We start from the raw sequence: 72089 nt of genomic DNA on the forward strand, positions 1-72089 counted from the left end.
GCTTCTTTGTTCAGGACCTCGTCCTGTTCATCTCTTCATCTGGCTGTTGATTCATATCTTTTAATATAAATCGGTAATCCAGTGAGTGAGCAGGTTTTCTTGAGTTCTCTGAGCTGTTCTAAAAAAGCTAATAGAACACAAGGAGGGGGTCGTGGGACCCTCAGGTTTATAGTCAATTGGCCAGAAGTACAAGCAACAACCTGGGCTTGTGATTGGCACCTGGAATTGGAGGGGCTCATGGGAACCTCCAGTTTGCAACTGGTGGGTCAGAAGCACAGCTAACAACCGGTGTCGGAAGTGAAGGGCTGTCTTGTGGGACTTGAATCCTTCACCCATGGAGTCTGCTCCTGTCTCTGGGTAAAAAGTGTCAGAACTGAGTGGAATTCCCGGACACCCAGCTAGCATCTGAGAATTACTCACTGGGGTGGGAAAGCCTCCACACACACAATTGGGATTGGCTCGGGGAGCCCTTGTCACACGCACTCAATAATCAATGCAGCAACGTATGAATGAACGAGTGTGAACTTACTGTGTCGTTGGTGCTGCATTTTTCTTTCCTGCCCACATCTGTGTCTTTTATCTAAGCCTGAGCTCCTCGAAGCTGGGGCTTACAGAGCTCATATCTGAGTCTCCGACACCGACACACTATTCAATAAATATTTAATAAATGTCGCATTGACCAAAGCAGGGCAGAGGTCCTTCCTGCTTCCTGGGACAAGCAAGCTCCTGCTTTGCTCACTTACGTGACCCACCACGGCTCAGACGTGGTTTGTCCAGAAAGGAAGTTTGAAGAGTATGGGCTGAATTGATGATCTGCTTTCCAATCCCTTCTGTCAAAGACAGTCTGCGGGACCTTGGGCAAGGTCATTGACCTCTGTACACTCAAGGTCCTCATGTATAAAATAGGTACGGTGGTGCCCACCACACGGGGATGGTGCAAATAGGGTCACATGAATAAACTGCTTCCCCCAAACTGTGTATTAGTCAGCTAGGGTGGTCATAACAAAGCACCCAGACAGCAGGTTTAAACAGTAGACATTTATTTCTCCCAGTTCTGGAGGCTGGAAGCCTGTGATCATGGTGTGGGCAGAGCTGGTCCTCCTGAGGCCTCTCCCCTGGGCGTGTAGACGCCGTCTCCTCCCTGTGTCCTCACGTGGTCGTCCCTCTGTGGGTGTCTGTGTCCTCATCTCCTCTTATAAGGACCGCAGTCCTATGGGATCAGGGCCCACACACATGACCTCCTTTTACCTTCATTTCACCTTTAGAGACCCATCTCCATACACAGTCACTTTCCGAAGTCCTGGGGGTCGGGGCTTTAACATGTGATTTGGGGGGAGGGGTGGGGAATTCAGCCCATGACACCAATTCAGACACTAACGCTCACAGACACTGAGTGTGCAGAGCCGACTGGATTTATTCCTTGAGAGAAAGGTTACGGTTTTAGAAGAAAAGGGAATGTGCAAGTCGGTGCTTCGGGTAAAGCCAGGAGAGGAGCTGCCCAGAGGAACACATGTTCGCCAGGGTGGGAAGTTGAGCGCTGAGTTTAAAAAGTGGAGCCAGGAGGCACCTGGGGCCAGGCCCCCACCTGCGGGAGAGGGGAGGAGGGGGCTGTGACTCAGACCAAGCAGACAAACCCCAGGGGAGGCTGCAGTGATTCTTCAAAGGAAGAGGCGACATCGCCTGCTCGGCACGTCCTGGAGGCCTAGGTTTCCGTCACGGAATGAAAGCCGTGGTGCCGGCACAGCCAGCAATGCACACCCACAGCCCTTCACCCCAAAGCTGCAGACCTCCTCCCACGACTGCTCTGGCGACGCAGGAATGGTGGCTCCCTGAGATGTTTATCTAGACCTCTTCCCATCAGCAGAGCTGCTGAGGGCAGAGGCGAGGGAAGTGACACAGGGGAGGGGCCGTCCCTGTAACAATAACAAAGCAACAGCATCCTAACTACCAGCTCTGCATCCAAAGTCACACTCCCTTCCAGAAGTTTCTGCAACCTGATGGCCCAGCCAGTAGACATAAGAAAAGAAGGCAACAAAATAGCAAAGTATGCTCTGTTCTAAGGAATTCCCATGAAGAATTCACAACCTTCAAAGCTGAGAGTACCCCAAAAAGTGGATTTGATAAAGGACATTAAATCATTTCTGGATAATGGATTTCCAAGGCAATTTTAAAGTTACTAATGGTAATAATGCTCTTTTGCTGGGCACAGGAAAGAGCCGATCTTGGCTAAATACTCACCATCGAAGTAAATACCGACTATTGGCAAGCAGTTAAAAATTGTTGTCTACTTTTAAAATGTTACCGACATCTTGCGCCTTCCAAAGCTTTCCAACAATATTATAGTATTAAAATGTCTGTTTGTCAGATTGGGGCCATCAATGCCAACATAATGATGCCTCATATTCTAATATACACTCTTTTTGTGTGTGTGTGTGTGTGTGTGTGTGTGTGTGTGGTACACGGGCCTCTCACTGTTGTGGCCTCTCCCATTGCAGGGCACAGGCTCTGGATGCGCAGGCTCAGCGGCCATGGCTCACGGGCCCAGCCGCTCCGCGGCATGTGGGATCTTCCCGGACGGGGGCACGAACCCGTGTCGCCTGCATTGGCAGGTGGACTCGCAACCACTGCGCCACCAGGGAAGCCCTTAATATACACTCTTTTAAAGAACATTGTTTTCCTCAGAACATTTTAATTAGTGGTGGTCTGCCGGATAAGACTGGAAGATTGGTCCTCTGGAGACAGACGCACCGTGGTGGTTCTATAGTATAATTGGAAGAGAATAGACACAGACAAAGAAAAGTAAGAAGGAAGAAAGAAAGAGAAAGAGAGAGAGAGAAAGAGAGGAGGAGGAATGAAGGAAGGAATGAAGGGAGGGAGGGAGGAAAAAAAGAAAGAGAAAAGAGGTTTGACGTCAGGGAGGGATGTTTTCTCTCTGTTGTAATTAAATGTGTGCTGAAATCATGTGGGTTGGGCTCAACTTACTTGAATAAATTGTCTATTTTTTTCATTTTCAAAATATTTCTGGTCTAAATATGTACCCCCTTGAATAGGTTTCTAAGCCCCTAATTTGCTCCTTTCTTGCCTCCAGATCGTGTGCGTCTGGAGAGCGAAGCTGTCAACAGGTAGAATCCTCGGATGGTGATGGGACACCCCACTGGCCTCCCCTGGGGTACCTGGAAAGATAAGTTCAAATAGGGTAACAAAACGGCAACAAAGTGGCAAAGGTCAGGCCTTCAAACGAGGCAGGACCTCATGTCTCCATCCTTAACCTGAGGGTGGTGGACTAGATTTCTCCAAAATCTCCAACAGCTCCCAGGTGTAGAGGAGACTTTACCTTCTGTGAATCTCTTTGGGGGGTTGGTGCAAAACCCAAAAGTTAAGTGGTTCTTCCTTGGAAACGAAAGCAGCAATCCTGCCAGACACAGGAACTGTTTTCCCTCAGCCCCTTCCTTCTCATCCCCGTGGGATCAGGGTGCAACCCTCCTATGAAACAACGCCTCATATTTAGACCAGAAGAAAAAACTAGGAAACGTCAGGAGCAATAGGTCACTGAATAGAGTGATTTGATAGAAGTCAGGACAGGCCTGTCCAGTTGCAAAAGTGCCCCAAGCTCTGGGGAGACCAGCTCTTGGGCTGGTCCTCCCTCCACGGCCCACTGGCCGCCTCCAGAGCTCTTGTTGGATTGTGCTCTTGACAAAGCAAGCAAGAGGGGAGCCGTGGAGCCAGAAGAACATCAAGCATTCAGAGCATCTGACTCACAGAAATGAGGGAGGGCCAGTGAGGCAGCTGCAACCTCCACTACGGAGGTGGGGTCCCCGAGCTGCATGCGGGGCCACAGCCCTGCAGCATGACCCCGGCTCTGGACCCCCATTCATGGCATGGGCTTCCTTTATGTGAGCCCAGCTGGCCAGGCTGCCATCCTGAGAAATCCAGGCGATTCCTCGTGAGAGAAAGCACGGGGCCACACCTCGTGGCCCTTGCAGCCGTGGCCCGTACTTCCATGGCCCGTGCCTCCATGACTGCACGCAGCACCATCCACCAGCCCACAAGGTCTGTCCCCGACTGTCTGTCAGAGAGACAGATGGTAGCTCTCTTCTGCACCTCATTTCCAAGTGACTTCTTTTTTTCTGTAATTCATAAATCCTTACTTTCATGTGAGGCTTCTTTATGATACTTTATCAAATGCCTTTTGAAAGCCTCTGCAAAAAATAGAACCTATGTCCTGGACTTCCTCCTCTCAGCTATTTCTTCAGTAATGGAATCAATTTTTTTGAAAGGGAGATGCGCAGCGGGGCAGAACGGCTCTCAGATACACTGTGGCTCCCCCGTGTGGACCCCAAAGCGCTTCATGCAGACTCTGTAATTTACCCTCATCATGCAGCCTCTGAGACAGGAAAAGATAAATTCTCGATTCTTCCTGCTGCGAAAATCTCCACTTCCCTGAAACCCTTTAATAGGCGCTCTCAAAAATAATCCTACATCCCAAACTGGTAGGAAGCATGTGTTGTCTTCACGTAATGACAAACTGTGGGGCTTCGAGAAAACATCTCTGAGATGGGGGCCCCTCCACAATGCTGTCTTCTCAGCTCTTCTGCTGCCCCGGCACATGGAATAAGGGGCTTTCTCCTTTTTTTAAAAAAAAATATTTTTAAAATCAGTTTTAGGTTCACAGAAAAATTAAAGAGAGAGTATCTGCAAAGCAGCTCAAATACATTGTTATGCAGAGAGTAGAGAGTAGAGAGGTTTCCATGTACCCCCTGCTCCCCCACACGCACAGCCTCCACACCATCAACACCCCCACCGGATGGGATGTTTGTTACAACTGATGACCCTACATGGGCACGTCATCATCACCTAGGGTCCGCAGCTGACGTTACGGTTCACTCCTGGTGTTGTACCTTCTACGGGTTTAGACAAATGTATAATGATATGTACATGCCATTATAGTGTCATACAGAGTAGTGTCACTGCTCACCACCTGGTCATCCCTCCCTCCCACTTAACCCCTGGTAACCACTGATCTTTACTGCCTCCATAGTTTTGCCTTCTCCAGAATGTCATAGAGTTGGAATCATACAGTCTGTAGCCTTTTCAGAATGGCTTCCTTCACTTAGTAATATGCATTTAAGTTCCCTCTCTCTTTTCATGGCTTGATAGCTCATTCCTTTTTTTTTTTTTTTTTTGTGGTACGCGGGCCTCTCACCGCTGTGGCCTCTCCCGTTGCGGAGCACAGGCTCCGGACGCGCAGGCTCAGCAACCATGGCTCATGGGCCCAGCCGCTCCGCGGCATGTGGGATCTTCCCGGACCGGGACACAAACCCGTGTCCCCTGCATCGGCAGGCGGACTCTCAACCACTGTGCCACCAGGGAAGCCCCAGCTCATTCCTTTTTAATGCTGAATAATATTCCATTATCTGATAGACCACACTTTATTTATCCATCACCTACTGAAGGACATCTTGGTTGCCTCCAAACTTTGGCAATTATGAATAAAGCTGCTATAAACATCCACGTGCAGGTTTTAGTGTGGACATAAGTTTTAAGCTCCTTTGGGTAAATACCAAGGAACATGATTGCTGGCTCATATGGTAAGAGTATGTTTAGTTTTGTAAGAAACTTCAAAACTGTCTTCCAAAGTGGCTACATGATGTTGCATTCCCACCAGCAATGAATGAGAGTTCCTGTTGCTCCACATCCTCACCAGCATTTGGTGTTGTCAGCATTCTGGATTTTGGTCATTCTAATAGGTGTGTAGTGTTATATCATTGTTGTTTTAGTTTGCATTTCCCTGATGACATAGGATATGAAGCATCTTTCCATGCGCTTCTTTGCCATCTGTGTATCTTCTCGTGTTGGGGGTCTTCTCTTCACAGACCATAACCTAGAGACCACAGCCTGTACATTGCCTGCTCTCCCTCCTGAACTCTGCCTGCCTCCATCACATCTCTGTTTGCAATTTAAGAGGCAGACCTACCCAGGGGCATGAACTGCTGCCTCCAGGTAGTTTCTACACTGCTATATTTTAAATGGATAACCAACAAGGACCTACTGTAGAGCACAGGGAACTCTGCTCAATACTCTGTAACAACCTAATTGGGAAAAGAATTTGAAAAAGAATAGATACAGGTATATATATAACGGAATCACTTTGCTGTACACCTGAAACTAACACAACATTGTTAATCAACTATCTCCAATAGAAAATAAAAAGTTAAAAAAAAAAAAAGATTAGCCACTGAGTCCTCTTGATTCACAGAATCCCGGCATCACAGGGCTGTACAGCACTGTTTCCTGACCATTTTCTCATGTGTGTTATCCATTAAAAGAATGAACTTGTGGAGCGTGGCACTGGGCATTAAGGGGAAAGTCCACCCACAGAGACAGTCTGCTGCCCGCAAGGGGCTCACTGTGCTGCTTATTCAGGTGGTCCCTCAAGTATCTGGTCTCCTTTTTCTCACCCTTTCAAACTGAATCCAAGTCCTCCCATGACCCTACATCATATGGAGGAGGATCCGGTGGGGCTCCTGAGCACAAAAGATTTTCTGTGTTTCCCTGTTTCTTGTTTACAGGACATAGGCTTCATTCAGCCCCCATGATCTTCCCTGAGTTCTAAGGGGCAGGTTCAGTTGCTAATCAGGGAAGGGATCGGACCAGGAGACAGGGGAGGAGCAGTCAAGAAACAATAGTGCAGGCTGGGCCAGGGTCCTGGTTCCCCCTCAAGGAGTATGCATAACAATGTCTTTGAGTTGCTTTGCAGACACTGAAGCCCCCACCAGGTGGGAGAAGTGTGCTGCCTACAAGCACGTAGACCACAGACCAGTTGGAACCATGATGCTGACTCCGGATGACCTCACCATCAACCAATCAGAAGACTGTCTACAAGCTGATCACGCCCTCTTTGAACCATTACTATAAAACTCCTCACTACCCCCTCCAGGTCGGGACACACAGTCTTGAGGGCATCAGCTCACTGTGGCCCCCTTTGCCTGGCAAAGCAATAAAGCTATTCTTTTCTACTTCACCCCAAACTCTGTCTCCGAGATTTAATTTGGTGTCGGGGTGCAGAGGCCGGATTCAGCTTCATACATTCACACACAAGGAAACATACATGCCAGACCCCTACGAGACCTTTCTCCTTAACTGTTCCTGCACAGTCAGTCCATAGGAAGAGAGAACTGTGCCTATACGTCCCCAAAAGAAAAGCCAAGTTCAAATTGAGTTCATTTAAGTTACCTCACACTTTACAAAGAAATACAAGTATCTAAATTCACCTCTTGATAAAGAAACTTGAGAGAATTTTTTAAAATAGCGTTCTTTAAAAACAGCTTCTACTGTAGCCGTTATATGATAAGAACCTAGGACAGTAATAGCACAGTGATTTGGGGCCAATTTTCCTTAAATACCTCTCCCATAAGGTATTGAGCCCTTTTGATATTTGGAAGCTTCGGGACGCTGTCCTCTGAAAAGGCTGCATAAATTGAGGACTTCTCACAATGAGCTTTGATCTAATATCTCCCCAGTCGTGGCTTCTCAATGGCTCGCAGTTCTGGCTTATGGGGCTGCTCAGGCGAATCCCCCATCACAATGGCGACTCCACTCGGGGCTGGCCGCCTCTCCTGTAGCAAACCGCTTTGTCGGAGCTTTAATAATTTAGCTGTAAAAATCAGTGTGAGCCAAAGCTCAAGCTACAAGCTGAGGAGACCTTTGAAAAAAAAGTCACTTAAACTGCATTTTCAGGTGCTGTGAGATTTGGAAGGTGGCAAGCTGGTGATGAGAGAAAATGATACTTCATCCCTTGTCACAATTGTCTGCTTAATCCTCGTGTCCAGGAGGAAATGTTGATATTTTTCCAAAGCATTTCCGACTCCAGGAAAAATACTTGCCTTCTAAAACTTCAACTATCTCTTTGGATGAAAACTCATTATTTGGAACATGTAATGTGTGTATCTGGAAATACATCGACTCACCCGGAATACTGGTCACGTGTTCAGTTTAATGAAGTAGGCATGAGCCTGTGGGAGCCGAACCAAACTGGTGATACCCAAGTGCATCCCGTGGGTCCTCTCTAAACCCCTACCCCGAGCTCCACCCTGACCTTCAGAATGACAGTCTGTGGAACAGAATCGGACCTTTACCGGCTCCCCTGAAGATGCGCCAGCTCTCACCCACCTTCCACCCCGAGGTCAGGCTTAGGCCTTTCACCGTGTCCATAAAGCTGAAGAAAGTCTGAGATTTAACTAAATGCTCTGTGTCTGAATCAAGGACACAGAATCTGGAAACACTGTTAGAGCAAATGTATTTCTTTGTCTAGGAGTCCTTGCCTCTGCCTGACTCCTGCAGGAGACAGACTCCACGTCAGCAGCGACTAACGGATTTAACGAACTCACACCCCATTTTAGCTATCGAGAGAAAGACCATCTAAAGCACATGGAGATGGTATGTAAATGTTTGTTTTCCAGATGCAAAGATTTAAGGAGAATTGATTGACAAGGATGAAGAGGCTGTGACTCTGGTGTTGAATGTCCCCCTACGAGGGGCTAGAGGGGCCGGAGGGGGGACGGGCTGGGGGGGAGGCCCCGAAGAGGCCTAGATGATGGCATCGCCTAAATGTAGGGAGTGGCTGGAGGGGGGTCGCTCCTGGTCAGAGGGACCAGAGAAGGAAGCGCAGACCAGACTCCAGACGCTCCAAGGAGCGTGGGCTTCAGCTTAGAACAGGGAACGCTTTCCAGGCACCTGGGTCAAGAAGGAGCAGATGCCAGGAAGCAAAGTGCAGCTTATTAAGAACCCAATTTATGTGCAGAAAGGGACTCTGGGATAACCCCTGCCATAGTGATGGCAGAGGCTGCTGTGTGAGCAGCAGATGAGCTTGTAGAAAGAAAACAGTCAAGCGAGTAACAAAATGAGCCTGACATCAAGGGTGGGACACAAATCCAACTTCATAGTTTACTGTTCCTACTTTTTATCTACACCCCAATGTCCATCAGCACCTCCGATCCATTCGCTTAAATATGAAGTCATAATTTGCAGCCCCCCACAAGCAATTAGAACCCCTGCTTACAAACCCTCCTTCTTGTAAGGCACCCACTTTCTCAATCACTCAGATATAAAACCATCAAACCTGCTACCGATTACCAAAGCTTTTTACGTTAGCCATATGCCCTGGATTCAATTTCTCCCTCCCCTCCGGGGCCTCTGCCACCAGCCTAGTTCATTTTGCACCCCACCTGAGTGCCCATTATCACCCCCATTCCATCCTGGAAGGGTCTGCAGCATTAACCTCCCTGTTCAAGTTGGCCCCATCTAGTCACCAGCCACCAACAGCCCATACAGCTGCCATCAGTACAAAGGACACAGTTCAGATTCCAAGGCATCCCCAAAATGTCCCCACTGGCCACGCACATCCCATAGGGCAGCTCACCTCCCGGGCACCACGTGTGTGCGCTGCCTCTCGGCCCAACCCCACGTCTCCTCCGTGCCGGGCAGCCCCCCATGCCCTGGACTCCGTTCCCTTACTCCCTGCTCTCTGAGCTCACTCTTCAATCACAGAAGTCCCCTCCGAGGCTCTTTTAATCTAATCTCACATTTGCGAGCGTCCCTGTTCTGGCTCCTCTCTGTCTTCCTCCTCCAAACACCTGAATCTCTAGCTCAGCTTCAATTACTCCAGTTTTTCCCTAAACCCTGGATCCTGCTATCCCCATGCTCTTTTCCTATAGCCTCTTATCCAGGACTTTCCCACCTCAGCCTCATCTATTGTTGGCAATTTATTAAATGATGGGACAAGTCTAATGATTTCAGATTACAAGTATTGGTAATACTTGTCATGACTCTCCCCATGGCGCGAGCTGCACACGGATAAAGACAAGTTGGGAATATCGAGCACTTAGCCGCCTCCGCCAGCACTGTCAGGAAAAGGCAAAGGAGCGGACGGACCTTCGCTGGGGCTGCTGGAGGAGCCAGGACTGGCCTCCACGGGACCGGGGTTCTGTCCCTGAGGCCACGGAGGCGGACAATGTCTGCCTTCCAATCCTCCCCGCCATCAGGATGCCAGGACTCATTTGCTTTCTGTTCTTTCCCTCATCTGAATCCCCTGCCCCGATTTCACAGGTATTGAACTAGGTCATTCAAACAAGCAAGATGGCAACGATAAAGAAGGGGCCCATGTCACCATTCTGAATCCAATCTGCCACCTCACCCTGGTGTCCGTGACTCTGTGACCTCCTGACCTCCTGCCCTGTCGAGAAATGTCTACCCAAGTTGCTCCTGGCATTTTTCTTTCCATTTTACCATATCGTGACTCAGCACTTTCTAGACAGTCCAGGACCACTGGCTGGTGTGAAATGGCCGCATTATCTCCCCCATGTTGTGACCAGCAGAAACTGAGGACTTGGACGTGCTGGAGACACTCCTCACCTGTGAGAAGCCCGCCACCTCCTCTCAGTGTCCCCCCGGGCACCTGGATTCCAGCCCCAACTCCTACCCCTCCTCAGCCACCTGTGCACAGCCAGCTACACCGACTACAATCTCCCAAATTAGTTGTTTATTGAATAAATTATCATAAAAGCGACAAAATGCCAGGGGCCTGCTATCCTCTTTACATTGTTATAAATGGGCTATCCTTGCTTTTCTATTTCTGTTCCCATTCTTAGTTTTATTTATTTTTTTTTAGAGTTGGAAGAGACCCCAGAGGACAATTTGGTTTTACTAAAATCCACTCTCTACTTCGTCTAACACACTTGAGCTAAGTGGAGAAAATAATGAGAAAATATGACTTACAGACACCATGTCTACTCCAAGGGTTAGAAGACAAAGCTCACATGTGTTCATTTCAGGGATAAAAATGTCTTTGTGATAACTAGCAGAGGTAACATCACCCTTGAGATATTTTCTGGATTAACTATTCTATGATGACCCCGCTTCCAGTTTTTATCCCATCAAGTAAGAAAATGGGGTTGAACCTGCAGTCCAGAGGCCTGGGGGGGTGGAGGGATTGGGGGGCAAATGTGTAGTGAGGACAGATTTAGTGGGTCATCATGACAGGTCTGAGGGACGGTCAGTATTCAGAGTATCCTTTTTCTTAATTACAGATACCATACAAATGACTCTCAGTAGGACCATTATTTAAGACTTATGCCCTCCCCTTTCATTCATGCCCTCCGGGATGTTTGGTCTGCTGCCGACCCCTGGCAGTAGAGACATTCTTCTGAGTTGAATCTCTGTAGTTTGCATTAGGAAAACAACAGCTAGGTGTGCTTTTTCCAAACTAAACACCATTCCTGAGTGGATTTGCACATCCCACATCCCTTCCCAACTGAGATGGACCAACTAAACCAGAGACACGGCCCTGGAAACCCCCCATTACTCTGAGAGCCTCCCGTTGACCCTCGTACCTCAGAACTCTTTTTCAGGAATCTCCACTAAGCACACAGTTAACTTCTCCCACCTGGTGGGGGCTTCAGTACCTGCAAAACAGCTCAAAGGTATTGTTATGTGTATCCCTTGAGGGGGAACCAGGACCCTGCCCCAAGGCTACATGATTGTTTCTTGACTGCTCTTCCCTTCTCTCTGTAGCCCCTCCCTTCCCTAATTAGCAACTCTTTCAACTTGCTCATTGGAACTCAGGGAAGGTCATGGAGGCTGAAAGAAGCCTACTTCCTGAAGTCAAGAAATGGAGGACACAGAAAGGCTTTTGTGCCCAGGAGCCCCACAGGGTCCTGCTCAGTTTCAATCCCTGTGTGTAAATAACACTCCATCAGACAGTGCATGAGGGTGACAGGAGAGCCAGGACACACCCCAAGCTTTGAGGAACTAACAGCAGAGGAGACTGAACATACACAAGATTGACCCTCTTAGGAAGCTAACCTTTTGTAGAGAACCAGTGCGAACCAGTGCAATCAGTAAGAATACCTGTAGCAGGTCCTCAACACGTGATGTGACATAATAAGCCTCCTCCTCCCATCCCACTGAGTTTAGACTTCCATGATAACTGGACAAGTCTCCAGAGCATCATCCTGTCCCCTTCCCTGCATCCTCTCCATGGAGTTGCTTCCAGCACAATGTTCTGAGGTCAAATCTGATCATGCTGCCCCACAGTTTCTACCACCTCTCTTTCTCTCCATGGCTGTCACAGATACAAAGCCAAATCCCTACACAGACTGGACAGACAGGACGAAGATAACACTGGAGCTCAGTTATAACTAGTGATGGACACTTGGTCTCACTGCAGGATGACACTGTGGAGGGGTGAGGACTGTGGCAAACTGGAGCCTTTGTCCAGCCTAAAGGAGGAGGAGCCACTCAGCTCCCGCTGAATGTGGCCCAGGAGGCACCTGGGCCTGGGATCACCACAGCTTTTGATTTCTCAAGAAAGTCTAGAAATCTGAAATTTTAATTAAACTCTCTAGAGCTTTAAATATTGAAATCCGATACAAATAAATGATATGCGTTAACTTCATGCACATCAAACAAATCACAACTGTGGGCCAGGAGCCCAGTTAGTTTCCTCTAGCCTGTGAGACTAAGTCAAAACACTTAGCACAGTGTCCAAGTTTCCCTAAGACATGTGGCAGAATCACCTGATAGAACACACGCATGCACACACACACACAGAGCTTATTCTCCAGCCCCATGAAATGACTTTGAGTCTCATGCTCATCCAGGGGGTTGGAGAAAAACTGTGTGTGCACCTGAGCAGGAAAAAAAGTGGGATTCTTGTTGTTAGAAGGCACTGACCTCATGAACCCCTTTTTGCCCTAAGGAAGGTAGGTATGAACGATGGCATGATGGTGGACACTGGGAGACAAAGAGCAGTATTTTTTTAATTATTATTTTTTATTTTTGGCTGCGTTGGGTCTTTGTTTCTGTGCACAGGCTTTCTCTAGTTGCAGCGAGTAGGGGTTACTCTTCGCTGCAGTGGCTTCTGTTTGTTGCGGTGGCTTCTATTGTTGAAGAGCATGGGCTCTAGGCCTGCAGGCTTCAGTAGTTGTGGCTCATGGGCTCAGTAGTTGTGGCTTGTAGGCTCTAGAGCGTAGGCTCAGTAGTTGTGGCACACGGGCTTAGTTGCTCGGCGGCATGTGGGATCTTCCCGGACCAGGGCTCAAACCTGTGTCCCCTGAATTGGCAGGCGGATTCTTAACCACTGTGCCACCAGGGAAGTCCCGAGCAGTCTTGATCGCCTCCTGAACCTCCCATTTTAGAACTGGAAAATCACAACTTCTATTCAGAGTATGCTCAGAAACTCCACGGGTAAAATCTTAGAAAGTAACTTTCTGCAAATTATAAATTCACCGCATCTACTCTTTTCCTTAACACAAAAGAGTTTTCTCTTCTACAGTCTTAGGTGTCTTCTCGCTGTGTCCTCACATGGGGGAAGGGGTGGGCAAGCTCTCCAGGGTCTCTTTATAAGGACACTGATCCCATCATGGGGGCTCTGCCGTCATGACCTCCTCTCCTCCCAGAGGCCCCACCTCCTGACACCATCACCTTGGGGGTTAGGATTTAACACAGGAATTTGAAGGGGACACAGACATTCAGTCCATAGCAGGGAATAAAAAAGGAAAATGGGGATGTGAGAATATAGTGGGGGAATAATGGACACAGTATAAGTGATACAATGTTAGAAATAATTTATACTGAAATGTGAACGTGTAATTTCATGGGAAATGAAACCAGTGAATAGATCAGTAGTAGGAAAAAAATACTTTCATTCATAGTATTTTCTTTACTTGCTTTTCCCCCAAAAAATATCTACTCAACTGCATCCTGTCAAAATCTGAAAGACAGTATCTATGAACACGAGCTGCACCCTCTGGCAGAGGAGCTGCATAAATCCGGTGGTTGTTATGGTGCCAGGGAAAGGTTGCCAGGTCAACGAGGAAAAGACAGAATCCGGGAAAACAATGCATTTGTCAGGATCCTAGTTCCATTATTCCAGCACCAGCAACGGTTCTGAGAACAGTCCGCGCAGGAGTGGACAGTCGTCAGCGGAACGCAGGCTACCTGGAGGCCGAGCTAAGTGTTTCTCCGTGGACCTGAAATCTTACTGAATTTCTTACTCTGAAAGCTTTCCTTCTTGCCACTTTTAAATCCATAGCTCTGATTCATCCCTGGCTTCAGCCCAAGCCACCCCATCCACTCCTAAGTGCCAGCAAAGGCCACCAAGTGCCACTGGGCCCCGAACTTCAACCCTCCCGCGCCAAAGGATGGGCTTGAGGTGGGAGCCAAGCGTATTTTGATCTGGATTCTGTGTGTTCAGCACGTCTGCCTCACAAGAAACACTGTCGGTTTCTCCCTGGTATAGAGCCTAAGAGATGATAACAATCTACCCAGAAACGGTTTATCTGTCCTGCCCAGGCAGACAAAGCTTTGTCAATCTCCCCAGGAAGGTTTAATCAGATGTCTTTGAATATGTGAGAGGGAATACAGCCCGCTTAATAAACATGTCTTGCTTAAAAACTCTTTGTAATAGCTCAAGATTTGTTTCCTTTTCTTCCCTTCACTTTTTTTTTAATGCCTTTGAAAGCTGCCATTTGAAGCTCCTGGTGTCTGAACTTCCCCGGCTCTGCGTGCACACACAGATGAGAAGAAAAGCCGGCTATTGTGAGCCTCCTCTTCTTTTTGGCATGAGAGATAAGGCTCCAGAGAAAGCTGCCACGCCGTCCTGAAATTTAAGAAGACATGCAACCCAGAAGTGCCCGACATGCAACCCAGAAGCACCTGGTGCTAGGCTTTTAGGAATGCTCTTATATTATTTACATGTAGAGACAAAGATACCAAAAAAAAAAAAAAAAAAAAATCCCCTTAGATAGGAGAAAATAGGGTACATCAACACCATGAACAAACTCATCAACCACCATGAGAGCATGAAAGCAAAGCAGACTTGAGCTTTTTCTAAGGGGTTAAACTTTCTGGGCACTGGCTGCGTTGAGACGCAGAAACTAGCCATTTCTGTGGTTTGCTTTTGTCCTTTTTCAAAAGCTAGAACTCCACGTCCTTTACAAAGGTTACTGTCCTAAGAATCATGCTGTTTATAGCCTACCCCACCCACAAAAATAATACACATTATGCTTCAAAACTTCTAGCTGCCTGGTTATTCAGACTCACATCCAAAGATACACATCATCCACCTGGGAGAGTCTGGGACGTGTGGTCCTCACACACCAGCCCGGTGTTTGTGGATATCAACGCACAAATATTTCTTGCCGTCATGTCAAAAACGTGGGTTACTAGTCGAGCTAACTTGGAGGAATCTGAGCTATTTCGTTTCACACCTGCGACCTCAGCCCATTGACTTAATTCCTCTGCACCCAGGCCCCTGTCTGCAAACTGAGGACCACCTCCCAGACCTGGGTGGATGTAAATGAGATACTGGATGTAAACTCTAGGCAAGGGCCTGGCACTCACATTACATCATTCCGAATAGGGACTGCGTGCATTGGCGGTATTTTTGCTCTTTACATCCTTCCATGGGCCAAAAGGATTCCCATTTGTCTAATATCTGGCCTGAAATGATTTCTAAACAAACTGGCTCAGTCTGAATAACTTCCTTTGCCACTGTCAGTTCATCTTTGATATACAATGCATTCTGACACATCTTTTGCATCAATTCACAAATCACCCTCTAAAACAACATTCCCTGGGAAACAGTGAATTTATGAGACCCAAGCCTAGGCCAAAACGACTCAAGCCAACAACCTGAAATTAATCGGCCCCCATCCATCTTTATAATTCCGTCCTTTGCTCTCTTGTGAATCTCTGCTTTGTAAAACAGAAACTGGTGATCATCCAAATACATAGGAAGGAGCTATAATGAGTGCTCTCAGAGTGTACTCACTCATCTAAAAACGGGAGTGCTTTTGTGTAAAACAGCACGGGATGCCAGGACAGTGACGTTGCTATAGACGTGCCGACACCCAGCCTTTCTCCCTCCCCTGCCCGCCTCTCCCTCACAATATGACGGGACAGGATGCTTTTCAAGGAGACGTAGGTGAGGTTTACATGGGGATCTGCGGTGGTTAATCATACATGTGGTCTTGACTAGGCAGAGGGACACCCAGGTAGCTGCTAAAACTACTTCTGGGTGTGTCTGTGAAGGGGTCTCGGGAAGAGGTTAATGTTTGAATCAGTAGATGGAGTAAAGATTATCCTTCCCAGTGTGGGAGAGCAGCAGCTCTCAGGACTGATGAGGGCCCACACTGAGGGCACGAGTAGATCAAAAGGAACAGAATGGGGGGATTCAGGCTCTGCTAGAGCTGGGATGGCCGCCTTCTCCTGCCCTTGGACATGGGCACTCCTGGTTCTCAGACATCAGACTTGACTATATCACACCACCGGCTCTCCTGGGTCTCCAATGCAGATGGCAGATCACTTCTCAGCCTCCATAATTACATGACCCAATGCCTGTAATAATCTCTTCTGATACTTAAATCTATCAGAAGATAGATTTAAATACTTAAATACTAAAATCTTCAATACTTAAATCTATCTATCATCTATCTATCTATCTATCTATCTATCTATCTATCTATCTATCTATCTATCTATCTTCCTCTCTATCTCCTATTGATCTGTTTCTCTGAAGAACCTTGACTAATACAGGGTTCTAGGAAATTTTCCTTTTCTGATAAAAGTCAGTTTGGGGCGCTATCCCTCCCACCTCTGCCTTGAGCATGAACGGGCAGCCTGGAGTGGGTTGGCATCTGGCAGCCCTGAAGCACCAAGAACGCACCCCAAGTCTGGAGAGGCCTCCCCAATGGACACCAAGATCCAGGACACATTTTAGTACTAAAACAGGAAGTGGGGTGCAAAAGATATTTGTGGAATTGTTGAAGCCTAGTACGTAGGGATTCTGTCTTCCCAAGGTACACGGTGTGCTCTGAAATGCGTGACTTACGTTCGTCTTTTTCTATTAATTAATAAAAGTATTCTTTTAACAAAAATGAGGATATCTATGTTTGGATTTCAGGCAATCTTACTTTATGTCATGAGTTTCTCGATACCCTTGAGGGAGACTTTTGGAGACAGCCAGATCATTTGCTCTTCCTTTTTGTTATTTTATTAACATTACATTTTTAAATTAGCAAATACAAATATATCATCCCTTGAATTCTTAGATTTATGTTATTTTCTTCTATATATAAATGTAGTAAGTTCTGCTGTTATTATTAGGGGGGTTTTCAAAACTCACTTCATTAAATGCTCTTAAATATTGCAATCTGTATTTATGAATTTAATTTATTATCGTTTCCTTATATTCACTTCAATGGTCTCACTCATAAACAAAAACCTCGCATATATTTAACAACACAAGTAAACGTAATAAACTGAATTTATAAATGTAGTGATTCTCAAGTTCTCTTAGACATTCCATTCCTGTATACAAATGTTACTAAATTATCTTACGCCTTTCAATTTAAAATAACAAGTCTAAATTTAACTAAGCAATTACACATTTTAATTTGGAATCATGAGTCTAATCTCTTAGATACTCTGTGTCAAATTCTCTTAAATATTACAATTACTTGAAATACCAAATATAAACAGATTGTTTCTAACTGCCAGAAAGTGTCTACACTCGGTTTGACTTATCTTATGCTCATAATCTTCATTCTAGATCTCTCCAAGGTTAAAGACACATGCCCTTTGATAAAGAAATGACACCGGGCTTCCCTGGTGGCGCAGTGGTTGAGAATCCGCCTGCCGATGCAGGGGACGCGGGTTCGTGCCCCAGTCCGGGGAAAGCTGACACCCTAGGGATTTTTACTGTAACCCAACTGGCAGGTTGAGCCTTTTAAAAAATAGTTGCTACCCTCAACTTGGGTGATTATTCCCTCAAACTGGGTGATTTTCCAGCCCTTTTCCTCCTGAATTGGTTACTTCTGACCCAATTCTTCTGAAATCTCTTTCAACATTCTCACCTGATCTGGGTGTTTGAAATCCTGTGACCCTCCCCAAGTCAACGCACCAATGCCCCGGATTCAATAACCTATTTTCCTCGGATTTTGCAGAATCTGACCATAGGTCTCCTTAATGAGAGAAACATGATGTTTTAATGAGTTGTTTTTTTTTTTTAATTCTTTCCAAGTTGTGCAGTGAGCTTCACCCTCAGCTGCCTCTGCCTGGTGATTGATTCCAGAATGTAAAGGAAGGCTGAACCCAGTGTGTCTCCCTTACATTCCCAGATGATTTCTTCGCTTGGAGTTAATTAATTTCAAAAAAGAAAACATTCTTTATTCATCTACAAAAGAATACACGACAGCCAAGTGCTGAATAACCTCTTCAATAATCTCTCTGGCTCCCTGAGCACCCAGTGACTTTCAAAAGTCCCCTGGAGTGACCTCATCTCAAAGGCTGTGAAAAACAGAGTCTCAGAGTCTCAGAAAGCCGACACTTGGTTCTAAACCGTATCACATCGGTATTTTGAAAACAGAACTGGCTGTGCCCCCCGGATTCTCCTCCTTGATGTGAAGGAGTCACTCTTGTTCTGAGTAGTAAAAATATATAAACATTTAAAAATATTGACTATGGATTTACAAGTACCAAATTGAAAGTTTTTCCTGCTACTCCCTAAGCTGAGTGATACAATCTCTCTGGACCTCAGTTTCCTCATCTGTAAAAAGACTGATTAAGACTAAGGGACCTCTACGTTTTCTTTTTTTATTAATTTTTATCTGAATTTTTTTTATATTGGAGTATAGTTGATTTACGATGTTGTGTTAGTTTCAGGTGTACAGCAAAGTGATTCAGCTATATAAACATATATCTATTTTTTTTCAGATTCTTTTATGTGTAGATTATTACAGAATATTGAGTACAGTTTCCTGTGCTAAGGTTTCTTCCTTCTAAAAGATCACAAGTTAATGGGTTGGCCAGAGAGAGCAAAAAGAACCCAGTAGCAATTATTTTTTATCACAACCATTGTAAGTGGAAAGCCAGAGTGGTTGGAATTTTCCTTTCCAAATCACTTACCCTACGGTAGCAATATTTTCATAAACGGACCTGAACTTCCTGAGATAAGAAAAAACATGAACTTTCAGATGACCGAAATGGAATATTGCAAGGGAAAAATACTGTGAAAATTATGCTGAGATTGCTATCCTGATGGAAATTTGGTAAGTTTCTCCTTATCCTAGGGAAGCCACTTATGATCAGACAACCACAGAAAGATGAGAGGTTTTTTTTTCTTTTTTTATGAGGATGCACTACTACATTTCCTAGACTTGCTTATACATCCAAAGGTTTGAGCATAAGTCCTTGTGCTAGCCAGGTGCCACAATGCACATTCCAACAAGACCTATTTCTCAACGAGTCATAGGAGAAAGGAAACGGGGTTGTCGGCAACAATCGGAAACACAGGCAGTGTCATTACATTGCAAGCGCTGTTCTAAGCACATTAAGAACATCATTTCATAATCTTTATGTCATTATTCCTGTTCAAATGCAAGAAAAATTGAGTCCAGAGATAAAATCACTTCCCAGACACCAAGCTGGTAACTGATGGATTCCAGATTGAATCCCCTGAGTTCAGAGTTAGGGATGGTTTGTGTACCTCTATTGGAGCATTCTTCAAATGACCCTTTGAAATCAGATTTTCCCCCTTTTCACACAATGTAAGTGAATGCTTGAAGGTGGGTGCTATTTATAATTTCATGAGAACAGTTTGATTCTAGACAGCAGCCTACATTTCTATTACAAAGAGTCTGTTTCACCCTGAGCTTCTTTGGAGAAAATGGGGTTATTTGGAGAAAACGGCTTCAAATGTTTGACTGGGTACCTAGGGCAAAGGAGGAGAGGCTGTGTGTGAAAGGAGAGTTCACAGAATGAACAAAGAGGGAGCCTCTAACATACCAGCCGGCAGTAAATAAACTAGGAGAAAAAAAATGTAAAGAAAATGAAACACTTAAATGTCATTAATGTAAAGAATTTTTTCATGTGACCGCACTAGCAGAGGAAGCTTTGAGAAGACCTATACCCAAATTTCCAAGACTCGATACTTGGCCAAAAGGACACACCTGTCCCTTGACATTGAGGGTGGGAAGGCTCTATTTGGAGGAAAAATAGTTTGGTTCACACGTGAAGTAAGGGAAAAAAGATGACATCACAGGTACCCTCTGAGACCTTTTTGGAAAAACCAGTTGGCATTAGGTGGGTGGACTCATAGCCTTCAGCTCAACGTTTGAGGCTCTGGGAAGAGCGAAATCTTAACAACTGTCACTGAATCAAGCTGTTTCTATTTTGATTTGTAATACAAGACTCTGACCTCGTGTTATTTAAAAAAAAATAAATAAGAGCAAAATAGCTTTTAAATCATTTTAAAAATTGATCGCGTGATTGAACCTCACAGTACTTTTCCTCCAGAAATTCTGATCATTTTCTACTTTTCAAGGAAGTCACCATTCATTTTTTAAGACGGGAAAAAAGGATTCTGCATAATGTAAATGGCCTCCTTTCCACAAACCTGGTTCCCTCAAAACTTACATAGTCACCTGATACAACACAAGGACCTGGGGAGCTATGGAGTGGTGGGCTGACCCATCCCTAATTGTCCCCATTTGCAGTCACCTTGGGTGCTCTTGCCTTTGCTTGCACTGTTCCATACCATGCACATCTCGCCTTCACACACCGCCACTCCCCACCTCTCTGAACACACACAGGTGTGAGGACTGGGAACACACACATTAGCACCTCCTCAGCAGAGAATGTGCCAATAAGACAGGGCACCGTGCAGACACACTTGACAATTAGCCACTTGGAGGCCAGGCTCGCGGTGACCACAGGGCACTGGGTACCATGATAAACCAATAAGCATTTCAATGACTTTTTTTTCCCGTGACATTTTAACTCTTACTCTTATTTGACTCTTATTTCCCAGATGGAACTCAATGAGGCGTTCCTTGACAACTATATAGGACATTTTTCTACTAGCTCTACCTAAGCTGTCAGTATCCAAAACATTACTGTGTGCTGCAGAAGAAAAACACAACCGAGCTCACAGCAGAGTTGAAGAAGGGAGAAAGTGCTTGTTTTGAGGGGAAATTCTATCTTGCTTGACAACAAAATCATCCAGCAGAGCAACAGGACGCGACTTTGGAAGAAGAGCTATAGATTCATCAAGGTGAATGTCTTTCAGAGAGAGACGGTACACAGGTGAGCTTCTCGAAGGACCATGGGAACTTGCCTAGAACCAAGGAAGAATGGGCCCCACGCTTAGGATTGTAGGGAGTGGGCGGGGCCAGGGGAGGAGTGAGTAATAGAAGCTGTACCCTTGACTCCAAGGCAGTGGGTCTCACCCTAAAGATGAGAGAGAGCATGAGATTTCCCAAAATACCTTTTTTTTTTTTTTTTTTTTTTTTTTTTTGTGGTATGCGGGCCTCTCACTGTTGTGGCCTCTCCTGTTGTGGCCTCTCCCGTTGTGGAGCACAGGCTCCGGACGCGCAGGCGCAGCGGCCATGGCTCACAGGCCCAGCCACTCCGCGGCATGTGGGATCTTCCCGGACCAGGGCACGAACCCGTGTCCCTTGCATCGGCAGGCGGACTCTCAACCACTGCGCCACCAGGGAAGCCCCCAAAAATATCTTAAGGACATTTGAACTGGATCCTGATCCCTTCAAGCTTCTGTACAGCTTCTGTGCCGTCACCCCACTGGGATACCCAGGGAATAATGAACTTGACAATAGACGTGATGGTGAGGGTCTAAATCTTATCTTGCTCCTTTCCTGCAGCAACGGAAAATAGCAGTTCTCCTATCAAGCATGAATGCGTGTATGTGCGTGTGTCGGAATCCCAGACATGCCCATTAAAACAGAACTCCAGGGCGGGACCCACCATCCGTATTTGTAAAGCTCCCAGACACGTGGCCAAGGTCAAGATCCCACACTCCAAACAGCCTTGGAGATGCAGGCGTGTACCTGGGAGGGTTTGAAGACATCCAGCGTCTACATGGGCAGGAACACAGTCATCTGAAGGATGGGGACCCCATGGCATAAACCGGGAAACCGAGGGCAGGTGGCAGGTGTTCCTGATGGTCCACGAGCACTGCCTGTGTGTCTCCACTGTGCGCACATCCAGAGGAGAAACCCTGCACCTCTTCAGCGTGTTGTCGATTTTTGAGTCTCGTGTTGCATGAAGGACCGTTGCACGAAAAACAGCTACAACCTCCCAAGCAGCTGTACATCAGCTTACTTTTGTCACAATGTTAGAAGGCTAGGGTTTTTTTTTTTAAGAGGGGGAGGTTAAAGGGCAAATTTTAAGTAAGAAGGAGTTTTACCTGGTAATTAGGAAAGAAAAACAGTTGAGAAGCCTGAAGCTAAATTTGATTTCTGCTAAGGTTTCCTGTCTCCTGGCTCCCGGCTTTCTGAGCTGCAGTGTCGGCTCTAGAGTATGTTATGAGCATCCTCTTGTGGATGGAGCAGGTATTGCCTTAGGAAGTTTTCAAAATGCCTTGTTTCGGCTGCACAGCTTGTCCTAAGCGTGTGCGTTTGGGATGGGAAATGAGCCTAGGGCTTGCTGACGGGTTAGTCAACGAACGCCCAGAGCAAAGAACCATCTGCTTAGTTGTTCTCAATTAGGCAATTTTGCGAGATTGAACAAAATTATCAATTTGACACTGCATTTACCAAAAATAACTGAATTCTGTCTTCTCTTCTTCCCACATCAAATCATTTTAATTTACGAGGAAAAGGGAAGGAGACATTAACAACTTTTATTTATCAAGACTCTGCTGATTTGTTTTTTCCTCGAGAAACTGTGAACCATTAAAAGTCAAGATGCAGCTCGGGTCAGAATGACAGCAGCTCAAGTAGCTCCCTCAATTCAAAAGTGTCTCAGATTGACTTTATTTTTTTCTTTAATATTTTTGTAAATATTTTATATATTTTTAAAAACATTTTTATTGGAGTATAATTGCTTTTACAATGGTGTGTTAGTTTCTGCTTTATAACAAAGTGAATCAGTTATACATATATATGTATATATATATATATATATATATATATATATATATCCCCATATCTCTTCCCTCTTGCATCTCCCTCCCTCCCACCCTCCTTAACCCCCCCTTCTAGCTGGTCACAAAGCACGGAGCTGATCTCCCTGTGCTATGCGACTGCTTCCCACTAGCTATCTATTTTACATTTGGTAGTGTATATATGTCCATATATAAACTACCACTCTCTTACTTTGTCCCAGCTTACCCTTCCCCCTCCCCGTGTCCTCAAGTCCATTCTCTATGTCTGCATCTTTATTCCTGTCTTGCCCCTAGGTTCTTCATGACTTTTTTTTTTTTAGATTCCATATATATGTGTTAGCATACGGTATTTGTTTTTCTCTTTCTGACTTACTTCACTCTGTATGACAGACTCTAGGTCCATCCACCTCACTACAAATAACTGAATTTCGTTCCTTTTTATGGCTGAGTAATATTCCATTGTATATATGTGCCACATCTTCTTTATCCATTCATCTGTTGATGGACACTTAGGTTGCTTCCATGTCCTGGCTATTGTAAATAGAGCTGCAATGGACATTGTGGTACATGACTCTTTTTGAATTATGGTTTGCTCAGGGTATATCATCACCACGCTTGAGATGTAAATGCATCACTGTGCTCACTTCCTCTCCTCCTTAGCCCTGGCTGCACTAGGGATTCAGACCCAAGGACCCAGGGTCTGAGGAAGGATGTTTCTATAAGTGGATCATTTCTATTACTGTTCTGTCTGTGCAAGTTGGAAACTCCACAGCTGGAATGACATGACCTTGAACACAAAGTCTCCCTGGTTCCTTGCAAGTGTCTGATGCTCTAAGGCCCTGAAGAAGCAAATCATACTAATTTACTAATCCAGATTGTGGGGTGCTCCATGGATCCTGAACACACACGTTGAAGTTCTCCCGCTTAGAATCTCGATGCAGTTGTTGAAGACGCCAGACCAGGGCCTTAGGTATCGCATTACTGTGTATTTATATGACACCACCAGTAGGCTAAGCATTTAATATGCATTATCGCATGTTACCTCCATGGAAACGTAAGGTGAACTCTACCGTTACTCTGCTTCATTGATGACACACAGAGGTGAGAAAGGAGGAGCATCTTTCCCAAGCTGTAAGAGGGGCTAATGAACCTGGGTCTCTGTTATCTCACACCCTGAGGTCGTCTGTGGTTGTAATCTGCTTCCTCAGAGTGTTTTCCACGTAAGAGCGCTAAGACATGAGAGAAATACACCCTGAACCTGGATTTGTCTGACTCGAAAGGCTAGGCTTTCAGCCAGATTCCTCTACCTGCCTACCCTCTGGGTTTGCTACACATTCTACCTACCTGTGGAATCCTGTATTCCACCCAGGGTTCCTGTAAAAGCGAAATGGAAAAGAGCAAGACGTACTGGTGAAACCACAAGCATGCGGAAGGATGTGCCCGTGAGGAAAGGCAGCAGGCTGGTCCTATTTCCCTGGACTCGAGGAAGCACCGCTGAACAGTCTCAGAAGCTGGCACACAGGTGTACTATGTGGCTGGCCCCTGACCTGGCTTTGCTTGAAGTCGAATCCCTAAGCCTCACTCCCTCTCCACCACCCTCTTCATTAAACTGTAGCGTTACATGCATTCTGGCTCACGGCCTCGGTGAAAAGTAGGGTTTTCAGAGGAAAGTCTTCAATTTTCCCTTGTGTTATTCTGTCCCTGCAGTAACTTGCACGGTCTGTGTTTAAAGGTTTTTGTAATTGAACAGGTGCAGGAAACAAAAGTAGCCGTACTGTGTGTCACAGCACAGCCATCACTTACAAACAGTTGTTGAGTTGTACTTATCCCACCTAATACCACATGTGTGCACGCGTGTATGTGTGTGTGTGTGTGTGTATGTGTGAAGCCCATGACATCCTAAGAGAAGGCATGGTGGGGGTCGGGGTGTGGAGAGGAAGCCCAGGCAGATGCTGGGCTACTTGCCCTTAAGGTACATGGGGCTCAAGATCAACTGAAAAACCAAGACTATGTGACCATACACGTGCTTTGAGCGTGCAGAGTGATAAAACACCATTTCCAAGGCTAGAAATACGACTGCCATATAAAAATAAAATAAACACATGTCTAAGAATGTACTTAACTGATTAATACATGAGGAACCAAGAAGATATTGAGACTAGTTCAACAGAAACTGTGAACAGCGGAGACGTCAGAATGCTGAATGCATTTGCCAATAGATACGAAATGGCTGAATGTCCTATAGGCATGTAAAAAGTAATAACCTGGGTTATACTTTCTATAAAAAGGAAATCAACTGTATCTCTCTACCAGGTGAAATTCATTCCCATTGCTACAGACAAAAGCTATTTGCATTAACTGCACTAACTTCTATTCCTGCACTAACTTCTATTCCTACAGATCTGTAAATAGCCTGGTCAATAGAAAGCGAATGAGGGCTTCCCTGGTGGCGCGGTGGTTGAGAATCCGCCTGCCGATGCAGGAGACACGGGTTCGTGCCCTGGTCCGGGAAGATCCCACATGCCGCGGAGCAACTAAGCCCGTGAGCCATGGCCGCTAGGCCTGCGCATCCGGAGCCTGTGCTCCGCAATGGGAGAGGCCACAACAGTGAGAGGCCCGCATACCGCAAAAAAAAAAAAAAAAAAAAGAAAGTGAATGAAAACAGCCCCCTCCCCCCACAGAATGGGATCCCCAAGGGCCCGCCAGGCCATACCCAGCTTTCCCCGTGAAGGACCCCAGGCAATTCCTTTACCTGCACCCAGATCTTGGAGGCTATCTCCGGCAGAAGCAGTTGTGCCGTGATTACAGACACAGATGTGAAGGACTAAATCCCAGAGTCCAGCCGTCAAGTGAGTGTATCGCCTGGAATTCACAACTGCAATCACCACCCCCACCTCGATTTTGCAAACTGGAATTATGAATAATTCCTGTGAGACAAATCCTTGCAGGAAAGCATCCAGACTATGGAAAAAAAAATAGAATTAAGGATTGACTTGGGCAGTGCAGTATCCAAACATCACATCGGATCAGAGCTGAGGGCACAGAACGTGTCCAAAAGCCCTTGTACAAGCAAAGTCCTCTGCAGAAGCAGAACAGAAATTGTATTCAATCACCAGGGATGCATTTATCTCAGATTTGAATTGGCCACCCCAGCATTCACATCTAGAAACATTAAATTAAGGGAAGACATTTCCTCTCTAGACCATCTTAAATTCCTATGCCCCAAATCCGACTCAGCCGCAGATTTCTGGGAATACTGCTGTGAGAGACAGACCATCTGTAGGCAGTCATCAAACATTTCAACGTGAAAAGATATTCAAAGACACCACCTAGCAGCTGGCTGTGTGAAAAAGACTTTTTCAGACAACTATCTGGGCACCTCTTCTGTTCAGTCATTATTTGGTTCTAATTAGAAAAATAAAGCATACTTATTGCAAAAAGCAAGAGAGAAGGGGGCAGGGAGGGCCAGAGGGAGCAGGGAGGATTTTCTTCTGTCTCCCGTGGTTCCACAAGTCCAGCCAGAGAAACCATTAATAGTTAGGTCTAGGCACCTCTTTAATTCGGTGTTGCTGAAAGAAATGATGATCCAAATTAGCAATGTTCATCACACCTGAATTAACACTAAGATTTCCATCAAATTAGAATCATTTTTGCAAGACTGGAATTGTTTCTGCAATGCCTGAGGCCCAGAAATGGAGGCATGACAGTGAATAAAAATCAGAACATCAAATGGACCGTTGCCAGAATATTGCCGGTCTTCCAGCTGGGGGCTGGGGGGGGGAGGGGAGGAAATGATCTCATGCAAACTTGACTCAAAGATTGTCTTCAGGAGTGGTGAATTGCACAGGGAACCAAGGCCTTTGGAAGGCCCCTGCTTTCTCAGAGCAGTGGTCAGCACTTCAGGGTCTGGATGGGTATCGACCAACATGAATCTCCAGCTGGCCTGGCGTTTGTGGACACTGATTCTTTCTCAGACCTTGAGAGCTCCGACTGAAAAGTATCCTCATGCCTTTGGCATCCTTGAAATACAAACTGTTTTCTATAGCATCCAATTTTAAGAGAATCCATGGAACAAAATGAGAAGTGAAGGTGTTGGTGGATTTCACATGCATTTTGTATACAAATACGTCTTTTATCTTTATCTCTGTGTGTGTGTGTGTGTGCATGTGTGTGTACACACACATATATATATGCAAAATCTCTTCATAGAAATGCACAATTTTTAGGTAGGTTAAACGGATGCTAGATAAAGGATAGATTTCTCAAAGTTGATATGCTGTTGAAAAGAGTCTTGAATAGACAGGATAAAACGCCTTCCCGTTGAGTATAAGTGGAAGTATCTCAGATTAGACAGGGAAACCATCCCATCCTGCCTGACTCCTCAATGGGGGCTCTGGCCCCCCTGACTGTGAGCTGCCTGATGGTACTGATGGTACAGAAATGAGGGCTTTCAGCCCAGGAAAAAGGAGCTAACTGCTTACACCTTTGTGAAACAATGGGAAACTGTATTAGCTTCCCAAAAAATCTAGAAAGAAAAAGAGCTCAAATTAAAAACAAAACCAAAAATAAAAAACAGGAAAAGTTAATTTAAAAAAAAACAGTAGCTATCTGAAATAGTGGGGATAAAAATATTGGATGATCAATTGGGGGAAGCTTATTTAATTGTCTGACTATAATTACATTCTCACCCTTTCTCAAATCATGTTTTTCCGCCTGCATTCACTAACTTGAAATGAACTTGTACTGACATTGACACATAGAGGAGAAGAAAACTCCGGAATTGTATATTGGTTCATCATTTGCAAAACAGTTTACTGCAGGTGTTATATACCAATGTTTGTTTCTGAATGCACATATGAATACACAGAATGCTTTTGTAAACTTTTTTTTCAAAAAGAAAGAAGAAGGAAAGAAGGAAGGAAGGAAAGGAGGGAGGGAAGGAGGAAGGGAATTTCTAGATACAGAAGAATAGTGTCTGTATTTGAAGAGTATATAATATACATCTTCATCAAACAACTATACTATTTTATTTATTTTAATTGACCCATAGGGAGCCTGAAACTGCCTACCTAAAGCACCTAATAAGGAAGAGCAGTAGAATGCACCCTTATTTCCTCTACCTGCATTTCCTTCAGCTTTCAGAGTATTTGCAAACATCCCAGTTCAATGACTGGCATCCTCTCAAGGATATTCATACACTTGTCCACCTTGTTCATATTAGTGTCTATATTCCCTGGTGTGTGCTCCTGTGTTTTCATGTTGAGTCTGAAAACCGAGTCGGAGCATAGGTACCTCCACCATGGATGCTTGGTCAACACTACCTGAAAGGCAGCTGCCCATCTCTACGCTGGCCCCTGTCTCCCCGAACCCCTCAACTGGAGGTGCCCTGAGGGCACTGTCTTCCCACACCCCCATCCCTGCCCCCAGCTTTGTTCCATCCTGGGCTTCACTTGAAAACCCTTGTTCATCACGGCACCAGCTTTCCAAGGACTGTCAGCCCTCGTATCCATGGGTCCCACATCAACAGATTCAAACAATGTGGATCAAAAACATTGAGGGAAAATTCCCAAAAGTTCCAAAAATCAACACTTGAATTTGCTGCAGGCCAGCAACTATTTATATAGCACTTCCATTGTATCAATATTAGGCATTATAAGTCACCTTGAGATGATCTAAAGTATACGGGAGGATATGCATAGGTTACATGCAAATCCCACACCATTTTATATAAGGGAATTGAGTGTCCTCAGGTGTTGGTACCCATGAGGGGTCCAGAAACCAATCCCTGGAGATACCCGGGGAGGACTGTAGCCTGCCGGGGTGCATCTCATTCTCTTTCAACTCAACCCGTGCACTTGGCCCATATTAATAACCTTTACCCAGACTTTCAGATTTTTTATTCTTTCTCCAAAAACCTTACTTGTTCCTCACCAAATTAAATCTAAATCCATCTTCCCAGATTTTTTTATCCATGACTTTTCAACTCTCCCTATAAAACAAAGGTATGACTTTTCATTAATAACAGTTAATAATAAAGACCTTTTAAGTCATAATAACCATTAACATTTGTCATTTACAAACCTGATTTCATATATATTCATTCTTTCTGCCCTTTAATTCAACCAGCATCAAAGATGCTATTTTAAAATGTGGAAAGGGCTTCCCTGATGGCACAGTGGTTGAGAGTCCACCTGCCGATGCAGTGGACACGGATTCGTGCCCCGGTCCGGGAGGATCCCACATGCCGCGGAGCAGCTGGTCCCGTGAGCCATGGCCACTGAGCCTGCGCATCCGGAGCCTGTGCTCCGCAACGGGAGAGGCCACAACAGTGAGAGGCCCACGTACCGCAAAAAATAATAATAATAAAATAAATAAATAAAAATAAAAATGTGGAAGATCATCAAGTGGGTCTGATGTATCAAACAGAACTATGTCACTTGTCGGTGACACAAATACAATGCAAGCTGGCTTGCGAGAGAGGGCAGGGGTGTATTTGTGCATCTGTATTTCTGTTTCTCTCGCCATCTCTTTCCCCCCTTTCTCTGTATGTTTTGATCTGACAGCCATGTTCCAGAAGATGGGATAGATGGTCGCAGGAAGCCCCCAGCCTGCTCTTCAAGGTTTTGGCCAAAAGGAAGTGAGCATCTCCCCCTACACCCCAGCATCCATATAGCAAATCTCCATGAGAATTCGGGTCACCATGGCTCGGGGGGAGTCACTGTGCACAAGACAGACCACAGGAACTTGGACAGTGCAGCTGGGACATGAGCTCATTGCTGTGCTAGGGATGGAGGGGGACCAGGAGGGAAAGACTGACCAGGACCATGGGAAGTGGGGTCCCCAAGAAGAGAGAACGCCTCTCCAAGGAGCTGGGCAAGCAAGACCGACAGCCGCTACCTCCCCCAGGGGCATCTGCCCTAAGTTCCGGACTCTTCTCTCCACCACACTCTGTCTTACACCTCACCCATCCCATTCTTATTCGTATGGGCCGTTCAGTCTCTTCTGGTTCTTCCTCACATGTGGATCTCCCTCGGGTGGTCTCTCAATGCGTTCAAATTCCATTCATCTGTCCAGTTTGCCCCCTTCCATCATTCATTCTTCTCTCACCACCTCAACACATTGATCTTGTTTTCTGATCATATTTATAGTGTCAGTAAGGGGTTTTTTTTACTAAGGCAGACATGGACACTAGAAAGAAAAAATGGAGAAAAGGTGAAAAGCAGAGCTATAGTAAAACAAAATTTCAGTGTAGCTTTGCACAGGACAAAGAACCCAAACAAACCTCATCCAGGCGTTAGAGTTGCATTTCTGCATCTGATGAAGAAGAGGCTGAGATCAGGGATTTGGGAAGAGCAGGTTGGTGGAGCCGTGTTTTCATGCTGTTTTCATGACAGAGCTAAAGCTGTGCATCCTTATTTACCAAAGAAAACTCTGGAGAAATCTTCCTGGAGGCATATGGATTTTACCCACTTGTTATCCTGAGCACGGCAGTGCAGTAGCGGCTACCCAAAGCTTTTCCTATTACAAACATCTCCTCTGCTTCTTTCGGACCAGGATGAATGTCACTTAAAAGTTTCATGAGCATCTATTGTGAGTAATCACTGGTCCACGTGCTGAGAATGCTCCTAGCTGGATCATAAAAAACAACTACAATGAACACTATAGGAATTTTACCCCCCAAAAGTTTTTAAATAATATTTCACACTTAGAAGAAAATACCACCTATACTACCCACCACGATTTACTCTCCCAAGAGTTGTTTTTGAGGAGGCATCAAAGTAGAACATGAATGCACTGCCCAAGCCAAGCCCAAGTCCCCCAAACCATCTCCTACTTTGGTGTCACCCACCTGGAAGGACACCATGGCAGATGGACTTTTAGGCGCTCCTGTCTTTTCTTGACCTTGATATTCCTGGGAGAAACAATAAATTAACGTGCACTTTCTGATGTCCGTCTTGTCTGTGAAGTCCAGGCACGTGCCTGTGAGGAGCCCTGGTGACCTGAATGGGAGGGAGGGAGCCGTGAAGGGGAGCAGAGCTTAAAGCAGAAGAACGCTTGTCCTTCAAGGCCACCTTGGGCCTCACACCTGCACAAACCGACCTAGTTAGGGGTGCTGGACAGCCTGCAGAAGAGGTCAGTGTTGCTTCAAGAGGTGGCCGTGCACAGCATTGACCCTCACGCCCACCCCCCACAAAAACCGAGGTCCTGCTGGCCTTCCCCACACCACCCTCACACTCTGTCACGAGGGTTGTGGTCTATTTCCCCACCTAGAGGCCCCTGGGGACACTGGTCAGCAAAGCTGTGTCCCTCCCCCATCAGAAACCTCACTACACTGTTTTCTAGGTGAGCAAAGATGCACCTGCTATAAAGATGAGGCCACATCTATTCATCTCCAATACTGGCATTCCAGAATCAGATTCCTTAGGATCAGATGTTTGAACTCGGGCCAGCCACTGCTGTCCTAGTTGAGTAAATCTTGGGGATTTATTGTTAATGGAAAATTACTTTACAAAAATAGAAACAGTCTGAAAGATTTCAAGAGAGGGGGACTCAGCTGCCGTCTTTCCTCCCAGGGCCATTGATCAACAACGTGTGCCGTCGTGGGGAAAGAAAGACTCCATAAAGAAAATGTCAAACAAATATTCAAGATATTTGTACATTTCTCCCAGAAATCCTAAATGCTTTGCCTGATTCAGTTAATAATTCATTAACATGAATTATGTTGAACACTTCATAACCTATTTTACCACCCTCCTGTCTGCCTAAATCCATCCCTTTGTCATGAATGTTTTATACTCGGGTCACTTTTTTCGGTTGTGTTTGGTGTCTTACACCCTCTGTAAAAATAAAATTGCATATTCACATGGATTGATGGGCATAGCTGACACGGAATCTGTTTACTTTCAGTAATGGAATTTAAGTCTTTTACTCCTTTTTCACTTCAACAAAACATTCAGCATTACTTTCAGCTGGTGCTACGGGGAAAACAAAAGTGGATAAAGTGCGGTTCCTGCCTTCAGACAGATGACAATCTGTAGATGTTAGGACAACGTGTAAAGGGTCAGCCCAACACGCAGCTTCTAAGACAGTTGGAATCCTTGTTCTGTCGCTTACTGCCTCGGAGACCTAGGGCAAATTAGTTCCAGAAACATCCAGTTCCCCATCGAGGAAATGGAAGTAAAAATATTAACCTTGGCAGATGGTGATGAGTAGACACATTATGTGCAAATGACCTTTTAATTACCAGACCCCCATGGAACACGTTATAATTTATCCCACGGAGAGCTGGGGTCACCCCGTCCTGTGCAATTCAAATAACGTTAGCTGGAATCCCCCATCCCTTGTGAGGAATGAACACAATATATTGCCCCATTTATTTAATTCTTGTGTAATTTCTCTCAGCAATGTTTCATAGCTTTCAGCGTACAGCTCTTGCACATCTTTGGTCAGATTTATCCTCAAGTATTTCATTTTTTGATACTGTTGTAAATGCTTTTCATTTTTAAATTTTGATTTCCAGTTACCGGTTGCAAATATATAGAAATATAATTAACTTTTGTTTATTGATCTTATATCCTGCAACCTTGCTAAACTCCCTTATTAGTGAGTTGTTATTATTATTATTAGTTGTAGTAGCTTTTAGTAGATTCCAGATAACTTTCTACACAGATCATGTCATCTGCAAACATGCTTAGAAAATATTTGTTGAATGAATGAAGAGTTCTGTAGTTCCAACCAAAGCTAGAAACCTGAATTTGAGAAGTGAAAATAGGTAACATTTTGAAATGGATCATACAGTGTGAAAACAGAAGGGAAAGAGAACAGAGAGGAGCCGAAGGCTAAATGTTATTACAGGAGAAACATGAGAGGGGGGTTCCAGAAACACAGGACTTTCCAAAGTTTTCATTTACTTCCCAGGCTTTCTTTCTTTCCCTGAGTAAGTGAGACTCCCATGAGCCCTCTATGCAGCTGCACTTCTGTATACACAGAAAACCAGGCAGTGCACTTCCACACGCTATTAACCAGCAGTATTTGTATGGACTTGCAAGGAAGTACAGAAGAAGCTAGAAATGAGTATCTCAGTAGAAACACTTCCCCAAAATAAAAATGTACATGGGGAAAAAAATGATGTTTGAAGACCATTTTCCAACATGTTTATGATTCTACGTGTGCAGAAAAGTACAGCTATGATCTAAAAATTCATCAAGACTCTCCACATGTCCTTGTTATTTCACTGTGTGTGTGCGTGTGTGTGTGCACGTATGTGTGTGTGTTTGTTAGTTCATCAGGTGCCCACAAAATGATGGAACTCTTGTCAGAACCATGCTCTTCTCACAGCAGGTATTTTTAAAGGCATCAGAAGCAGCAACAGTGTTTTGCAGGGAAACATTGAGCAGTAGAATCAAGGGCGTGACGCAGCCCTGTGGAGTCTCAGAGCCACAAGACAGAACGAACTGCCTGTGAGTCAACGCAGATGGCCAAGCAACCGACACTCTGTGAGGCTCCCTTCAGCAGATCCGCCTAGAAACTCACGTTCTTTCCACCCATTCGTGTGTGCTTCTCTTGTGAGGGAAAATGACCCTTTAGCTGAAATGTAGACTTCGCAGTGCAGGAAAAACAACATCTGGAGCCTTAGCAGCGAGCGAAGCCGGCCAGGCGATCGGGCGTGGTCCAGTGGGAACCAAGCGTGGGATCCGTGAGTTGCCCCACGTGCCACACCGACAGCATATGCTTCCATGCTAATGAACGCTGGGCTCATTTAGAATAAATTTGCATCCATCAAAGTCAAACAGCAAGCAAATGTTCTGTGATGTGTAAACAGCCCTTGGACGCCAAGGGAGTTTGAATCACATTCCCGTCCAACTTCCGGGACATCGTAGAGGGGAGATGTGGACCACAGGAAGAGCTGGGAGCCTCGGGGTCATGGGCCCTCGGAGTGACCTTGTGATTGACGCAGAGACGCACCCCTGGGAGTGGTTTTGAAGGGAGGGGGAGACCGGGGCGGGGGAGGAGCCTGAGAAATGAGGGTGGAACCCTCCTCTCAAGGAGGACCAAGGTGCCTTTGCAAACACCCGGGTCAGGTCTTGTTCTGCCACAGCTTCTATGGAGCGCGTAGCAGGTCACTTCCCGTCTCCAGCTTGTCTCATCTTCCGTAAATGGAAGGTTCGATTCGATGAGCTTTCAAGCCACCTGCGGCTACAAAGCCCTCTGGCTCGTGGACACAGTGTCGCAAGAGTTAACCATCTGTTTTTAATAAGTTACAGGTAACCAGGCTGACCCCCTGTGCCAGCTGGGATCCCCCCAGAGTGTGTTGTCACGTTCAAAGGGATTCTTTAGAGACGGGTGGGCAGGAAGCACAGATGGCCATCGGGTATCCCATCCCCAGCGCAGGCAAGAGAAGGTGTGATTTTATCTTTTCCCAAGACTCAGCACATTCTCCGGGCTCTGTCCCGTGTTGCCCGCGTGGGTCTGCCCTCAGGAGTTGCTGTAGCGTATGGACCTCCCTGCCCGGCCCCGGGCCTTCAGACCATGCAGTCTTTGGAGGTCTCTGTGTCCTCTCCCTGGCAGCTGGCGATTTTCTGCTGCCAGAGCATCATCACCTCCTCTTGCCTTTCCTCCTCTCGCCTTAAAATAACAGAGCAGCATCACAGACAAGGAAAGGACAGACCACAAGGGCTGTGTGTGCACTCACAGACTGTCCGCAGGCTTTAAGGAAGGGCTGGGGTGACCCCCGAGGAAACGGCATAAGCTGACATGGCCTGGACTGTGTGATGCCGTCTGCCGTGAGCTGAATCATGTCCCCAAATGTCACATGTTGAGGCCCCAATGCCCAGTACCTCGGAATGTGACTGTGTTTGGAGACGGGGCCTTTAAAGAGATGATTAAGGTGAAATAAGGTCATGTGGGTGAGACCCTAGTGCAACAGGACTGGTGTCCCTATGAGAAGAGGAGATGAGGACACAGACACCCACAAAGGGCCGACCACGTGAGGACACAGGGAGAAGATGCCGTCTACATGTCCAGGAGAGAGGCCTCAGGAGGACCAGCCCTGCCCACACCTTGACACGGCTTCCAAGTCTTGAACTTCCAGCCTCCAGGACCGAGAGACAACAAATGTCTGTTGCTTATAAGCTCCCCCATCTGTGGTGCTCTGTTACAGCAGCCTGAATGGACTAAGAAAACGATCCATACACTTTAACATATGTGTTGTTTAATTTGTTTGTTTAGTACATGTCTCCGCACTGGAATCTGACCCCATGGAAGCAGAAACAGAACACCCAGCACCTCAATCCATGCCCACCACGCAGTAGACATGCAATAATGATTTATCACGTGAACACATGAATAAATGAAAGCCACGTTAAAAAATGAGTGGCCTGATATTCCAAATTTCTAAGTTGCACCCATCTCTTGCTAGTACTTCTCCCCAGTAGAGAAAGAAGCCCTAAGGTTTACACATTTCCTGAGCCCACCTGCCTTCAGCAAGTCCATCCTCCTGGTGCAGTACCTGAAGACGGGCTTGCTTCTGGCTTCTGCCTTGGTTTCTGAGCACGTCTGCTTTCTCCTTCTTGCACCCAACGGCTCAGAGCTCAGGCTTAATTTCACACCCACAATTAGTAAGATTCATATTCCAGAAGAAAGCTAAATTGTTCATTTGTGTTAACTCTGCACTTGGGACCCATAAGCTCACTGAGAGGAAGCAAAGCCACATTTTGTCTTTTCAAAACGGGCCCTCGGCTCTGCTACAGGAGGATCTTCCACCCTCAGAACCAAGCCCACCCCATCTTGCTTAGAAACAGCATTTTTACAAAAGTCATCTTTCCCAACTAGACATACAGAAATATGATGCCATTTTAACATTGAAATCTTGGGAGAAAAAAACAGAGGAAAAGTGTACGTATATTTCTATAACTGAATTTTCATTTGATTTAAAGACTCAAATCTATTTTAACTGAAAATATCTCACTGAATCGAACTTCAGGACACACAAGACAGGGGCTTTCTGTTTCCACGCAACTGCCTTCATGTATCCAATAATTTGGCTCTGCATAGACCCCTGTGCATTGTTTACTTTTGACAACATCCATCTTGAAGGCTTTGAAGTACTACATACAACAAAGGTCAATAAAGTAAAAATTCACATCACTATCTGTCTTCTCTTCCCAAATTGCATATGATTCCTTTTACTAAAAGTCTTCCTTATTCACCCATGGTGCTTTCTCTTGATACATTTTCTACTTTTACTGTTCCTTTCCGTCGGTAAAACTTAACACAGCCCCTTCCGGGTTACCTTTTGTCTATCCAGTAGGTGGGGATATTTTCTCTGATGAAAATAATTTTCTTTTCCATACTGTTAAGCAAAACTTTTCTTTCTGAAACAGCCAAAACTGAACTCTTCTCGGAGATGAAGTCTCTCAAAATATACTTCAAATGAATAAAAGAAAAAAAAGAAGAAAGGGAGAGAGGAAGGAAGGAAAGAGAAAGAGAAAGAGATGGAAAAAGAGTAAGAAAACATCCCCAAAGTTCTGAAGCGCAGCTGCTGGGTTTATAGCAAAAGCAGTGACACATTCCAGTAGCTGAAATGAGAGTCTAGCTCTGCTGTTGGGAATCTATGCATGACCATTTGTCCTGTGTACTTTTAACAGCAAGTTATAAAGCCATTTGTGCAGCTACCAGACCAGGACTTCTCTGCCTCCTCAGCAGAGACTCAGCCCAGTGGGAGGGGACATGCAGGCTGAGGGTCTGAAGATGGAGAGGAAGACAGGGAGGGGGACAGAGCAGAGAAGTGAGTGCCCGTGGTCCTTCTGGGATGACCTGCTCCTTAAGACCACGGACCAATCTCACATGTTCCAGAGCCGTGGATTAAAACTGGCTAAAACTCTCAAATCAAATCAAGGGAGCAGGCAGATGGGTAATTTTACACAGACATCAGTGCAGGAAGGAATTTAAACTCCCTCACAAACCCACATGTGCACCCGCACACATCTCGTCAGATCGCCCATAATGACACCATGGAAGGGCCTTCGCCTAAAAGTGATTGCAACCAAACCACCAATGCAGTAGGACTCAGCAATCATGGCCACGAGGCATGGCTTGTTATTTTCTATCAATCGGCATATGATGAGTCTTTTACATAATGTGAATCACTGTCTAATTTTGAGTCTGATTGCACCTATCGCCAGCCATCAGAGAAGCAAGGGAGTGAACAGGAAATTGCAAAGGACAGACCTTTTGTACATCATGAAAGGAAAAGAAAACCACCCGCGGGAAACCACAACAGCTCTGAGAATTGAAGGAGTGGAAAGTCCCCACAGCTCAGGACACGGAGTAAGTCACAACACGACAGAGCAGAGGAGTATCTCATCCACCCAGGGATACAGACTTTAGAAACTGCCACCTGCTGTGTGGCAGGGTGTGATGGAAACCCCAGATGTCCACACCCAGCAGACCTGGGTTCCAACCCCAGTCCGTCACTTCCTATCTTGTACACCTGGGCAGGTTTCTCTTATCTCGGCTTGATGTAGAGAGAGTCAGGATTAAATGAGGTCCTGCTCAGGATCTAAAACAAAGCATGGATGGTTGATTCTTGGCAAATGTTAATTACGATCATTTTCCTTGGTGAAAATTAAGTCCACTTATGAACATACTAATCAGAAGGTCAAAAATAAGTTCTCAACCCATCTGTAATTGAGCAAACTCCAGTCTCCCTGACCCTCATCCTCCCCATCTCCTCTACTGTTTAGGACACTGAAATCGAGTCTTCCTTTTGGTCTGTTGCAGAGGCAGTAACTCTGGGGCACCACAACATTTGTGCCCATCAGTCATTACCTTCAAGAACCACCATCAAGCAAACACGATGCCAGAAGGAGGAGCAATGTCATGAGCTACACACCAGCACCTCTCATCACAAGCGTACGGCCAATGGGAGGTGAGTCCTGGGCTGGGAGGAAGGTCAGTGGCCATCACTGTCAATCCCGATTGTGTCCTGAACCCAAGGACCCACCCAGGTGGGGAGTTGTAGTGGGTGGAGGAGACACTGGGTGCCTAGGCAACGGCACCATGTTTCCCACATGGTTGCCATGGAGACTTGTCTCCCCAGATCACTTTCTGGGAGGGCTCCACACCCCTCTGGGAAGGGTGGGGTGGGCAGGCAGCCTTAATGATGACCTTTCCCTCAGGTCACAGTGTCCTGGAGGAGGACAGGTGGTGGGGCATCCCAGCCACACCCAGAAAGCCCCTGGGTCAGGCCTGGTAGGTGACATGCACTTTCTGGCCAGGCACTGTTCAAGCACCAGCCGCCCACAAGAGGCATGCATCACCTACTACTGATGATAACAATCACACAGGTGAGGTGTAAAGACACCTCTTAACCAAGTCCACACATTCAGCACGTGGTGAGAGTATCACTCAACTGGAACCCAAAGTAAGTCAAGACCATTGTACCTCACAAGGTCTCCTTGAGTCATTGAAAGAGAAGTTAGATTACATACAAATATCTACCTGATTACCTGGATGACTCAGGTAGGATTTTGTAGATATTGTGAGATCAAGTATACATCATCCTATGCTTATGTTTTTACAGAAAGAGACTAAAAAGCAGGATGGTGTAGAGTGGTGTGTATGGGATTAGGAGTTAGCATATTAGCTGCATTAGTAGGTGTCTTAGTCAGCTGGGGCTGCTGTAACAATATGCCATAGCCTGGATGTTCAAACAACAGAAATTTGTTTTCCCTCAGTCTGAGGGCTGTCTGTAAGGCTGGCTTCTGGTGAGACCTCTCTTCCTGGGTGTGCCTGGCCTCCTTCTTGCTGAGTCTCCACAAGGTGGAGAGAGAAAACAAGCTCTCTGGTGTCTCCTCTTATAAGGACGCTGATCCTATTGGACCAGGGCCCCACCCTGACAACTTCATTTAACCTTAATTACTTCTTAGAGGCCCCAACTCCAAATACAGCCACACTGGGGATTATGGCTGCAACATATGAACTGGGGGGACACAAACCTTCAGTCAATACAGGCTGTGGCCTGTGGGATCTCCTGCAGGTGATTTAACACCTCTGGACATTCCTCGAAGCTGCCACGAAGTCACAGAAACCTCGCAGGGTTTCTGTGAGGATCAAATAAATATACATGAAGATGCATTGCAAACTATTAGAAACCACAAACAGCCACTAAATAAGAATGAAAGGAAACAGTCAGCTAGATACACAAAGTAAGGCGGGTAAGTTGTGCTGGACCAGATCATTTATTAGTCTGGATCTTTCTGCCCTTCTAAGAAAAAAAGCGAATGGCTATAGAAGAGAAATCATCTTTTTTAAAAATCCAGGGTAACAGCATTAATCCTCCCCCATCAATTTCCCACATTTCCTTCCAGACAATGAGAAATGAGGCCAGACTCTTATTAAAATTCTAACAATGACAACAAAGTTCACTAGGGTAAAAACAGGTAGAGTCATGTCAGAAGGAGCTTCACAATCTACATTGAGAAAAGAGGAGCTTCTGTCTAATGAGGACACACAGCTAATCCTGTGGGTCCAACCTTGTATGCACTACTGAGATTTGGTTATATTTAACACATTTGTGATGTGCAAGGTGGCACCCTAAGTGAAGGGCAAGATCAGCAGATGGTGCTTCTGAAACTGGCTCTGTGAGCATAACCTTTTGTGGCCAGTGGCTGTTTCTCAAATGCATCCCTATCCATCCCAAGTATTCCTCCCATTGTTCCCTTATTTGTGCATTTAGACAAGGTCAGTCCTGCTTCTCACCCATGGGGCTCCATGTTCCCTTCTGCAGAAAATGACTGATAGATCCCAGGAGCAAAAGGAAACCATCATCCTAAATCAGATTCCAGGAACTTCGGGTCAGAATATCTTTCAACAAGCCCAATAAAGCAGAAAGCAGGGCAGAAAGTCAGGCAGGAATGTCATGCTCTGTGTACATCTGTCCCTTAAATCTGAGCTTCCCCTGCCTGTGCCGTGTTTGTCCCCCTCAAGAAAAACTCAGAGAAACTGTGTCCTTGCTGTTTTTTTCACTAACACTGAACGCCAGTTTACTTTAAGAGAATGTTCTTGAACTAAGATCCTGAAAGTAGCTGGGTTTCCCACTCAAATTTGTATTTTTCAAACTTAGTACTTTTCTTGAGAAAGAATTTGTAAGGTATTTTTGCGTTCTCTTCCTATTCATGGTAATTTAATTGTATTAAAAAGAAACCAGCTGGCTCCCCTATGGAAGCTCAACACCCCACACAGTATAGACTGCATCTGGGTTTTTAAAGCAGAGAGTAGGGCTTCCCTGGTGGCGCAGTGGTTGGGAGTCCGCCTGCCGATGCAGGAGACACGGGTTCGTGCCCTGGTCCGGGAGGATCCCACATGCCGCGGAGCAACTGGGCCCGTGAGCCATGGCCGCTGGGCCTGTGTGTCCGGAGCCTGTGCTCCGCAGCGGGAGAGGCCGCAACAGTGAGAGGCCCGCATACTGCAAAAAAAAAAAAAAAAAAAAAAAAAAGCAGAGAGTAAATTCCCATCATCCTGAATGCTCAAAAAGGGCATCGCCTTGGGGTTCAATTTTATTCCAGGTTTCAGCTCAGGGCAAGCAAGGAAAAGCAGGGGAGCCCCCAACAGGAGCAGGTGTTTCCTGCCTGGACGGGCCAAAACCACATCATGATAGAATCTCCTCCCCCAGGTCTTGGGTGAGAAGATAGCATTTGAGGAACTAGGAAATGCCTTCTGTACTGGTTTCATTCCCACCTCTCAGCCACCTTCCCAGCTTGACAGAGTTTATGATAAATCTGATAACCTTAAAAACCAAGAAAGGGGGGACCTTCAAGATGGCAGAGGAGTAAGATGTGTAGATCACCTTCCTCTCCACAAATACATCAAAGAATACATCTACATGTGGAACAACTCCTACAGAACACCTACTGAACGTTGGCAGAAGACCTCAGACTTCCCAAAAGGCAAGAAACTCCCCATATCCCTGGGCAAGGCAAAAGAAAAAAACAGAGACAAAAGAATAGGGACAGGACCTGCACCTCTGGGAGGGAGCTGTGAAGGAGGAAAGGTTTCCATACACTGGGAAGCCCCTTCACTGGCAGAGACGAGGGGTGGACGGGGGGGAAGCTTCAGAGCCATGGAGGACAGCACAGCAACAGGGGTGCAGAGGGCAAAGTGCAGATAGTCCCACACAGAAGATCAGTGCTGACCAGCACTCACCAGCCTGAGAGGCTTGTCTGCTCACCTGCAAGGGCGGGTGTGGGCTGGGTGCTGAAGCTCGGACTTCAGAGGTCAGATCCAGGGAGAGGACTGGGGTTGGCTGAGTGAACACAGCCTGAAGGGGATCAGCGCACCACAGCTAGCTGGGAAGGAGTTCGGGAAAAAGTCTGAACCTGCCCAAGAGGCAAGAGGCCATTGTATCAGTGTGCATGAGGAGAGGGGACTTCTTCCCTGTCTGCCCACAGAAGGCAGAGCACTGCCTAAATGAGCTCTGGAGACTGGCGCGAGCCACAGCTATCAGCTTGGACACCAGAGACGAGTATGAAACTCTAACGCTGTTGCTGCAGCCACCAAGAATCCTGAGTGCAAGCACAGATCACTATCCACATGCTGCCCCCCTCTGGGGATCCTGTGCAGCCCACCACTGATAGGGTCCCATGACTGAGGGACAATTTCCTGGGGACAATGCATAACACACCTCAGGCTGTTGCATCGTCACCCTGGCCTCTGCCACTGCAGGCTCACCCTGCATTCCAGTTATAACTACTGTACCCCTCCCTCCCCCTGGCCTGAATGAGCCAGAGCCCCTTAATCAGCCACTGCTTTAACCCCATCCTGTCTGGGTGGGAACAGATGTCTGAGGGTGACCTACACACAGAGGTGGGGCCAAAACCAAAGCTGAACCCCAGGAGCTGTGCAAACAAAGAAGAGAAAGGGAAATTTCTCTGTGCAGCCTCAGGAGCAGCGGATTAAATCCCCACACTCAACTTGAGGCACCCTGCATCTGTGGAATACCTGAATAGACAATGAGTCAACCCAAAATTGAGGAGGTGGACTTTGGCAGCAACTGTATACTTGGGGTTTGCTGTCTGTGACTGACTTCTTTCTGATTTTTATGTTTCTCTTAGTATAGTTTTTAGCACTTGTTATCATTGGTGGATTTGTTTATTGGTTTGGTTGTTCTTTTTTTGCTTTATTACTTTTTTCCTTTTTCTTTTAATGATTTTTTATTTTTTATTTTAATTATTTTATTTTATTTTATTAATTTTTTTTTTCTTGCTTTTTTTCTCCCTTTTCTTCTGAGCTGTATGGCTGACAAGGTGTTGGTGATCCGGCCTGGTGTCAGGCCTGAGCCTCTGAGGTGGGAGAGCTGAGTTCAGGACATTGCACCACCAGAGACCTCCCAGCCCCATGTGATATCAATTGGCAAGAGCTCTCTGAGAGATCTCCATCTCAATGCCAAGACCCAGCTCCACCCAACGGCCAGCAACCTCCAGTGCTGGATGCCTCATGCCAAACAACTAGCAAGACAGGAACACAAACCCACCAATTAGCAGAGAGGCTACCTAAAATCATACTAAGTTCACAAACACCCCAAAACACACCAATGGACTTAGCCCTGCCCACAAGAAAGACAAGATTCAGCCTCACCCACCAGAACACAGGCACTAGTCCTTTCCTCCAGGAAGCCTACACAAGCCACTGAACCAATCTTACCCACCGGAGCAGACACCAAAACAATGGGAACTACGAACCTGCAGCAAGCGAAAAGGAGACCCCCAAAACAGTAAGTTAAGCAAAATGAGAAGACAGAGAAATATGCAGCTTATGAAGTAGCAAGGCAAAAACCCACCAGACCAAACAAATGAAGGGGAAATAGGCAGTCTACCTGAAAAAGAGTTCAGAGTAATGAGAGTATAGATAATCCAAAATCTTGGAAATAGAATGGAGAAAAAACAAGAAACATTTAACAAGGAACTAAAAGAACTAATGAGCAAACAAACAATGATAAACAACACAATAAATGAAATTAAAAATTCTCTAGAAGGAATCACTAGCAGAATAACTGAGGCAGAAGAAAAGATAAGTGACCTGGAAGATAAAATAGTGGAAATAACTATGACAGAGCAGAATAAAGAAAACAGAGTAAAAAGAATTGAGGACAGTCTCAGAGACCTCTGGGACAACATTAAATGCACCAACATTCGAATTATAGGGATCCCAGAAAAAGAAGAGAAAAAGAAAGGGACTGAGAAAATATTTGAAGGGATTAGAGTTGAAAACTTCCCTAATATGAAAAAGGAAATAGTCAAGTCCAGGAAGCACAGAGAGTCCCATACAGGATAAATCCAAGGATAAACATGCCAAGACACATATTAATCAAACTATCAAAATTTAAATACAAAGAAAAAATATTAAAAGCAGCAAGGGAAAGCCCCAATCATATTTTCAAAATCTGCTTCTTTGCTTATCTCATTTTCAGTGGGGAGAAGTGCCATGTTGCCAATTTATCTGGACCAAGTAACAGTCTTAACATTTCCTTAAATTTACCACTTCTTGAGTTACCACCGTGACTCATTTTGTTAAAAAAAAATTCTCAGGCTTCCCTGGTGGCGCAGTGGTTGAGAGTCCGCCTGCTGATGCAGGGGACACGGGTTTGTGCCCCAGTCCAGGAAGATCCCACATGCCGCGGAGCAGCTGGGCCCGTGAGCCACGGCCGCTGAGCCTGCGCGTCTGGAGCCTGTGCTCCACAACGGGAGAGGCCACAGCAGTGAGAGGCCCGCATACCAAAAAAAAAAAAAATTCTCAACACCACTTCCAAATTTAGATCAGATTTCACTGGGCAGAATTCACAAATGACTTTTAGAAGATCCAGACATGATGCTCGTTTTATATTACAAATTATTGACAAGGCAGGCTGCCGAAAACCAATGATTTCTGATGAAATTCGTCCAGGATTTAACTTGTCAGGATTTTCAGAGGCGAGACAGTGGCTGCTTTTTGAAAATCAGATGTATTCTTGCAGAACAACTTATTTTTAGTTGAAAATTCAAAATCTGAAGATAGTGTGTTTAATTTTGCATTTCTCCATTTCAAATATTAAATGAGGACATTTATCATCTCCCAAATTTCGATTTAATAACCAAGTTTCCTATAATAATTGATACCCTCATCTGATGAATCATACATTTCTAATTTTTTCCTTTTCATTTATTTTCAAATGCAGGAAGAATATGCATGTCTTTTAGTAAAGTTTTTCAATTCATCAAACATACTTTCAAAGTCACTCTCTCTCATGTGGTTTTATTCACAAGGCTTATTGAAAATGAGGTCCTCAAAGAAGTCAATTTTGGAAGTATTATTGATGACTTTGCTTCCATTAAAGCCAACAAGGGAAAACTATCATAAATTCTGGTCTGTGTATAAATAAAATATTTAAATAAAAATAATGTAAGTTTTAATACTCTTAATTTTCAATGTTTTTTTGCATACTTTATTATTTGGGGAAAAAAATCAATCATTAAAAAATGCATACTTCTCACATAATGTAAGATTCTCTCATTGATGAATACAGCCTATTCTAGTCTAACTCTCCCTGCAATGTTTCAGGCTTCATGTATTATCCCTCCTAGATATTCATTCCTAAGGAATGACTCTCTAATGGTGTAATTTCATGCCCCATGCCCCCTAGTGGAAGAGAGTGTTTCCTGGGATGTTCCTCGAATCCCATTCTTTATTCTAAATAATGAAGGGAAAAGGTGCTCAGGGATCTGGAGAGGTCTTGCTGTGGTGAGGACTGGAAAGAGGATTCGTTTACACCGCTGTATTAGTTTCCTAGGCCTGCTGTAACAAACTACTCCAGACTTGCAGTGTATAACATCAGACCCTGATCCTTTCACAGTTCTGGACACCAGAAGCCCTAAATCCAGATGGCCACAATGTTGGCTCTTTCTGGAGGCTCTTAGGGATGATCCTTCCTGCCTCTTCCAGCTTCTGGTGGCTCCAGGCATCCCTAGGCCTGTAAACACACCACTCCATTTCTGCCTCCATCTTCACATGGCTTTTCCTTGGTGTCTCTGTGTGTCTCCTTTTCTGTCTCTTTTAAGAGCACCTGTCACTAGATTTAGGGTCCACACTAACCCAGCATGATATCTCAAGATCCTTACATTAATTACATCTGCAAAGGACCTTATTCCAAATAAGGCTGTACTGTCTGCTTCCAGACAGACACGTCTTTGGGGGGATGTCCTTCATCCCACTGCAGCTGACAGCCACGTTTGGGAGCCTGTGGGAGGGGCACTGACCCTGCCCCGACCGTTGAGCCAACCTCACTCCCCCATCCCTGCCAGCGGGCTGTGGGGAGACTCCACAAACAGGAAACAAGAGGCTCAGCTGTGGATGGGACACCCCTGCTGGCCAGCGGTCTAGGAGACCCGACCCAGCAGGGGAAACCCTCCGATACTAAACCACCAGCCAATAGACCATGCCGGCTCCCTTCTCTCAAACTTCTCCTGGGAACTGCCAGTTTCCAGGTCTCTGGGCAGATGGGCCATCACTCCAGGGGTTGCCCTCAGTGGCATCAGGGGGACAGGGTGTGTGGTCAGGCCCACCCCCATTCCAGACATAGCACAGTGTCAGTATGCGAGATTCTGTAAGGCGATGACCCAGAATGATGCTCAGTTCATTTTCAGGGGCGGAGTCGTTTAACTTCTTGCTCTTACTTTCCAAGTGGTCCCAGGGCAGCTGCTCTCCCCACCTGGTCCACCCTGCTGCCCACTTCTCGGGGCACCCTGGGGAGACCCAGAGAAGGCACTTAGCAATGTCCCCATTCGTGGGTGGGGGGTTTTTCTCCTGCTAAGCACAGACAGTCTGCTGCAGCAAACCAGACAGCTGAGCACATCCCAAAGGCTATGGCTTTCTCGTCCTACATCAGCCAGTAGCAAGGCGCCCTGAGGTCCCAGTGTTCAGGGAGCAGCCAAGGACGGCCCCCCGCCACACAACCCCGTGGCTCCTTTGCATCCACAGGAGCTGTCAATGCAAACATGTTCTCTCTCAATAGAAACACCTGCTTCTGAATCTCATGATCACTTACCCCGCTGAGGGACCGTGCCTGCAGTCCAGGGAGAAGAATCGCTAAACCGCTCATTAGTCAGTCACTAACCAGTCCCGCACAAGACAGCGAACCCTTAGGAAAAAATGGGGCTGGAAAGAGTTTTAAGTTATAGTTAAAAGCCTGACTGTGCAATGTTAACATCTATGGTCTTCTGTCTGAAATGGGAAGTAAGTAGAAATGTCCACTCTGCGCAAAATCCGTGTGTTACTTTGGAAAATGATGAGAAAGGGAGAGAGAAAATAAGAAGCATTAAAGGCCAATTCATGCACTGCCTATGAAATACTCTTGCTAAAATGTTGGGTGTGAATGTGCCCAAGCTACTACAAAGCACTGTCCAATCGAGCTTTCTGCAATGATGGACACTGTCCACATCTGTTCCCTCCAGTGGAGCAGCCTCTAGAATCGTGTGGCTACAAAGCTCTTGAAATGTGGCTGGTGTGACTGTAGAGTGGAATTCTTAACCGTATCTACCTTTAGGTCGTTTAAATTCAGATAGCTACACGTGGCTAGTACCCACTGCATTGGACCGTGCAGCCCTCGAGCTCCTACTGATGGGAAATATGGGGGACAGAGGAGGCATTAAAGGGCATGGCAAGGAAGCAAAAAGACACATCCAGATTGTGGATTTACGAAGGCTCTCCAGAAAAACAGAACCAAAAGGATGTGTGTTCATAAGAGAAAGGTGTGTATTAAAGAGATTGGCCCATGCAATTATGGAGGCTGGGAATTCCAAAATCTGCAGGGTGAGCCAGCAGGCTGGAGACCCAGGGCAGAGTCCATGCTGCAGCTCGAATCTGAAGGCCGCCTGCTCGCAGAGTTCCCTTTCCCTGGGGAAGGCCTGTCTTTTTGTTCTGTTCAGGCCTTCAACTGATTAGATGAGGCCCACCCAGTTTAGGGATGGCAACTGTTTTACTTAAGTCCATGGATTTAAATGTTAGTCTGATCCAAAAAACACCCTCACAGACACACCCAGAATAATGTTTGACCAACTATCTGGGTACTCCATGACCAGCCAAGTGTACACATGGAATTAATCACCACTCAGGACTTTTTCAAGCTGGTGGTAGGGAGGAAAAGTCAGAGATTCAGAGAACCCCCATAGATATGTGGACCAGGTCAGATCCTGATCAATGACGTCCACTGCAAAAGGATACTGCTGGGACAATTGAGGAAACCGGATTGGGCATTAAATAACACCAAGAAGCATCCTGAAGTGTGTAATGGCATCGTCAGAGAATATTCATATGGTTTAGAGATGAAGAGTGAAGGAGGTAGTGTTGTAATGATCTTTCACAAGAATTGCATAACAATAATTCCATAAGAAAAAAACAAATAAATGAAGCAAATGTAGCAAATCCTGGAAATGTGTTGAGATTCGGTAATGGTCTGTGAGGCTGCATGATACTCTTCTCTCTGCTTTGGATATACTTGCAAATTTACATAACACGGTTTCAGAAGGTGATTTGAAGTGTTATTTGGACCCCGTGGTTAGAGGATCCACACTGAGCATAAGTATATTTGCTAAGCTAGCATTTTTTTATCAGTATCTTCATGGATCCTCTCACTGTTCTTTTTTTCCATCTGAAATTCATGACTGAAAACAGCAAGCCTGTTTTCTATCTCTCGCCACATAAAAGCAATCAGATTTGGAATTATGTTAATACAGTTTGCCCAAGTTGGAGGGAGAGCATTTGCAAATTCCCACTGTGAGAAGATCTCTAAATATTAGTAAAACATTAGGTGGCCACAGAATGCACATGGAGGATAAGTGTGTTAATGGCGGGCTTATGCACAACTGGCTAGTTTGGCTTAAAGATATTTCGGGGGTATTTTTATCTTAATTTGTGTTCTATTCAGAACTCCAAGAAAAACAGCAATACCACGTAAATCACGGAACACTTCATCCTTTCCCTGAATGCACCATTGTTTTGGCAATCTTAAAGGGTAGCAGGAGTCCTAAAATGTCACGTGGAGCCGTGAGCATGAAATCTATTTCAATGTTTCTAAATAGCATGTGTACAAATGAGGTTTGCAGTTGGGGACCCTCATATTTTCCCCAAACCCCTCATTTTTGTATGTGGGTTTTTAAATGTTTTCTAATGCTCTAAAAGAAAAAAAAAAAAAAAAAAGACAGATTTTCTTTCTTTAAAACTAAAGGCTCTTCTCAGTAATAAATTTTCACTTAGAACTCAGTAGGGTTTCTTGTGAAAAGAAATGAAACAGTTTTGTTTTTCTGTCTTACTGAAAGGAAGATTTCCCAAGCTGTCTGCAAGTCATAATTAAAGCAGTAAAAACTCCCATGGTGAAAAAAAAAAATATATATATATATATATATATCTCTGCGCTCCACTGAAAGCCAAATTTCACCATTTAGGTGGTTACCTAGATGTTATTTCTATGGCCTCGCTGCATTTGAAAGATAAATGAAAACCCTAACTAGAGCCTGTCCAAGCAAAGGCAACAGCAATGCTGTTATAACTGAGGAGGTAACACCAAGAGACCGTGGGAGACACAGCCTTTGTCCCCCTCGCTTGGCTGAGGACTATTCTTTTATCTGTTTCCGCATCTGGACCTGAACCTGCCATGCCTTTCTTTGTTTGCATGCGGAGTAGTAAATACAAATATAAACACATTGCTTGTAATATCGCTGCAATTGGTAAAGATCTCAGAGCTGAGTTTTCTCATTCCCATGCAAATCCAGGCAAACATTTCATTCAAAATGGGCTTTGCCCCGCCAGCTGGCTACCCACAGCTGCAGGACACGCGGCCTGTCCTAAGGATGGGACTCTCTCTATGCTTTGGGGGTTTTCTTTGTTAATGGAAATGAATGCCAAACCATTGAAAGGAGGGCCCTGCAGTATAACTTCTAGCAAATTCCTAACTGTTTAAAACAATCAGAAATCCCCTCTTTCAGCAGATTATGCAGATGCCTCAACCAAGTAGATTCTAGTTCCACGGAGTCACTGAAGAAAGTTTAACCACCAGAGTTAGAAAATGAAATTGGGAAGAATCAAGTATTTCTCTCTAGAACGTATTCCTTGTGCATGATGGATTTTCAAAAATTCGATCATTTTTCATCAGGTCAATTTCCACAACAGGCAAAATATATTCAATGCCCAATGCGAATGCTGTTGAATTATCATAGAGTATTTGTACACAATTTGTAACTTCACTTGCTTTCCTGGTGCCTGAGGACGGACAGAGTGAAGCAGGCAGGCCATGCCTTGATCGTCGTCCTTAAGACATACATGGTGGAAACCGGAACTCTCTTCCCTGAGTAAGAATTGGTTATCCGATGAGAGGAAGCTCGTCCACGCAGCAGACGCAGAGGTGCCAGCACCATTAAACTAACAGTAAGATGGAAAGTAACGTGGTTTTTTTTTTTTTTTTTTTTTTTTTTTAACGCGGGCCTCTCACTGCTGTGGCCTCTCCCGTTGCGGAGCACAGGCTCCGGACGCGCAGGCTCAGTGGCCATGGCTCACTGGGCCCAGCCGCTCCGCGGCACGTGGAATCTTCCCGGACCGGGACACGAACCCGTATCCCCTGCATCGGCAGGCAGACTCTCAACCACTGCGCCACCAAGGAAGCCCAGTAACGTGGCTTTTGAAGCAAACCCGTGATGGTGTTGATCCGTTTCCAAAAACAAGACTGTCAGGCCATGAGCTGTCCTTTTGAAAACACCGCCGTGCCGGACATGGGTCATTCAAGCCTGCCTGGGACATGAAATGAAGCATGAATCACCCGGCATGCTCAGCAGACTGTCTCTCATCACCTTACAACTAGCAGGGCGGCATTCCTGTAAGTGACCGGGTGGGTCACACAGAGCTAGTTATTAAAGGTAATGACAGGACGTGTTGGAAAGAAAAGCATCAGAACACGTGCAGGTTTGCGGTCATCGGAGATGTGAGGAAGAATCTCCCACTCCCCGCGCTGGCTCTGGTTCTTCCCGAGCGAGGGCTGGTCTACCTGGGATGCAAGTGGTCCAGAGCCCAGGGCAGGGTGGGAGGCAGAAACAGGATGTGGGTTGCAAATCACAGGTGTGCCTCAGCTCCCAGCCATACATTTCCAGTAAATAAAAATAAAATGTAAAGTCCTCCTCCCACTTTAATGTACTCTCAAAGGCTTTCTTTTTATGGTTTTGCTTCCATCGGTGCGTGTGTGTGTGTGTGTGTGTGTGTGTGTGTGTACGTGTGTGAGACTGGAGAGTGTGAAAGACAGAGATTAATGGCTCTCCTGAAGATCAAGGCCTCGCTATTAGCTCGCCAGCGCCCGCATTCACCACATCACTCATCTAAAATACCTTATAATAGTCTGATTGAATGGGAAGGTGATTTTTATGATGTGAGTGAAATGGAAATTAGGGTGATTTTTGAAACTCTAACATATGGCCCTTACTGATTACTTTTCCCAACAAATTCTTCATGTAGTCATAATCTAAATTTAAATAAGAGTCTACAGGGGGAAAAGCAGGGGTGTGTACACCCTGTGCCCTCAGGCCTCCTAGGAGGACAATAAAAACCAAATTTCCTGAAGTCAAAGGAAAATGTGAGGCAAGTGGAAAATTAATGGTCAGGAAAAAACACCTCCAGAAAAAACCTCCCTGCAAATATCTTGCCTCACAATAGTTTTCAGCCGGAAATGACAAGAGAGAATGGAGATTTTCTGATAAGCCTGCAGCCAGATCTGCTGCAGATTTCCTGAAAGGAGTTTTGCAAGGCAATCAGCCCAAATACCAACGTAAAATGGCTTCAACTGAGGCCACGGTCCCTTCTAGAGCATCCCTCCCGATATAACATATGCAGTGAAAACTTCCCTAAACGATCTGTGGTCTTTCTCAGTCTAAAAACACCTCTTTTTAAATTATAAAAGAAACACATGTCCACTCTGGAAATTTTTGAAAATGGACAAAAGTATAAAAGAAAAGATAATAATCATTCAAAATCCCAAGACCCAGAGGTACAAGCTGTTATCAGCTATTACCATTTCGGTACTCTCTAGTTCTTTTGCATTAAGAACGCAAAAAAATGTATTCCTAATCTAATATATTTGAGATTATGCTGCCCATAAATATAGGGTGCTCCTCTTTACTTAATTTCATAGGCTCCTCATTTTCCACTGCCTTTAAGACTCTTCATAAAATCCTTTGTAAAACCGTAAAAACGTGTGACTATCCACGGTGTATGCCATCTGCATAGGTACCACGCTTTAATGATCATTTTTAATTTCCCTTCTCCTCCACCAAATCCCTAGGCCTAATGTTACACATTTGATAAATTAACAAAATATGGGAACACATATCGATGAAAGAATTTGTATTCTTTTTCTTAAGATCAGAGATAGTTTAGGAGCTGTTGCTTAGATGCCAAAATACTGGAACGCATGGAAATTTTCAGTGGCTTTGGAGGTATTTGGGGCCGAACACCAGAAATTAAGTCTTAGTTTCAGGTGTACAGCAAAGTGATTCAGTTATACATGTATACATATATTCTTCAGATTCTTTTCCATTACAGGTTATCACAAGATATTGAATATAGTTCCCTGTGCTATACAATAGGTCCTTGTGGGTAAATCAGCTATACTTCAATATTAAAGAAAAAAAAAAAAGAAATTAGGTCTTTTCAAACTATTTGGGAAGGTTTGATCACTTTAACACAGCCCATTCCCAGGGATTTTAATGTCACGTATGACACGTGGCGTCGTATCTGCAAAAAGGAAGATGCCTTCTGTGACAAAGGCAGGAAAAATCTCCATGTGTGTTAGGATCGTGGAGGTTGCTCTGGAATGGGGGAGGGGGGGTGGGGAGGGGATGGGGGAGGGTCAAGGCAAGGTGTCCCAGAGCCAGAGGGTGCAGGGCTAGTCCCCCACATCCTCATCTGTGACTGGGGGGTTTCAAAGGGCTTCTGGGAGCCATGCAAAAGCTCAGCTATCTTGCCCACCACATAAGGTGTTCAGGACACTAATGCTGCTGTGGTTAGAGTTGACAATAATAAGCCGTGGTACCCAACACACCACTGTAGTTATTATAATAATGTTATTATTGATGATATGCATGCTGCTAAAAATATAGTTATTATAATAGTATAGTAGTTAGTGATACAATGTTAATAATATTGTTAATATAATATAGCTACTAATAATATGTGGTATACTATATTATTAGCAATATTTCTTGCGGGTGGTGTTGTACAGGAAGCAAAATGGCATTAACATTCTAAAGATTTGATTATAGCTGTTCATTTTCAGATACGTGTAATATATATTTGTGTATGTATATGTATTAGATACATGTGTGCATATGAAATAGATTCCTTAAGAAAAAAATTAGTTTTTAAAGAACAGTGGAGAATTCTTTAGCTCAAGAGAAGTAGATGATTTGGGAAAAGTAATAATGCGTTTTGTCTAAATGTTGATGCCAAAATTGGCTATAAGTCCATGTTGGGACAGCAAATGCAGGAAACATTTCAGAGTAGATGGAACGGTTTTGATCCTCAGTGGTCTGGGAATAAAAGATGGTAAAGATGGCTTGGGAGGAGGTATAAACTTGCCTGGAAGGGAATGCGAGGAAATGTATTTTGTTGGCAGGAAACAAAGAAGCGGGGTTACTCTGGAAGGAACAGGGTCTTGGCCACCAGCCACCCGGCCTAGAGTCCAGGCCTCTCCCTGAAGCTCTTCTCTCACCTCTTCAGCCTCTCTCCCTCCAGAAGGGAGAGAATTCTACCGTGTCCAAGTGTTCTCATGAATCCTTACTCAATGAGGCTCAAATCACTGCAACGCCAGACCCAGCACTGGGATTCAACATGTTAACTGTTATTTGAAATCAGCTTCATACCTGGAGGAAATTACAGGAGGGATAAATGAAGTCCGAGAGAGAAGTTTTAAAAAGTGATTTGACTAAGAAAAAGAAAGCTGATGTAAGAAGGCGGGTAAGTCACATTGACACATCACAGGGGTTGGAACAGCACATGTTGGACACAAAACCGGTCTGTGGGAAAGAGCCAGTCTCAGTGCATTACCTGCAAGTGAGTGTTTAAGATGCCTGCAAAAGAAAAACAAAACACCACTTTCACTGGGGTTTATAATAAATCTAAATGCTTTACAAATTGCCTGTCACCACTACAAATAGCTTTTTTTTTTTTTAAGGTCCTGGAAATAAATCAGAACTTTTAACTCATTTGGACAGGTGGAAAAAAAGAGGGGGCGCGCCTCTAGGATAACAGGGTGATCCGGAGCTTTACCTGAAAGGTGTTACTGTGTGATGTGAAAACGAGAATATAATCAAAAGTCATCTAGAAACCGTTTCCCAGACAGTGTCATACATTTGTCCAAACCCGGAGAATGTACGACACCAAGAATGAGCCCTAATGCCAACTATAGACTCTGGGTGATAATGACATGTCCGTGTAGGTTCATCAGCTGTAACAGATGCACCATCTGGTGGGTATTTTGATTGTGGAGGAGGCTATGGGGAGGGTGGGCAGGGTATACAGGAAATCTCTCTTCCTTCTGCTTAATTTTGCTGTGAACCTAAAATGGCTCTTAAAAATGAAGTCTATTTAAAAATCTATAGCAAGTTATTGACCAAGGCTATTAAACTTCATTCAGAATCAAACTGGGACATTCTTTTTTTCCAATGTGACTATGAGTTGCCTTAAATTGGAAGATCTTGTGTGTTTTTACCTGAGAAGGAAAAAGAATGTGCAAATCCCTGCCATCAGGAGAGAGTTTGAGGGGGAGGCCGAGGAAGCCTGAGCATCTTCCTCAGGCGGCATGTCTAACCCTTGCCAGAGCGATATGCAAACTTCCCGCCTCCTTGCACCCCCAGGGCCACAGGGACCCCCGTCCCAGTCTTCGCCTGACCTCTCCCACCCTCTCCTCTGTCAGGTCACCCATGACCAAATCTTGACGGTCGGAGGACCTCTGGGGTCGAGGACTGCACGTGGCCACAGGGCCATCTGGACACCCACCAGCGAAGGTATCAGATAGGGACTTCTTCGCTGGTTCTGGGGCTTTCAGATTGCATTTTTGACATTTGTCAAAGTAATACCTTCCTGGGAGCGGGGAGGGAAATATTCAGGTCTATTTACCAGTCCAGGCACTTGGGGCCATCCCCTCTCATTCATTCCTGGACTAACAATGATGTTCCTCAGCAAGGCAGACACCTAGACAGGCTTTAGGACCTTAATTATTTGTCGGTGAAAATAATTAAAGGACGTGGCGTTGCATCCTGCTGTTTCATTTACAACGTGGTTTTTCCAGGACCACTGCATAAACCCTCACAGCCATCCTGCCCCATAAAAAGTGTCATTATCCCCTTTATATACGAGGGAACGGAGGCTCAGAAAAGCTGAGTAACACCCCAGGTCACGGGACAGGGTGGCAGGGGCCTTGGGTTCAACCCCCAGGTCTTCTTTTGGTACCAGGAGCACCCCTGGGCCACTCTCTTCAGCTCTAGGAGCTCCAACTCTTTGAAAACAAGAATCATCTTGTTTTTAGATCCAACCACATCCCACAGCTGAAGAACCCACGAGGTAGCACAATCACTCCGGTATTTTGGTCCTCATTGGAGCAAATGTGGGTGCAGCTAATAATATAATAGCCAGCACTTAACAGGCTCCCAGGGCTAACTGACCACATTAGAGAGAGTGTAACACAAGTCCAGTCTGAAAATGTATTTGTAGGTTTTGTCTACACCAACGGTCAAAAAAAAAAAATCAATTCTATCTTATTGTTTATTATGGAAACATGGCAGCCATGTAAAAAACAATAGGAAGACAGGCAGAGGCAGTGAATTTGTTTAAATAGAATTGAAGATCCACTGCCTGCTTGGAAACAAAAGCCTTCTGAGCAAAATGATCTATAAATAAAAGAAGAATAACTACCATGTGTTATAAATGATGCCTTTCCTGCCCTGTGTTATCATAAAATGCTTCCTAGAATCTTACAAAATCCAGCCTGGCAGGAATGTAATGAAGAGGAGAATGGCCAGAATCAGAGAGACGTGTGGAGGCCTGTGTGGCCACTGGAAAGCAGCCAGGCTCCTGGCCTTGTGATTGCTTGTGATCCTTAATAAACAGCGTGGCAATAAACCCAGTTAGAATGTAATCCGTGTGGCAGGACCAAAATTAGTATCATACCATCTATCACCGCTGATTTCATCTCACTGAGAATGAGGGGGGGAAAGACTTTCTGACATGAGAATGAATTTTTATGAACCACGCACATTTCCTGACATTTTAAGGGGAGAAAAAGATGTGCCATGCAATGCAACATATTTATTTAAGGAGTAAATGCCTGAATTTTTCAGCAAGATGGATCTGAATGAGCAAAGGCTGGAACAAGTGGGCCATAAATATGACGAGCAGCTGGGTGTCCATAATCGGAGCACGCATCACCCAGTAATCAGAGCACGCATCACCGCCAGTGGTGAGACCAGAAAGAGGAACCTTGCACATGGAACCCGGGACTCGCCTTTGTCCACGTTTGATGGGTTTCCGGATAATTCACGTTAAGACCCAGCCTGTCCAAGAAAGCAGAGAAGAAAAGGAACAAGGCTTTATTTGTCACATTTCAATAAACACAAATGATTCAGAGGTCACAAAACTGGCAGAAATGGGAAATGAGAAAGGTGCTCCATGAATTTCTGGGGGGACCTCTTTTAAGTACCTATTAACTGACTATTCTCAATATATTCCCCCATTTATTTGTTTTACTTTTAAAAATAATATAACAAATGCAGAATTACTTAGGAGAGTGCTGTCGACTTGAAATACAAGCAAGCACATTGGGAAATTTTTTTTTTTTTTTTTTTTTTTTTTTGGCGGTACGCGGGCCTCTCACTGTTGTGGCCTCTCCCGCTGCGGAGCACAGGCTCCGGACGCGCAGGCTCAGCGGCCATGGCTCACGGGCCCAGCCGCTCAGCGGCATGTGGGATCCTCCCGGACCGGGGCCCGAACCCGTGTCCCCTGCATTGGCAGGCGGACTCTCAACCACTGTGCCACCAGGGAAGCCCCACATTGGGAATTTTTAATTTTCTAAAGCACTTTGAAAAATAAAAGAAACCAATGAAAGCAATTTTAATAATACATTCTATGTGACCCGATGTATCTAAAGTTGTATTTCAATAAGTCATTGACACAACAAAATATTGATGAGGTCATGATACTCTTTTCATCATACCAAGCCATCAAATCCGGTGTGTGTTTTTCACCACCTGCTCACCTCAGGTCGGATGGGCCACATTCCAAGTGTTCCGTGGTCACACGTGGCCAGGGGCTGCCATCCTGTACAGCAGAGAATTCAAATCTCTGTCTAACCGGGTTCTAGAAATCAGATGTTCTGAATAGAATTTTATTATAAAATGTATTCTATGCTACAAAATTATTTTCTTGGCAATTAAGATGAAAAGAGAGCAATTTTGTGGGATGGGGGCATTATTTTAAGTCAAATACAAGTATATTTGACATGAATATTTAAAGAGACATTTCTTATTCCTAAATGTTTTGATTGGATGATCTCCTATAGATCAAATAAGAGTTATAGTACTCAACATTTAGGAGTTTGGGAAGTTAGAGGATTATTAGGGGAATAATTCAAATCTGCTTTTAACAAAACATAGAGTTTTTTAAAAAGCTGAAATTCATAATATTAATAATAACAACAACAATCTAGTGAACATAACAAAACAGAAACATACTCACAGATATAGAGGACAGACTAGTGGGTACCAGTGGAGAGGAGTAAGATAGGGGCAGGGGATTAAGAGGTACAAACTACTATGTATAAAATAAATAAGCTACAAAGATCTATTGTACAGCACAGGGAAATATAGGCAATATTTCATAACAACTTGAAATGGAGTATACTCGTTAAAAATTGTGAATCACTCTGTTGTACACCTGAAACATATAATATTGTACATCAGCTATACTTCAATTAAAAAAAATAAAGTCTATGGGCTTCCCTGGTGGCTCAGTGGTTGAGAATCCGCCTGCCGATGCAGGAGACACGGGTTCGTGCCCTGGTCCGGGAAGATCCCACATGCCGCGGAGCGACTAAGCCCGTGAGCCATGGCCGCTAGGCCTGTGCGTCCGGAGCCTGTGCTCCACAACGGGAGAGGCCACAACAGTGAGAGGCCTGCATACCTCAAAAAATAAATAAATAAATTAAAAAAATAAAGTCTAAAAAATAGAAATAACCCCAACAACACCAAGCAGACCCTAGGAGCCAGATCCCACGGTCATATAGTCCTCAGAACTCTATGAAATAAGTACTATTATTAACTTCATTTTAAAATTAAAACAAACAAAAAAAAAACCCTTGGGACTTAAAATAAGTACCTTGCTTAAGGTCGCGGGGCAGGAAGACTGCTGAGCCCGCCCAACGCCCCTCCCACTCCCACAGGGGTCCTGGACATGGGGGACCAGGTCCACCTCTCAGGACGTGCCCGACCCCTCTGGTGGCCACGTGGAAGTCTCCTCCGTCCGACGTCCCAGAGGCTGTGCACTTGGGAGAGTGTGATTCCAGGTCACCCGTGTGTCCCAAAAACCTCAGAGGGAAGCATTCTCCTGGCAGAACAAAGAATACAAGAAAAGCGGAAAGGAAACGAAACCCCTAAGAATCACTTTTGACCAACTTACTAAACGTTCAGAGTGGTGTTCAGGAACCAAAACCATCTGCTGCGATTTGAACCTGTTATTTGGGACCATCGTGGTGAGAGTGGGTTTGTTCCCTGAATCTCTTTGTTCTCTGGACGCACAAAGCAGGAACTGGGAACGTTTAAGAAGGTTGCTAAGAAGAGGGAAGACGATGTAGCGGAGAGAGGAAAGGGAGGAAGGGAGAGGGGAAAAAGGAGAGAAAAATGGAAGGAAACACCAAAAAAGGACAGTATCACAGAGAAGCTTTGGGGTTTGTGTTTGCTTTTTTCCTTCTCGCTGGAGATTTAAGGAAGCTTAGCTTAGTCAAGTGCTTCCCTCTCGTGTCTGAAATGCAGAATGCAGATGTCATGCTCTGAAAAAAAATTAACAAAGTCATAAATTCAGAGCCTTTAGCCTGATCTGCACAGAAGTGGGTTCTTTCTCCATCCTGTGCTCTGAGCTCAGCCCCTGGAGAGCCAGGCCAGGCTCTGCTCCTTCCCTGAACCAAGGAATCCCCACTGCTTCTAAAACGGATCAAAACAAATTAGCTTTAAAGATACCGGAATGCAGAATCCATCTAGACTTTTCAAAATTTCTCAGTTGTCTGTCGTCATCTCCACACCTGTGATTCACCCACATGTGTTAGTTACTCGTTTTTAAAATGTATTCAAGTAAACCTTCCTGGAAATATATATAAGTAAACCTTCCCGGAAACACATCTCACACGTTCTTTCTGATCTCACGATTCATGGGTTTACCTCCTATTTAGTGAGGTGATGACATTTTCTACCATTCAGTGAAACTAGGACGTATCTAACATTTACTAAAATTGTGAAATTATGAATTACCTAATCTTTAGCTAAATTTTGAAATGATATTAATACAGAAGGCACCAACTTGGCAACAAGTCATCGTATTCATTGGCCAAGGCACCACCCGTGGGTGCCGGGTGAGCCACGGGCATCGGTCAGCGGAGGGTGGGCTCTGACTGGTGCAGCCCATGGGACAGGCAGAGTCTGGGAAGAGAAGGTCCCCTGGGATGTGTCTGCACTGCTCACTCCCCTCCCCAGTCATAAGGTCTAAAGGGAACCTGGCTATCACCAACGTGTTAACCTACCGTTTCCCATGACCTTACTCGATGTGAATGTTCAGGAAATAGTCCTATGAATAATAATGTTAATAACCCTGAACCCTCTTACTGAGTAATGGGCTACATGTACATCAGCTGGAGACTCTCTTTTCCAAGATAGAAATAGAGGCTGGAGACAGGATTGTTAATCACTGTGTCTCGTGTCCACTGAACTTGTCACAGTGTCAAGAGGATCCGCAAAATATTACAGTTGAACCTCCTCTTTAAAAAAAAAAAAAAGTGATAGATTTTCTGAATTCCAGTGAGCGGGAGCTACAAAATAACTGCCTTTTGCCACTTCTCCGTACCAATCATTCACAGGCTCAGGATTCTACGAGCTCTTGGTTGCCGCAACGTCGTAGCTGAGGAACTGTTTTCACAAGGCCCTTAGCTTAAGTGTACACCCTATGTCTACATGTTTTTATGATGAAGATTGTTTTCAAATATTTGAGAATCTAGTTGAAAAAAAGACTCCGAGAGGGCTTCCGTGGTGGCGCAGTGGTTGAGAGTCCGCCTGCCGATGCAGGGGACACGGGATTGTGCCCCGGTCGGGGAAGATCCCCCATGCCGCGGAGCGGCTGGGCCCGTGAGCCATGGCCGCTGAGCCTGCGCGTCAGGAGCCTGTGCTCCGCAACGGGAGAGGCCACAGCAGTGAGAGGTCCGCGTACCGCAAAAAAAAAAAAAAAAAAAAAAAAGACTCCGAGAGATATTTAATGAACTTTAAGTTTTGCCCCATCATACCTAAATAATAACTCCCATTATTTTTAAAATCAACTTGGGAATAAGGATGGGAAATTTTAATCCTAGGACTTTACTATTTATTGCTGTGTCATTTCACCGCATCTCCTGATGTTGGCCTGGCAGCCCAAAGCGATGCTTGTACTGTGGGACATGGGTGTGGAATGAAGGAATTTCTTTTCACTTTTTCATCAGGAGGGAGGACCTGGGCATCTGTACAGTCCTTGCCCCCAGGGAGCAGGTCACAGGCTCTCTTTCATTGGGGGTGGCCTGGGAGGCCCCTGCAGGGCAAGGAGATTGGTCTCCTGGTGACCCCTCCTCGTGCTCTGGCTGCAGGCCTTGGAGCCACACCACCCACTGCCCTTCCTGGACCCCCAGCAGGCCAGATCAGATCTGGTCAGATCAGGGGGCCTTCTCAGCCTCCAAAACTGCCTGTGGACTCCTCACAATAAATCTACATCCACCTCCTATTGGTCTGTTTCTCCTGTTCCCCACCCTACCCCCTTCCCTCGTCCTCCTCCCGGGCCCCTGCCCTCCCTGCCCCAGGCCCTTCTTGGAATAAGAGACTCACAGGAAGCCCTAATGTTGGAAAACTGAGCCACTCTCCAAATGCCCACATTCCCTTTTCTCTCCTCCGACTGGTTTCACATCTAATATTTAATTTGCCCTGTGTTCACCTCCCTGTAAAAACGAGTCATGTCACAATAATAAAAAATAAAACCAGTAGTAACAATTAAAAATGAAATGACCGTAATAATGAAATCTCTACATTATCATTCATTATTGCTAGGCCTTAATGGTACCTGAAGTCGGAAAACAGAAAACACATTATTACAGGATTTTACATCTTTGCCAAGATGAAACTTTTTAAAAAAATATTGTCGAAGAACTGGTTTCCTGTGTTTAAATACTTTGAATGTTCCTTGAAAGGGAACTGAAATAGGAAAAGGGTAACAGAAGAGGAGGAAGCTCATTTGACCTTGTAAGGTCATAAATCAGCCCTCCCCCCCCCCCAGACACCCTCATATTTGTTTTCAGCCTTCAGTCTTGAAATGGATTTTTCCTCTCTGGCTCACTTGGGGAATGTAAGCCACTCCTGGAAACCCCATGCTCCTGTGACTTCCTGGTCGTAATATTGCTTTCCCTCCTATTTTCTCCACAGGTTCTCACTCTCCTGTGATTTTATTTTCTCCTTAGTTGTCCAGTGTCCTCTACCCCCTACTGTGAAGTTCATCTGGACTTTCAAGGGTAAATCCCTTTGTATCAGAAAGACATATAGTTAGTTAAATGGAGTTCAGGTTTTCTATTTGCAGGGAGGCCCTGAGCACGACTGACTTGGGTTTCTTCCATGACTAACTGGGATGCAAAACAGGGAGAAGCTATCCCAGGCCCCATCATTCTGTGATGTACCCATGCCAAGGACAATTGTTTCCCTTCTGGATCGCAACCTTTGCTATCCCCTATCTTTCCCACCAAGTGAAGGCCACCTACGTAAGGATGAAGCAGAACTATGACGCTGAGGGGGCCCAGAGCTCTGACACATGTCAGCCCCAGACCAGCCGAGCTGCATCAGGACCGCCCTGGACTTCCTGGTCATGAGAGCCAAAAAAAATAAACAAACAACCACTACTACACTTTTATCGACCCAGTTCGTGTTGTGTTTCCACAATGCTCAATAAAGAGCCTTTACTAATACAGTGGCAAAGCCTCCTCATCCTTTCTAGTTTCCTTCCCAGCGTGTTTCAGATGGGGACAGGATACCTGTGTTTTACACAACCAAGAAATCAATCAATTGCACACATAACTAAGTTAGTACACAGCAACACTTCTCATCGTGATGCTTTAAAAGAAACTACTTATGGAGATTTCAACCTATATTACAGAGGACAGCAAATACTGTCTTAAGATATTTTAAATATCTTTACATATAGAATTAGCTTGCTTACTCTAAATGCTACATACACAACCTAAGGAATAGACTATGTGTAATGTTTTATTTAAAAAACTGTAATATGGGCTTCCCTGGTGGCGCAGTGGTTGAGAATCCGCCTGCAGATGCAGGAGACACGGGTTCGTGCCCTGGTCCGGGAAGATCCCACATGCCGTGGAGCAACTAAGCCCATGAGCCATGGCCGCTAGGCCTGCGCGTCCGGAGCCCGTGCTCCGCAATGGGAGAGGCCACAACAGTGAGAGGCCCGCATACCGAAAAAAAAAAAAAAAAAAAAACTGTAATATGTTGAATAGACTATGTATAATATTTTATTTAAAAAAACTATAATATGTTATTTCAAGTCATTAAGAAAATGCCTAAATTTATCATTAACATCTGGGGTTTTTTAGATAGAGTATCATTTTTTTTTTAGAATTCCATTGCCAAATTGGCTAACCTTAATATGACTTAATATATATATGGGGGTGAGGGAGAGATTGCAGGGGAGACAGACAGGGAGAGAATGTCACAGAGAAATGCATCTTTATAAAGAGGATAAGTGTTTTAATAGTGTTTATAACAATGAACATATGTAGGACATATTTACCATAAGGAAAACATAATGTATACTGAACAATAGTATCAAACATAAAAATGAGGCTCTCAATATTTTTTTAATTAGCCTATCTGTACACAGGTCACCATAATAAATCTCTGTTTGGAAGAATATCCTTCCATCACTTTCCTATGGGCTAAAAGAACGTGGTCAGATACGCCTTTCCACTGGCCTTCTGGTTTCCCAGAAGAAATCAGACACATTCTAGGGAGCGTAATCTCATTCTAGAAATTACCTTTAAGAAAACACTAAGGTTTGCTTGAGACCACCAGTCTTCCAGCTGGCAGGGCGAGCTGCTTCCACATAATGTGTACTCACCATGCCTTCTGAAACGTATGGGCTTCTGAGTCAAAAGCGTTGCCTTGCAAGATCACAGAGGATTCTTTCATACGTCCTGCAGGTGCATTTCAGAGAGTAGAAGGGACCATTCATGAATTTCCCACCTGCGTGTGAGGCTCTCCAGGGCTCCACTGCTGCCTGGCTTGCAGATACAGAAGGCACGTTGCAGTTTTGTGATTCCAGCACAGAACAGAGCTGTTTTTGCCCTGAAACAGGTTTCCATTCCTGAAGTACATCAAAAATCACAAGAAGCTCTTTAGAGTCTGTTCTGATAGACTTCTCGTTTTATCATTTGCCCAAGAGACGCTCCTTTGTATGTTGTGAATTTTATTTGTTAAATCTCTTGAGTGGTTCTGTCCTATCTTCTCTGTTAAAATAAAAATAGTGGTATGGGACATTCTTCTGAAGGCTTACACTTTTATATACTTACAGGTTAAATGTTGCCTTATTTCCTGGTTCAGCTCAGAGCTAAGTAAGCAGTTAGAACAATGTATATACTGTACTTGTTGCTGACTTATCCAGTAAATTCAATGACAAAAGAGCTGAATTATAAATATTATAGAAAAAATTAAATGGTGAACATTTAAGTAAATGCCAGAAAGACACAGTATTGAACCAGAACCTATTACTACACATACCTCAGTCCCATTGAGTTTTTCTTTACACACATTTATAATACAATGGTTTTCCCTGTACAAAAGCTCTTTTATTTCTCAATAGCTGATTTTCTGAAAGTCTCTCCAATGGTATGTCCATCAACCTAAAGGGATTGCTCTGCTGTTCTGTCATTCACGAGGAATGTGCAATGGTGGGTCTAAATGATGGCCGAGATTAAATGTTTCATTTTTGTCAATTTATGTTTTCAGGCCTTTCCCCCCCCCCAAAAAAGAGTAGTGTCACCTGTTTTGAAGCTGATGAATCCACCAACATCTTCCCCCCTCCTCCTGCCTCCCACCCCCATTCTAAGGTGCCTTCTGAACCATCAGCAGCTAAGGAAGAGGTATGAATGGTGTTTCCATCCACTTCAGTACTCTGATTAAAATAGTTCTACAGTGTTCCTAAATTTTTTAATCAGTTGCTAACATTTGAGAACTTAGAGATTTCATATTTTTTAAATCCTAATTTCTCATAAGAACTAGAAGTGGTCAAGCTGGTACCCTGGTCATCTAGACTTGGATCTGCGCCCATTTCTCTCCCTGTATTCACAGCAAGACCCCGATAGCTCCATTTTCCCAAGCTGTGGAATTAAAGAATCAGTGGTCTCTGCAGATCCTCCAGCTCTAACTATGATTCCGTAAACCCATGTTGCTATATCCGAAAGCAGCTTTTACCATTTGTGGTTGGAAAAATAAATATTTCATTGACTTAATTTAAAATAAACCTTTCTTTAAATAAAGAAGTGAAAGCATGAAAGTAATGAAAAGTTCTTGGCTCCTGTCCCCAAATCAAGAAATGTGTGTGTCAGACCACACATGACATTTTGGGTCTGGCTTCTTTCCCTCACTTTCATGTTTTCAAGGTTCATCCACACTGTAGCCTCTGTCAGTGCTTCATTGCTTTTTATGGCTGAATCATTCTCTGCTGTATGGATGGACCCGTTGTGTTTATCCATTTGTCCGTTGATGGACATTTGGGTCATTTCCACTTTGGGGCTGTCGTGAATAAAGCTGCTATGAACACTCGTGTACAAGTTTCTGTGTGGACCTGTATCTTCACTCCTCCTGGGTATATACCTAGGGATGGAATTGCTAGGTCATGCGGTGACTTTGTTTAGCCATTTAAAGAATTGCCAGAAACCTTCCCCAAATGACTGCACCACATTAAATGTCCAACAGTAACATATGAGGTTCAATTTCATTTACCACATCCTCCCAACTCTTGATGTTATCTGATTTTTGATTCTAGCCATTCAAGAAAGTATAAAGTTGTGTGTCACTATGGTTTTCATTTGCCTTTCCCTGAGGACTAATAATGTTGAGAATTATTTTCTTGTGCTTATTGGCCGTTTGTGTATTTTTATGGCAAAGTATCTGTTCAGATCCTGTTATTTGTCTTTTTATTATTGAGTTCTAAGTGTTCTTTATAATATATTCTAGATACAAGTCCCTTATCAGATATATATTTGAAAATATTTTCTCCCATTCTGTGGGTTGTCTTTTCACTTTCTTGGTGTTCTCTGAAGCACAAGAGTTTTAAAATTTGATCAAGTTGGGCTTCCCTGGTGGCGCAGTGGTTGAGAGTCCGCCTGCCGATGTAGGGGACACGGGTTCGTGCCCTGGTCCGGGAAGATCCCACATGCCGCAGAGTGGCTGGGCCCGTGAGCCATGGCCGCTGAGCCTGCGCGTCCGGAGCCTGTGCTCCACAATGGGGAGGCCACAACAGTGAGAGGCCTGCGTACCGCAAAAAAAAAAAAAAAAAAAAATTGATCAAGTGTAATTTATTTATTTATTTTTCTTTTGTTGCTTGTGCTTTTGGTGTCATATCTAAGAATTCTTGACCAAATCTAAGATCATGAAGATTTACCTCATGAGAGTCATACAGTTTTGCTCTTAGATTTAGGTCCTTGATCAATTTTGAGTTAATTTTTGTGTATAGTGTGAGGCAAGGGTGCACCTTCATTCTTTAACATGTGACAATCCAGTTGCACCGGCACCATTTGATGAAAAGACTATTCTTTCCTCATTCAGTGGTCTCATTGTGTAAGTGAAAATCTACTTATAGACCGTCATTTCTATTCCATTGAGGAATCCTTGTGTCAATGCTATAGTATTTTGATTACCATTACTTTTAAGTTTTAAAATTTGGAAATGTGAATACCTTAAATTTGGTTTTTTTCAGGATTGCTTTGGCTATTCTGGGTCCTTTGCAATTCCATATGAATTTTAGAATCATCTTGTCAATTTCTACAGGTTAGACAGCTGGGATTCTGATAGGGATTGCATTTAATCTGTAGATTATTTGGGGGGAGTATTGCCATCTTAACAATGTAAAATATTTCAACCCATGAACATGGGATCTTTTTTCCATTTACAGGCAGACCTCAGGGATATTTCAGGTTTGGTTCCAGGCCACTGTAATAAAGCAAATATTGCAATAAAGCAAGTCATGCAAAATCTTTGGTTTCCTAGTGCATATAAAAGTCTAGTTTACACTAGATTATAGTTTATTAACAGTGCAATAGCATTATATCCAAAAAATGTATATACCTTAATTAAATAATATTTTATTGCTAAAAAATGCTAACCATCAACTGAGCCTTCAGCAAGTCGTGGTAGTAACACTAAAGACCACTGATCACAGATACCATAACAAATATAATCATAATGAAAACGTTTGAAACATTGTGAGAATGAGCAAAATGTGACACAGAGACATGAAGTGAGCAAAAACTGCTAGACTTGCTGTATGCAGAGTTGACACAAACCTTCAATGTGTAAAAAGCGCAATAAAGCAAAGCCTAATAAAATGAAATAGGCCTGTATTTAGACTTTCTTTCAACAATGTTTTGTAGTTTTCAAAGCATACATTTTGCACTTCCTCTGTTAAATGTATTCTTAATATTTTATTCTTTTTGATACTATTGTGAGTGGAATTGTTTCCTTAATTTCATTTTCAGATTGTTCACTGCAAGTGCATAGAAACACAATTGATTTTAAATATTGACCTTCTATCCTGCAACCTAGTTGAACTCATTTATTACTTCTAACAATTTTTTAGGGAATTCTTTGGGATTTTTCAATATACAGATCATTGATTTTCATTATTTTCTGTATTGAACAAAACTGTCTAGTGTGTATACTGCTTGCCAGGCACTGTTTTAAGCCCTCTGCAAATATGAACTCACTTAATCCTCGGAATCAGCCTCTGACTGTTTCCATCCCCCGTGGCAGATGGGGACGCGATCTCCTATCAACCTGAGATCAGGGCACAGGACCGTGAAGGTAATTTCAGCGCACCCTGTCCTTTGTCCTGTGCTCACCGGACAGCACACGACGCTTCGTCCGCTGCAGTCCCTCTGTCTGGGCTTGTCCCCCTTTGCTCCCCCTCCTGTCCTCTCAGGGTTGAAACGTCTGCTCTCTGGCAGTGCAGTGTTCATCCTCCTCCAGGGAAACAGGCCCTTCACAGCCAGAGCCGTTTTCTGGGAGTTACCTCAACGCTGCATCGTTTCCCTCAGGGGTCAGAAATGGCCAGCTCCCCACTGCCAGTGCTACCAAGCACCTGGGTTTGAGTCCCCAACATGCCATGAAGTCCCTGTGTGACTTCAGGAAAGGGTCATAGGCTTTCCAAGGGCTGGAGGGTGGGGGGTTGGGAAACTCAGGGTCTAATTACAGCATGGTGACTATAGTTAACAATAGTGTATTATATACTTGAAATTTGCTAAGAAAGTAGATCTTAAGTGTTCTCACCACAAAAAGAAGAAAAAAACGTAATTATGGGAGGTGATGAACATTAATGTATGTTAATTAGCTTGATTGTGTTGATCATTTCACAACACACCTGTGTATCAAACCATCACATCGTACACCTTAAATAGGCACAATTTTTATCTGTCAAAAATAAATAAGTAAATTTAAAAGACAAACAGTCAAACTCAGACACAGAGAGCAGGACGGTGGTTGCAGGTGAGGGGCCGTTGGATTGATGCTGTTCAACGTAAAGTTTCTATTATAAAGACAGGTCAGGTCCAGAGCCATGCAGCTCAGTACGCTGCCTGTGGAAAGGGGGTTTCTTGTCAACAAATAACTAAACTGAGTCTCAGACTAAGTACAGTCAGTCCCCTACATATGGACGAGTTCCGTTTCAAGAGTGCGTTCGTAAGTTTGATTTGTTCGCAAGTCCACCAAAGTTAGCCTGGGTACCCAACTAACACAATCGGCTCTATAGTACTGTACTGTAATAGGTTTATAATACTTTTCACACAAATAATACATAAACAACAAACACAAAAAATAAAGAAAACACTTTTAATCTTACAGTACAGTACCTTGAAAAGTACAGTAGTACAGTACAACAGCTGGCATCGAGTGAACAGGCAAGAAGAGTTACTGCCTGCAGGAGGGAGAGCAGGTGGGAGATGGTAGAGCTGAAGGATCATCAGCAATAGGAGATGGAGGGCAAGCTGCAATGTCACTCACTCCTGATGTTGATGGCACAGGTTCTGGTTCCTTGCTGGATTCAAGTCTACCTACCCTCTTGAGAAAACGATCCACTGATGTCTGGGTAGTAGCTCTTTTTTCCTCATCATAGATGACACGGTAGCACTGGGTTGCATTCTGAAGAGCTGCTGCAGCCTTTGTGTACCGTGCTATGTTCAGGTCCTGTGCCTCACACACTAACAAGTGCCTCCTCAAATAAAGAAAATCCCCTTGCTATTTCCTGCATTGTGAATCTCTTCAGTTCTTCAGTTACTTCTTGTTCCTCTTGTCTCTCTTCATCCTTTCTCAGGGCACGTTCTCATCTTTGAAAGCTCACAACTTGAAGGTTCGTATGTAGGGGACTTACTGTAAGAAACTGGCAAAGAGGACCCTGCCAGGACTCTGGTCCCCGTGGTCGCTCTCAGCCGAGCTCAGTGCCCTGCTCCCTGTGACGCCCAGACAGGCTACTCAGTGTCCTGGTCTGTCTACACCTTCCCATGCGGCTTTGTGAGGTCAGACAGGTGAGTGTGTGCAGTGGGTGGGAGGAGATCGCCTGGCCCGGCCGGCACTCACCATGACTCTCTCCACACAGCACGTGTGTCATGCGTGAACCTGGCCAGTGAGAGGGGACCCTCAGAGCCCTGAAAGACCCAACCAGCTGAGACCCAGCCGGCCCCAGCTCCCTGGGCTCAGGATGCAGGGGTGCTGTCAGTCACAGAAGATGGGTGCTGCCATCGTCGTCTTGGACCAGGTTGAGGGGGTGGTGACAGGTCAGAGGGTGGCCTGGTGACCCAGGGGAGCTGTGAAATTTCTGGCAGTGGGCACCAGGGTCTGCTGTTCTCCACCCCAGGCAGTGCCAACCACTGCTCACAGGTGGGAAAGGTTTGCATTTCCATGACAATTTGTGGTGTTGGTCACGTTTGCTCCCTTGGAAAAAAGAACAATCTGGTGCTGGTGCCCCTGGTTTGTGCCTACCCGAGGGAGGCTGTCAGCCCGGGAATCTGCCTGCGTTTGTCCCTCGTTCATTTGCATGTCCTAACTAACCCTTCGCGCTGGGCACAGCTGCCAGGGTCAGAGGCTGAGACGTGGGTGTCCTCCAGCTGAGGACGGAGACTAATCAGACCAGGGACTGTGCATGCGTGGCCCAGCACCACGCTCCCTCTGGTGGCCTTCGTGCAAGTCTGCACATCCAAGAGATGGTCAGGGTGACACAAGGAAAACCACCCCAAGGTGTATTATTTATCCCACAGCACCAAACACCAGGAGGAATCCACCACAGCGCGTGATTCCTTGTGCTCCTGGAGTGACTTGGAATAAAAGGATTGAGGGGTCCGTAGTTTTCCTCCAAAGTTGCCTGCCCTCGAGGGTTAAAGGGCAAGGCTTGCACTAGTGCAAGACTTTCAAAAGTTGGCGTGGATTGTATGAACCGGTTGTAACCCCCGATGCTACGTGTTAAGTTTCATCCACGTCGAGGAGGCTGTGTGCTCACGGTGCACAGAGCCGGTGACCCACAGGTAGCTCAGACGTGTCCAGTGCTGCACGTGGCAGGCGCTGCTGGAAATCACTTCATTTCATGCGTGGGAGGCTCCCGATGACTTGGGCACTTGTGTTCTTCCCCCTTACCCACAGGTTGAGGGATGCCAGGGCTGTAGAGCCGGCAGGGGGGCAGTGCCTGGATGCCATTCAGGCTGCTATAACAGGACACACAGACTGGGAAGCTTACAAACAACAGACACGAATTTCTCACAGCTCTGGAGGCTGGACGTCCAAGATCAAAGTGCTGGCAGATTCAGTGTCTGGTGAGGACCCATTTCCTGGTTCCTAGACGGCATCTTCTCGCTGTGCCCTCACCTGGAGGAAGGGGTGAGGGGCTCTCTGGGGTCTCTTTATAAGGGCACTGATCCCATCATGGGGGCTCTACCCTCATGACCTCATTACCTCCCAAAGACCTCACCTCCTGACACCATCACCTTGGGGGTTAGGTTTCAGTACGTGGATTTCAAATTTAGTTCATTACACCTGGGTCCTCAACATCCTTGTGTGTGCTTGCATATAAACCTGCTTTTCATCTAGAAACATTGTTGATGTGCTCACGGTGCCTCTCCTCAGATGTGATGACCTAAAATGGATCAGCACTCCTCCACTCAGCTGTGGCCTCCGGGCTGCCCCATCCTACCCACCTCCCTGTGTGTCCTTGTCACATTGTGGGCCCATGTATTCAGGTGGCTGGGACACAGGTAGAAAACTTGACTTTGTCATTAACTGCTGTACACTGAATGCTTGTGTCTCCCCAAAATTCATATGTTGAAAGCTAACCCCGAAGGTGATGGTGTCAGGAAGTGGGGCCTTTCGGAGGTGATGAGGTCATGAGGGTGGAGCCCCCATGAATGAGGTTAGTGTCCTTCTAAAAGAGACCCCAGACAGCTCCCTCGCCCCTTCCAACTTGTCTATCTTGGCTGGGGGCCCAAGATTTGAGTGTAGGATTGTAGACAAAGTAACCATATATTTAAAAAAAAATAAACAACATGCAAGACAAAACAAAACAAAACTACCATACTAAGGCAGTGGTTCTCAAAGTGGACCCAAGTACCATGGAACGGGTTAGAGATGCAGGTTCTGGGCTGGCCCAAACCCAGGGAACAGGAGTGTTGGGTGTGAGCCAGCAGTCATGTTGGAACAAGCCCCCAGCTGATGCCAGGGCTGTGAGAGCTGAGGACCCCCACCATGGAGATAGGAGCATGAGAAAGCAGTCAGTCCTTATCAAACCAGCTGTGATCCCGGGGGCAAGAGGGAAAGGCCCTGGCGAGAACTGAGCAGGAATTCCAGGAGTGAGTACAGAGAAAAGGTCCATGGGGACATTTTTGCAGCAGAGGTGGGGGCACCTGGTTAGCCCCTGCTGCAGCAACCACATCACCAGCCAGTCTCCCTGAAGCTCTGTGAACTGACGTGTCCCCTCCCACCTTCCTCACCAGTCATGGTGGCCTCCTCTTGCTTGGTACTGGAGCATCACTCTCAGTTTACCCTTAATATCATGATTGTCTCCAGTTCTCATCACCTCCATGAGGAAGATAATGACCTCCCCCTCCAGCCTCACTCACTGAAGGCTCATCCAACCTTCTTCCCCTACTGACACTTCCACTTTCACTCAATAAATATTTTAAGCTTTGTGGCAGTGACTGCTAGTTATTCTTAAGTATCCATTTTTCCTATCTTCCCTATAAAAAGAAGCCACAATCCGTAGCTGGGCACCTGGATCTCCAGAGCTGTACCTTCTCAGCCTTCCTTACAGGCTCTGTGGTTCAGACTAGGTTCAGGTCAGTGGGATCTAAGCAGAGGTGGCAGCTCCCCAGAACCCTCCTTAAGAGGTAGCTTATGCAAACCCTTTACCCCGTTTTCTTCAGCCATTTCTCCTTCTTGTTGAGTGGAATGCAGGTGTGATAGCTAGATCTGCAGCAATCATTTTGAGGTTGTGAGGTAACCATGGGAATGGAGGCTGAATTTAGTGGAGTAGGGAGAGAGAAAGAAGCTGGCCCACTCCAGCCCTGAACTAACTACTTCAACTCTCTCTCTCCTTTACTTTTAACATCTTTATTGGAGTACAATTGTTTCACAATAGTGTGTTAGTTTCTGCTGTATAACAAAGTGAATCAGCTATACATATACATATATCTCCATATCTCCTCCCTCTTGTGTCTCGCTCCCACCATCCTTATCCCACCCCCCTAGGTGGACACAAAGCACTGAGCTGATCTCCCTGTGCTATGTGGCTGCTTCCCACTAGCTATCTATTTTACATTTGATAGTGTATATATATCCACGCCACTCTCTCACTTCGTTCCAGCTTACCCTTCCCCCTCCACCGTCCTCAAGTCCATTCTCTACAGCTGCATCTTTATTCCTGTCCTGCCCCTAGGTTCTTCAGAACCATTTATCTTTTTAGGTTCCATATATATGTGTTAGCATACAGTATTTGTTTTTCTCTTTCTGACTAACTTCACTCTGTATGACAGACTCTAGGTCCATCCACCTCATTACAAATAACTCATTTCGTTTATTTTTATGGCTGAGTAATATTCCATTGTGTATGTATATAATATATATATATTACATCTTCTTTATCCATTCATCTGTCGATGGACACTTAGGTTGCTTCCATATTTTGCCAATTATAAATAATGCTGCTGTGAACACTAGGGTACATGTACCTTTTTGAATTAGTGTTTTTGGGTTTTTTTGGATATATACGCAAGATTGGAATTGCTGGGTCATATGGTAGTTCTATTTTTAGTTTTTTAAGGAACCTCCATACTGTTCTCCATGGTGGCTGTATCAATTTACATTCCAACCAACTGTGCAAGAGATTTCCCTTTTCTCCACGCCCTCTCCAGCATTTATTCTTTGTAGATTTTTTTATGATGACCATTCTGACCTGTGTGAGGTGATACCTCATTGTAGTTTTGATTTGCATTTCTCTAATGATTAGTGATGTTGAGCACCCTTTCATGTGTTTG

General features: G+C 45.0%; 1 long non-coding RNA gene across 1 annotated transcript; it reads right to left on the reverse strand.

Annotated features, from left to right (window-relative positions):
• Positions 1-55358: 55358 nt before the first annotated feature.
• On the reverse strand, positions 55359-57667 carry LOC136793946 (uncharacterized). The gene is made up of 3 exons (XR_010840045.1): positions 57395-57667; positions 56277-56338; positions 55359-55575 (listed from the first exon to the last, which is right to left on the reverse strand). It is a non-coding gene; the product is annotated as an uncharacterized lncRNA (long non-coding RNA).
• Positions 57668-72089: the final 14422 nt, after the last annotated feature.

Source organism: Kogia breviceps, chromosome 3, assembly GCF_026419965.1.
Source record: "Kogia breviceps isolate mKogBre1 chromosome 3, mKogBre1 haplotype 1, whole genome shotgun sequence".
In the NCBI taxonomy this organism is placed as follows: Eukaryota; Metazoa; Chordata; class Mammalia; order Artiodactyla; family Physeteridae; genus Kogia; species Kogia breviceps.